Source organism: Cannabis sativa, chromosome 4 (assembly GCF_029168945.1).
Source record: "Cannabis sativa cultivar Pink pepper isolate KNU-18-1 chromosome 4, ASM2916894v1, whole genome shotgun sequence".
NCBI lineage: Eukaryota > Viridiplantae > Streptophyta > Magnoliopsida > Rosales > Cannabaceae > Cannabis > Cannabis sativa.
The window spans coordinates 73,632,390-73,696,781 of record NC_083604.1 but is presented as its reverse complement, the minus strand read 5'-3'; the positions used below and the strand labels follow the sequence as shown (position 1 = coordinate 73,696,781).

The 64,392-nt window shown below is 32.2% G+C and overlaps 4 protein-coding genes, 1 long non-coding RNA gene and 1 other non-coding gene across 19 annotated transcripts; 2 read left to right on the top strand and 4 right to left on the bottom strand.

Moving 5' to 3' along the window:
• Positions 1-946: 946 nt before the first annotated feature.
• Positions 947-2,387, bottom strand: LOC115714651 (uncharacterized). The gene is made up of 2 exons (XM_030643401.2): positions 1,720-2,387; positions 947-1,619 (listed from the first exon to the last, which is right to left on the bottom strand). The coding sequence occupies exons 1-2, from the start codon at positions 2,252-2,254 to the stop codon at positions 1,540-1,542; spliced, it is 615 nt and encodes a 204-aa protein (XP_030499261.1). The 5' UTR covers positions 2,255-2,387; the 3' UTR covers positions 947-1,539.
• A 27,012-nt stretch (positions 2,388-29,399) lies between these two features.
• LOC115714832 (protein DCL homolog, chloroplastic) lies at positions 29,400-30,757 on the top strand. Its single transcript, XM_030643594.2, has 3 exons — positions 29,400-29,895; positions 29,978-30,092; positions 30,187-30,757. Exons 1-3 carry the CDS (start codon positions 29,537-29,539, stop codon positions 30,361-30,363), a joined length of 651 nt encoding a protein of 216 aa, XP_030499454.1. The 5' UTR covers positions 29,400-29,536; the 3' UTR covers positions 30,364-30,757.
• A 3,677-nt stretch (positions 30,758-34,434) lies between these two features.
• Positions 34,435-38,535, top strand: LOC115712681 (uncharacterized). The gene is made up of 13 exons (XM_030641009.2): positions 34,435-34,800; positions 35,139-35,177; positions 35,277-35,425; positions 35,643-35,718; positions 35,856-36,156; positions 36,258-36,367; positions 36,477-36,524; positions 36,626-36,829; positions 37,093-37,197; positions 37,329-37,459; positions 37,662-37,806; positions 38,082-38,225; positions 38,324-38,535. Exons 1-13 carry the CDS (start codon positions 34,604-34,606, stop codon positions 38,346-38,348), a joined length of 1,674 nt encoding a protein of 557 aa, XP_030496869.1. The 5' UTR covers positions 34,435-34,603; the 3' UTR covers positions 38,349-38,535.
• On the bottom strand, positions 38,365-39,286 carry LOC133037371 (uncharacterized). Its single transcript, XR_009687480.1, has 2 exons — positions 39,035-39,286; positions 38,365-38,829 (listed from the first exon to the last, which is right to left on the bottom strand). It is a non-coding gene; the product is annotated as an uncharacterized LOC133037371 (long non-coding RNA).
• A 1,416-nt stretch (positions 39,287-40,702) lies between these two features.
• Positions 40,703-45,635, bottom strand: LOC133028964 (1,4-alpha-glucan-branching enzyme 2-2, chloroplastic/amyloplastic-like). 14 transcript variants are annotated; one of them, XR_009687476.1, is made up of 8 exons: positions 45,241-45,631; positions 44,223-44,342; positions 43,743-43,872; positions 43,386-43,496; positions 42,606-43,184; positions 42,335-42,374; positions 41,314-41,352; positions 40,703-41,044 (listed from the first exon to the last, which is right to left on the bottom strand). XR_009687476.1 is itself a non-coding variant. In XM_061114463.1 (5 exons), the coding sequence occupies exons 2-5, from the start codon at positions 44,237-44,239 to the stop codon at positions 43,176-43,178; spliced, it is 267 nt and encodes an 88-aa protein (XP_060970446.1). In that variant the 5' UTR covers positions 44,240-44,342; positions 45,241-45,629; the 3' UTR covers positions 40,703-43,175. The 14 variants fall into 14 exon arrangements, 1 of the variants encoding a protein (XP_060970446.1); XR_009687475.1 differs by having other exon boundaries at positions 42,018-43,184; positions 45,241-45,633; XR_009687477.1 differs by lacking the exon at positions 42,335-42,374.
• A 5,531-nt stretch (positions 45,636-51,166) lies between these two features.
• On the bottom strand, positions 51,167-51,273 carry LOC133037544 (small nucleolar RNA R71). The gene has a single exon (XR_009687632.1). It is a non-coding gene; the product is annotated as a small nucleolar RNA R71 (small nucleolar RNA).
• Between the last annotated feature and the right edge of the window lie 13,119 nt (positions 51,274-64,392).

Below are 64,392 nucleotides of genomic sequence, written 5' to 3'. Positions count from 1 at the left end.
ATTTTGAGAACAAAATATTGTTTTTTATTTTAAAAAATAATTCACTTTTTGTCAATTTTTTTTTTCATTTTATCTCACATCATTATATTTATTATTTTTATTTTTTCTCTCATCACTTTCTCTTTCCTCATTGTCTCTCTCATCAAGGTCCAGGGTCCGGGGCCCGTGTCTGAGTTTGTGTCCAAGTATGGGTCTGAGGCCGGCTCCAGGGTCTATATCTAAAATCTAGTTGGGTCTAATTCATATTGATATCTCAAAGTATTAAAATATTTTTTAAAGATTGAAAAAATAATAAAAATTATTTTAAAAAACATTAATCAAATCAAACACGACTTGTATATTAAAAACTTCAAAAATTATTTTTTATTTTTATAGAAAACAATACCAAATATATTCTTAATTTTACGGAGAAAGAAATATTATCATCTGGATTGAAACAAGAAATTACTAAGTTATGTCTAAAAATACAAAAATAAATTTATAATTGTTTTACATCTCCTAAAATACTACATTTGAGTATTTCTTCAAAAGAAATAATAAATAATTCCAAACAAAAGAAAATAAAATTTTAAGATTCAACCATATAAAATTTTGTTTTCTAAAATAAAATCATATAAGGTTTTGCAAAACTTGTAATAGTTATGAAATTGAAAGAACTATTCCAAGTAATTTTATTTGTTTTCTCTTTCTTTGTGTATTGGCTTTCTGAAGAGGAGTTTTAGTTTTTTAAGTTGAATAATGTTTCTCAGCAACCAAACAACAGATTATTTTAAAACAAAACATTTATCCAAACAAGTCAAACTGTAAATTTGCTGGCATTGTACGAAACTGTACCTTGAAAAGTTCTAAAACTCCATAAAATTGCCTTGTCTTTGAAGAAAGAATATTTTACTAGTTTTAACGAGTCAGCAAAAGCTCAATAATCCATTCACAGACAGGAATAAACTTTCTGTTATAATCCACCTCTCCTTAAACCACCACCTTTTTTTTTTCTTTTAATTTAAAGAACAAAAAATATTACAAACAGAAATTTCAAATTCAAAAAAAAAAAAAAAAGAGACCCTAATTCAATCAGATACATAAGTTTTTTTTTCTACATTTTTGACACCAAATCTATAGTAATCTAAATTTAATAAAATAATACAGTAACAATATTACCACCATATTACCAATTAATCCAAAATCAAAACCACAAAAGAAGACACAGCAAAATGTCAATCAAAGGTAGGTTGGTTCCATCCCATTAATACTTTTTTTTTTTTGAAAATGAAATTAATAAAATTCGAAATTTAGTTTCAATTTCAATCTCAATCTCCTCCATGATTTTTTTTTTGAGATATTATTATCCCAAACAAAAGTAGTGGGTGGGTGGGTGTGTGGGGAATGGGTTGGGAGAATCATATCAATCAAAGCAGGTATATAACATAAGATGTTGATGTGTTTGGTTACGATGATAACTCTGGTTTGGTTCGGGATTATTCGCTCTGATTTCTCTGTTTGGTTTTAGCTTTATTACGATCATCATCATCAATTAATCAACTAAGAGCATTGTCGAACCGAACAAGCAACCACCTGAGCCCACTGCCTTAGCCTTGTTTTCACTGTTTGGGGCGTATCATCTTATTTTCCCAACAACCAAACACAAACCAAAATAAAAATAAAAAAACTAAATAAACAATTAAAACTAATAATCAATAGAGATAGAATTGGGGAAAATACCAGGTCCAAACATGGTGTGAGGACTTCCAGAAGGAGACGGAGTTTCGCAATCCGAAGCTGTTGATGACGTAGACGCTGTTAACGTCATCGGAGGAAGCGGCGGAGGCGGCGGCGGCGGTGGAGGAGGAGGAGGAGGAGGGAGAGTAAACGGTTTGGAGAGAGAATCGTAGTAGTGTTTGTTGACGGCGTAATAGAGACCAAGAGCTGGTAAAGTATCGGAGAGTCGTTGATGATCGGCCTCAGGAGAGTCGAATCCGAATCCGAGTTCGATACAGGCTTTGAGCTCGTCAACGTCTTCGTCAGTAACGCTCTTGCTCCTCTGCTTCTTCCTATTGTTGCTCTTCTTTCTCCTCAGCCAAGCTTCGTCTCTGTAAGCGTCCGGAGACCACGATCGCTGCTTGTGGAGGGAAAGGGGAGGCGGCGCGTGTGGATCGTGCGCGACGGGACGAAAGACCATGTGGAGAGGGAGAGCAGAGTAGGAGGCAGAGGCATGGTCTTGGAGAGGAGGATCTTGGTCGTGAGAATTATCAGACATGGCTGATGATGGCGTAGGCCGGTGGTGGTGGTGATCGGAGAGGCGCGGAGGTCGGAGGACCTCGCGCAGTGGTTGTTGGTTTGCTATGGTTTTTGGGTTTTGATATTTGAAATTAAAAAAAGAAGAGGCATTTTAAATGGGGTGTTAAGGGGGGGGGAGAGAGAGAATATTAAGGGCAAGTGGAGGTGGACCCCTTTCACAGACTTTGTTTTGGTTGGTCCACGTCATTATGATGATCTGTTACTTTTTTTAAAAAAAATAAAAATAGAAATTTCATAATTAAGATTAAATACTATTTTGAAATTTGTATTTTTTTTTATAAAAATTACCGTTTAGATTTTTTATTTTATTTAATAATAAATGTGCTTGTGTGTTTTCTTAAAATGATACAAAATAATACTATGTGCTTAATTTTCGTTAATTTGTTTTTTTTAATATAATTAACTTAATACCAGAATCTAGCACAAATAATGAACAAATACAAGAAAACAAAAACCAATTAAATTATAACACTATCAGGTCAGGTTATTTTTAAAATTTATTTTGAGCAACAACCTAAAAAACTTCGTGCAACACGGTTGCCGTTGCCACCACACTAACCTATACTATGATATTATACTAGTATTTTTAAATTTTTATATTGAAAAATGAAATAACTTATTTGTTCGGGACCTCAGTTTGATAGGGGCCCTAGGCACGTGCCTACCTTGCATACCCGTTTAATCGGCTTTGCCTGTGAAAAGAATAAACTACTCATCATACTCTTTAGGGGTGCTCTTTCTTTTTGCCTTGTAGAAAATTTTTTGAGTTTAATCTAGGGGATCATCTCATTGATTGTGAGGATTTTATAAGTTTTATTTTATAGATTTATTGATCTACTTCTAAAAGTTTTAACTGAGTTGGCGATGGTGATTATGTGAAGATTTTGGCATAAGCAAAATAAAAAAGTTCACAACAATATCGAGATGTTGCCAAGCTTTCAGGTTAATTGGGCTCGAGATTACCTTAGAGACTTTCAAAACGAAAGGCGAAAGATGGTGATTCCTTCTTCTTCAAGTCTAGTGGTGTCTAGTTCTTCTTCTCGATCGGCGGTGTGTCCTCAAGCACCTTCAACGAGTCATAGATGGCTGTCAAACAAAGCTGATTACCAGACATAAGAGGCGCCCCCTTGTGCAAGCTTTTCTAATCGCTTACAACTGATTGGATTGATTTGAAGAGCTCGAACCTTGATCTGTAGAAATGAAATTATTTGAGTCCTCCTCTGGGTAGCCTCAAAGTCAACACTGATGTTGTCATTGATTCGGTTGGCAACTATAATGGTTTGGGTATGCTAATCTGTGATGAGTTTGGTGTAGTTCGGGCTTCAGCGAGTTGGAAATTAGAGGGTTGCTTCAACCCTCAAGTTGCGTAAGCTTTACCTATCCAGCAAGCCTTGGCTCAATGCCTCTCTTTTGGGTATGGCAACATTATTACTGAATTTGATTGTTTGAGTGTTATTCTTAAAATTAAGAGCAATGTGTCTTTTATTACTTCTTTGGGACTTATTTTGGATGGCATTTTTGGTCATTATAGTAAGTTCAAAGATGTTAGTTTGCCCATTGCTTTAGAACTTGTAATATTATTGCTCATTCTTTGGTCAAACTTGTCTTGTTGGCTAATGGTAGTGTGATTTGGTGACCCGATAATCCCAATTATATCCATGAACTATTGATATCTGATGCTATATCTGGATATCTACTGTGGTTATATTATTTCAACAAAGATTAGTAATATTACTATCAATATATTTATTTATAAGTGTTATTCGAGTTTTCAGAACGATGACATGTACAATTTTAAAGTACAAATACTAGCTAAGACCGGCCCAACCTAGGCCCAATCTGATTTATTATTCGCCCAGATGACTAAGTTGAGCTATAGTTCCAACCCAGACGTGAGCCCAACTCTCTCAATATCTAATTGCTTGGTTATGTTATGTCTTCCAGTTGTAACTTTTTTGGCCACATTTGCTGCACCTATTCCTTTTTTTTCCATGCACCTAGAAATCTTCTTTTCTTGGTCTTCTGGATCACACACAATGGATATCTTGTGAAGTCATGTTCTTTCAATTTTAGTTGTATGTAGAAGAATTGTTATACCTCTATTTACTAACTTTATATCAACTAATTTAGTATATTAATAAGACTAACCATGCTATAAAAGTATCATTAAAAAGTTTTGTCTTGTATTGACGATATAAAACACTTGCAAATATGATCAAATCTATTTTATCGTTATCAATTTGTAATAATTGATATGTCAAGTTTTAGAGAGTTAGCAAAATATTTATGCAACTGTTATGAAACATAAAAAACTATAACAATATTTTTACGTACGTAACTCTATCTACATGTGAATTTATTATTCTATTTGTGATTAAATATGAACAAATTCACCATTAGAAATCTAAAAAACAACAAAAATATACATCGGGATAAATATTTAACTATAGTATTGATGTAATTTTTTTTTGGATTATACCTGAGTTAGATTGTTTGGGAACTCCAGTTCAACTTTTTGAGATCTGCATTTCATGGATTTAAAAATTGAAGTCAGGACATTAGTTTTATGCAAATTAAACCAGATTTTTGGTTGAATTTTAGTTTTGTTGTAGTTTTTCTACATTTTTTTTCATGAATTCGAAATAGCCTCTGTTTTGATTGATATTGGTTTTCTTCCCAGATGAATTCGCTAAAATTAATGGTGGTTCTCTTTCTGATTGAATTTTATTTCAGTTGTGTTAGGTTGCTGAGTTAGTTATTGGAAGTTGTCGTCGTTGAAGAAAGTGGTTAGTAAGACTAAATAGACAGAGCAAGATATATTTTTGTAAATTTTTATTGTTGGGTTGTATAAATATTTATAAGATCTGCTCAATATATTTGTGTAATATTTTTACTATTTTAATATATACATACGGAAAAAACCTTATAAATTTTAATCGTGAAATTGATATAATAATTTATGAAGATTTTTATGTGCAAGCTATTTTTAATCAACTAGAATTATTAAACAAATATCCAAAGATTATAGCCTATATGAAACCATCGTCAATAATACAATATTAAAATTAGGTTAATTAGCAATTTTTTTCCCGAACTTTGACATATACTAAATCATGTTCCTTGAAATTTTTTGGCCGTTAAAAATTCTCCCTGAACTATTGAGATTGTTAGATTTAAGGACTTTTGTCTAATTTCATTTAATTTTACTATTTCAGTGATTGTTAATGTACTAAACGATGCTCCCCAGACTTTGATATCTACCAAATCATGTCCCTCAAATTTTAATATGTACTAAATCATGCCCCCTGAATTTTCATCTATGCTAGAATTTTTTTACTAAAATTTGATAAAAGTCTTTAAATCTAACAATCTTAATAGTTCAGGGAGAATTTTTAACGGCACAAAAAGTTCAGGAGCTATGATTTAGTACAGGTCAAAGTTCGGGAGAAAAATTACTAATTAACCTTAAAATTAATATTAAGTCATAAGTGATTTTAATGAAATATATAAATTTAATTGAGCTGAAAATGAAAAGTGGGTTGGGTTGTACTACTACTTGGTCACACTTTATCACTTAATTGTTATTGGGTCTACGGTTGTACCCACCACCTTTTGTATTTATTTCGTGTATTTTTGTTTATTTTATCACCAAAATTTATAACCCAAAACAAATTGCTATTTATTTAATAAACATGATTGAACAATACTCCATGAAAAAAAGACTTTAATATTTATGTAAATAACTAAAATATTCTGGTTGACAATTCAAGTATGACTATTTCATTTAAACTGTAAGAAAAAAATAATAAATAAAATAAAATAAAATTATGACTGATGTTATTCTATAATGATCTTTTTTATTTTCCGCCCTTTTGTTGAAGTCTTTCTTTATGAGGTTTTTTCTCTAAAAAAAACACAAAACAATTATGGATTATTATTATTATTATTAAAAGCCAGAAAAGAAAAAAGACAACAAAAAAACAAATGTTTTTATTAGAAAAAGTAAGAAAATTAATAGTGAAAGCTCATAAAATTGGTGCTATATCAAAGAAAAAAAAAATCTCAAAAAATTGGTATTATTGAACTTCAATTGACCATTTGGTTAATACTATTACTCCATCTTTATAATTTTTCATTATCTTTACTATAATTTGGTTCTCGTATAATATTTAGGAATAATTACATAAGACACTATTTTTTATATTTTTACGTTTAAAGATTTTTTTTACATTTTTTACGATTTTTTATAAAAATAACATGAAAATAACAAGAAAACTACATAAAAGTGACATGAAAGTAACATCTAAATAATATCAAAACAATAAACAAGAGTACAACATAAAAATACTGTATTTTTTGTAAAAAGAAATCGTAAAAATATTTAAAATTCCATAAAACTATATTTTTATATTTTTTTTTTGTTGTTTTGTGTATTTATTAAATAATCCCTAATATTTATTAATATTGTCATAAAACTTAAATTTTCAAAATTCATGACCCATGTTATGCGCTAATAATTGATTTAAATAAAAATGGCACATCATCGTGGTCAATAAACTAATATATACCATTTTGTCTTGGTTAATTAGTCCTAAACTATTTAGAGTACAAAATAAAATTTTGGGGCCTATATAATTGTTTTTCTACTCAATTCTTTGTATATAAAATATGCAGGTGCTAAAAGAAATAGAAGTATTGCTATTAAGTATCAGTGATGCTCAACACTTTCTATAAGTAATGCCTCATAATTGGTTAGTGATATTTTTTAAAAATTATTTTTTTAAATTATATGAAACACGATATTTAATTATACTAATAGTAGTATGACACTAAAAAAATATTAGATATCAATAATACTTTTTCACAATTCTAAAAAAATTGTGACACTCAAATTATACTAAAATAATAAATGTTCTAGGTTAAGAATTGATGGGTGCACTTCCACTTATAATTAATACAACATGACTTATCTAATAATGTATTGTAATTTACTATATTAAAACTAATAGTACCAATTTTGAGTGTGCCTTTATATATATAAATAGAGTAATATATAAAGTGGAATAGTAAAGAGATTAGTGACCATATAAATTTCTAAAGGACCACAATCATTTGGTAAACTTTACCAAAAATAAAATATATGAATCAGATTAGCATAACCAAAACAGAAAGCAAACAATTCTTCAATATAACTATTTTAATTTGAAATGTAAAATAATTAATAATAATAAAAAAAGAGTAATTTGCGGCAAAATTTCCTTAACTATTAATTTACTTGCAAACCATCCAACCTCATATTTTAGTGGGAAAATTCTCCAAAGTTCCGTTTACATTTTTAAGGTGCCGTCTGTCCAAGTCTCGTTAAGTCCTAATTTTGTCCACTTGGCAATGACAGGTCACTAAAAAATTATCCTATGTGGCCATATTTTACAAAATAAAATAAAAACTTTAAGAGTAATTTACAGCAAAACCCCCCCAACTATCAATTTACTTGTAAAAAATCATTCAAAAAACTTTAAGGTTAGATAGTTTTTTACAAGTAAATTGATAGTTGGGGGAGTTTTGTCGCAAATTACTCTTAAATTTTTTATTTTTATTTTGTAAAATATTGCCACATAAGATAATTTTTTAGTGACCTTTTATTGTCACGTGGGCAAAATTAAGACTTAACGAGGTTGGACAGACGACACCTTAAAAATGTAAACGGAACAGTACGTTGGAGGGTTTTCCCACCAAAATATAAGGTTGGATAATTTTTTACAAATAAATTGATAATTAAGGGGTTTTGAACTTTAATTCATTATGGTCATTAATTATCGTTGATGTTTACATTGGCAAGTGAGGCCGGTTTACTTTTTCTAATCTACTTAATTATAATAATTAAATTATATACAATTAATATATTTCTTTTTCCTTTCCAAAAAGCCAAAAACCTAAGATGGAAGTGTTCAACCATAGTTGTTATTTTAAAAATACTTGGTCTAGAACATTCCAAATTTTATTCTTATTAAAAAATTTGCTACTTTAGTCAAAAAGGATAGGAATAGAGGGGCCTTCATATATAATAATATAGAGAAATACTACATAGTATTATTATATTCCCATACACTAAATTTTCTTTGAAACGGTTTAGCATATAATCAAATTATTATAGCACACTCAAACTAACACTTATGAATTAACAAGAGATAATATTGCAAAAAACTTTAATTTAAACAAGTGGCACTAATATAGATGTGTCATAAAACGTCATCATAATTACTTTCATATTATTAATAAGATTATAAGTAATGTATATCTCTGCTTTTTTTTGGTTAAGAATATACCTATCAATATACCCTTAAGTAACACATATTAAAAATTCAACGCAACAATAACCAAGCCTTTCAAGTTTCATCCATGTTATTATAATTTATAATATTTTGAATATATATATATATGACAAAATTATGATAGGACCTAGCAAAAATTCTCTATCGGTAGGAAACTTTTTTTGACCATTGATTTTAGATCATGTGGTTATTGTGGTTATTATGATGTAAGGTGTATACTCTTACGATAGGACTGCTTGTATACGATTAAAACTTTATACATATTATAATAATATTTAATTATATTTATTTTTTTAAAAAATAATATTAATAATTAAAAAATTTATTAATTTTTATTTTGAATTATTTTTTTAAAAGTTATTTTGAATTATTTTTTTTTAAAAGTTATTTTGAATTATTTTTATATTGGTATTTATTTTCAAAAAGAATTATTTTTTCTAAACTCATTTTTTTGGCTTTTCATAATTTACTGATGTTTTTTTTTTTTTTATATATGTTTACACCTAGTCTTTTCTTTGTTTTTCTTTTAGGCTGTGTGTGATTCTGGTGTTATTGACTGTTTTTTCAGTGGTTTTTATTTTGTTATTTGGCTGCTCTTTTGAGACGCCACTTATAAAAATAATTAATCAATTCGGTTTGATATTATTTTTTTTTGCCAAAAAAATTGAGTTTAAGAGAAACAAGTTGGTACGGTTCCAATTAAAGAGCATATAAAATCATTCAAGCGATCCGATATCAGAAGAATTTTTGAAAATAAATATTTATATAAAAATAATTTAAATTAATTTTAGAAAATAATAATAATAATAATTAAAAAATAAAAATTAATAATTTTTTAATTATTAATATTATTTTATTTTTTAAAATAAATATATTATTAAAATATTATTATAATATGTATAAAGTTTTAATTGTATACAAGCAGTCCTATAGTAAGAGTATATACCTTACTTCATAATAACCACAAGATCTAAAATCAACGGTTAGAAAAAAAGTTCCTTACCGGTAGGAAACTTTTACTAGGTCCTACCATAGTATTACCCTATATATATAGAGAGAGAGATATATAAGGCGGCTCACCTCAAGGAAATAAAGGTTTTTGCAGCCACAAACAATAAAGATAAGAATAATTAGCATATTTGCCCCTTCAACTTATGACACTATTGTATTGTTCCCCCTAAAATATATAGTCTGTTAATAATACTCCTTTATATTTTACACTTGTAGAAATATAGTCCTTCTGTTACTTATCCATCTATTTTACTGTTAATTGTTGACTGAAGCGACATGTGTCACCTATTTATTTGTCTAAAAAACTAATACTCTAAATATTATATAATTTATTAAAATAAAAACACATAATTAATAAATACATAAAATATTAATAATATAAATTAACTTTAAAATAGAATGTGTACACAAAAATGTTAAAATTGTTATAAATAGTATTAATTATGTGGATGTCCAAATCTTTTATTTATTACCATTAATGTAATCAACATTCCCTTTTTCTTAGTTTCCATTTCTCTTAGTTTCTTAATATTTGACTATTGTATGTGTATAAATAGGAGATCACCTATTGGAATAAAACACTCAGAAAATTCTCATCTCTTCTCTATTTTCTTTCTCTAAATTATAATATTACATAATACTAATATTTCATAATACGTTATCAGCACGAGCCTCTAACCAAGGTATGACAATATTTTTGTTATATGATCTCGAATTGCTTCAAAGTCATGATACACTAAATATATATATGTATATATATATACTCATCCGATCAAAACACATTCGAGTTAGCCATTTTTTTTAATGAATTAATATTTATACAATATATGTCTATGCTTATATATATCTATATAGATGCTTATATATTATATATGTGTGTTGATTTGTTTATCATATTATATTGTTTAATCTTATTATCTTATTCTATATTGTACTATATTTTGTTGTATTTTTTTTTCCAAAATTTATGTATATGTCTAATAATTTACACTTTATATTGATATAGTTTTCTCCATGACAAACCTTGTAAAACTTGATTTTGTGGCACTTGATATTTCTGGAAAAAACTATTTGTCATGGATTCTTGATGGTGAAATCCATTTAGATGCTATGGGTCTTGGAGACACCATCAAAGATCAAAATACTGAAACAAAACAAAATAAGGCCAAGGCTATGATTTTCCTTCGCCATCATCTCCATGAGGGGTTAAAATCTGAATATTTAACCGTAAAAGATCCTCTTGTGCTTTGGCAAAATTTGAAAGAAATATATGACCATCAAAAAACTGTCATATTGCCAAAGGCTAAGAATGATTGGTTGCACCTGAGGTTGCAAGATTTTAAATCAGTAAGTGATTATAACTCTGCAATGTTTAATATCACTTCTAAATTAATGTTGTGTGGAGAAAAAATTACTGACTATGAAATGTTAGAAAAAACATATACTACTTTTCATGCCTCTAATGTGCTCCTGCAGCAGCAATATAGAGAGCGAAATTTTAAAAAATATTCAGAATTGATTTCATGTCTTCTAGTAGCTGAGCAGAATAATGAACTTTTGATGAAAAATTATGAATCTCGCCCAACTGGGTCTGCTCCATTCCCTGAAGTGAATGCTACAATTGCTGACAATCATAATCATAGTCGTAGTCGTGATCATAATCGAAGTAATAGACGTGGTCGTGACCATAATCAAAGTCGCGGTCGTGGTCGCGATCGCGGTCGAAGCAATGTTTGGCATCGTAATGGTCAAAATAAAAATTCATATACTCCAATGAAAAGCACAACTACTGAGAACAAGGGAAAAGGTCCTCAAAATAATAATCATAGAAATTCTAAAAACTTATGTTCCAGATGTGGAATAAAAGGACACTGGGCACGTGCCTGTCGTACGGCAAAACACCTTGCTGATCTTTATCAAGCATCTGTGAAAGGAAAGGAGAAAATAGAAGCAAATTTTGCCTATCAAGATGATGGTTTTCTCAAAGAGCCTTTGGATATTACGCAATTAGATATTGCAGATTTTTTTAATGAATATCTCATTAATAACAACATGAATATCGATAATGGAGATGGGAATGTCCACAATTAGTCACTTTTCTTTGTTATGTCTTTTTTATTATTATCATTTATTTACTTTAAGGTGTTTATTTTATTTGGCATGTTTATGTAATGAACTTTTATTATTTAAGCATTTATATTTTGAACTTATTATGTTTTTTTGTTAATGAAGTAATGGACATTTGTTATTCTATACATGATTCTACAAATAATGGTGATGATATGTGTTTGGTGGATAGCGCAACCACTCATACAATACTTAGAAGTGATAAATACTTTTCAAATTTATCAAGAATGAAGGCAAATATTAATACAATATCATGCACTGCAAATTTAATTGAAGGCTCCGGAAGAGCCATTATATTGATGTCTAGAGGAACAAAAATTATTATAGATGATGCCTTATTATCCACCAAATCAAAAAGGAATCTGTTGAGTTTCAAAGATATATGTCGTAATGGATATCATATTGAGACAATAGATGAAAATAATTTTGAATATCTTTGCATTACATCTATTGTTTCAAGAAAAAAATACATATTAGAAAAATTACCTGGTTTGTCTTCAGGTTTGTACGTTACACGTATAAGTACAATAGAAACTCATGTTATTGTAAACGAGAAGTTCACAAACCAGAAAAATTTATTTGTTATTTGGCATGACCGGTTAGGCCATCCCGGTTCAATTATGATGCGTAGAATAATAGAGAACTCACATGGTCATCCATTGAAGAACCAAAAGATTCTTTTATCCAGTGAGTTCTCATGTGCTGCTTGTTCTCAAGGAAAGTTAATCATTAAGCCCTCACCGGTAAAGGTTGGAATTGAATCCCCTGGATTTCTTGAACGAATTCAGGGCGACATATGTGGGCCTATTAGCCCACCATGTGGACCATTCAGATATTTTATGGTATTGATAGATGCATCAACTAGATGGTCACATGTTTGCTTATTATCTATTCGTAATGTAGCATTTGCAAGATTGCTTGCTCAAATAATCCGATTACGAGCACAATTCCCAGACTATGAAATCAAGACAATCCGCCTTGATAATGCTGGTGAATTTACATCACACGCTTTTAATGATTATTGTATGTCAATAGGGATAAATGTTGAACATTTTGTTGCTCATGTACATACACAAAATGGTCTAGCAGAATCATTTATTAAGCGCCTCCAATTAATCGCAAGACCATTACTTATGAGAACAAAACTCCCACTTATAGCTTGGGGACATGCTATTTTACATGCTGCGGCACTTGTACGCATTAGGCCAACATCGTATCACAAATTCTTCCCACTACAATTGGCTTTTGGTCAGGAGCCAAATATTTCCCATCTAAGAATGTTTGGTTGTACAGTATATGTTCCGATTGCTCCACCACAACGAACAAAGATGGGTCCTCAAAGGAGGCTGGGAATATATGTTGGGTATGAATCTCCATCTATCATTAAATATCTCGAACCCACAACTGGAGATGTATTTACGACACGTTTTGCTGATTGTCATTTTGACGAGACAAGTTTCCCAGCTTTAGGGGGAGGGGAAAAGAAACAGCTGGAAAAAGAAATTATATGGAATGCACAATCATTATCTCAATTTGATCCTCGTACAAATCAATGTGAACTTGAAGTTCAAAGAATAATTCATTTGCAAAATATTGCAAATCAATTACCAAATACATTCACTGACCCAAAGAAAATTACAAAATGACATATTCCAGCTGAAAATGCTCCAATTTGAATTGAAGTCCCAGAAGGACAATTAATTAATGATTCTAAAGCACGTTTGAAACGTGGTAGACCAGTCGGTTCCAAAGATAAAAATCCTCGAAAAAGAAAGGGAGCAAATAATCAAGATGGCCCTAATGAAGAGGCTGAAAATTTCGAGGAAGATGTTGACATAAACAAATCACTTGAAGAGATTCAGGTACCTGAAAATATTAGCAATAATGAGATCTCAATAAATTATGTCAATACAGGAAAAGAATGGAACCGACTCGAAGTAATTGTCGACAATATTTTTGCTTATAATGTAGCGCTAGAAATTATGAATGAATACGAGGATCTTGAACCTAAATCTATCAAAGAATGTCAAAATAGAAAAGATTGGCCAAAATGGAAAGAAGCAATTCAAGCAGAATTGAATTCACTTGCTAAACGCAAAGTATTTGGACCTATAGTCCAAACACCTGAAGGTGTGAAACCCGTTGGATACAAATGAGTATGTTTACGTAAAAGAAATGAGAAAAATGAAGTTGTGAGATACAAAGCAAGACTTGTAGCTCAAGGTTTTTCTCAAAGGCCAGGTATTGATTATGAGGAGACATATTTTCCTGTGGTGGATGCAATAACATTAAGATATTTGGTTAGCCTGGCTGTGAGTGAAAAACTCTATATGCGATTAATGGATGTAGTCACAACTTATTTAGATGGATCACTAGATAGTGATATTTACATGAAGATCCCTGAAGGATTTAAGATGCCTGATGCATATAATTCAAGCAATCGAGAAATGTGCTCAATTAAATTACAAAGATCATTGTATGGATTAAAACAATCAGGACGCATGTGGTACAATCGACTTAGTGAATATTTATTAAAAGAATGATATAAAAATGATCCTATTTGCCCATGTGTTTTTATAAAAAGTTCAAGTCCTGAGTTTGTTATCATTGTTGTATATGTTGATGATTTGAATATTATTGGAACTCCTGAAAAACTTTCAGAAGCTGTGGAATATCTAAAGAAAGAGTTCGAAATGAAAGATTTAGGAAAAACAAAATTTTGTCTTGGTCTACAAATTGAGCATTTAAAATGTGGAATTTTCATTCATCAGTCAACTTATACTGAAAAAATTTTGAGACGGTTTTATATGGATAAATCACACCTATTGAGTAGCCCAATGGTAGTCAGGTCACTTGATGTAGAAAAAGATCATTTTCGACCTAAAGAAGAACATGAAGAGCTCCTTGGTCCAGAAGTACCATATCTTAGTGCAACAGGAGCATTGATGTATCTTGTTAATTGTACAAGACCTGATTTAGCTTTCTCTGTCAATTTATTAGCAAGATTTAGTTCTGCTCCAACATATAGACATTGGAAAGGGATTAAGCACATACTCCGCTATCTCCAGGGTACTATTGATAAAGGATTATTCTATTCTAATAATTGTGGGTCACAACTTATTGGCTACGCAGATGCAGGATATTTATCTGATCCACATAAAGCCAGATCTCAAACTGGCTATTTGTTCACTTGCGGTGACACTGATATATCCTGGCGATCAACAAAGCAAACTTTAGTGGCTACTTCCTCAAATCATGCTGAGATACTTGCAATTCACGAGGCAAGTCGAGAATGTGTTTGGTTAAGATCAATGACACAACATATTCGAGGAACATGTGGATTAACATCTAATAAAGAAGTACCAACAATTCTCTATGAAGATAATGCTGCTTGCATCGCTCAACTTAAAGGAGGGTACATTAAAGGAGACAGAACTAAACATATTTCACCAAAATTCTTCTTTACACACAATCTTCAAGAAAATGGTGATATCGATGTTCAACAAATTCGATCAAGCGATAATCTTGCAGACTTATTCACGAAGTCGTTACCAACATCAACTTTTGAGAAGATGGTTCACAAGATTGGAATGCGTCGATTAAAGGATCTCCACGAATGCCGAAATGAGGGGGAGTAATTTCATACTGCACTCTTTTTTCCTTGACCGAGTTTTGTCCCACTGGGTTTTCTCGGCGAGGTTTTTAATGAGGCAGTTATTATGGACATCCAAGGGGGAGTGTTATAAATAGTATTAATTATGTGGATGTCCAAATCTTTTATTTATTACCATTAATGTAATCAACATTCCCTTTTTCTTAGTTTCCCTTTCTCTTAGTTTCTTAATATTTGACTATTGTATGTGTATAAATAGGAGATCACCTATTGGAATAAAACACTCAGAAAATTCTCATCTCTTCTCTATTTTCTTTCTCTAAATTATAATATTAGGGCCCGTTTGGTACGCAGGACTGGATTAGATTAGACAGACTAATTTGTCTAATCCAGTGTTTGGGCATGTTAGAAGTCTGGATAACTAATCCAGTTAACCTCATCTGTCTAGTATTATTTATCCCATCCAGCAGGGTGGAATAAATAATCCCATGCAGGTGAGATTTTTTTTTTATCGTTTTTTAATTTAAATTTTATTAATATATTTTAAATTTAATTAGAATTTAAAGGAAATAATTATCACACATTTATTTATACATTTTTTTATCAAAAACTTATTCATTAAAATTAGTGAAAATGTATAATTTTGAATTATTATACATAAGTTTTTAAAATTTAGAATATTATTAATTAAATTATAGTTACTTAAATTGATTCTAAGAAAAAAAAATATGACAATAAAATTATATATTATTTTTAAATTACTAAAAAATTTATATAAATATTTTAAAAAATTAATATTTATATTAAATTAGTGTTTAAGATAAACAATTTTATATTATTCAAGTATTTTTATTTTACTATTTTAATTATTTATTAAATAAAAAATATGACAAAATATTTTATTATATATTTATGATATATTCTTAATTATATATGATATATTATTTTTTTTTGCTACGAATTATTTATTTTTATTTATTTATTATTATATATTTTAATTTTAATTTATTATTATATGTTTTTATTTAATTTAAGTTTTTTTTTTCTAAAAGGAAATAAATAAAATAGTCCAGTCCATTCTTAAACCAAACACAGGATTACTTTCAGCATAATCCAATCTTGTCTAGTGCAGTCCAATCCTTTTCAGTCCAATCCAGTCCAATCCTGCGTACCAAACTGACCCTTACATAATACTAATATTTCATAATAAAAATTGATTTTTAATTAAAAAAAAAGGGGATTTTTTAATTATATACGTAATGTTTAAATTAATTACAAAAACAGATGTAATAATTTAAATAGTGCACACAATACATACCTAATGACGCTATCTACCGAAAAGTTAAAAATAATTATCTCCCTATGTGTTCAGTTTTTAGTTTATCATGACCACTTTTCTCCTGCTATGAATCTTTTTAGTTTTCATTTTTTTTAATTATTATTTTTATCTTTTTCTCTCTATTCTTTATTATTTCAAAAAAATTTCCTGATCACAGCGTTAATCATTCCAGTTTGAAAATAGTATTACTGTGACTTATTTTTTAAAATCATCATTTTAATATGTTAGAAGCATATATTTTTTGGTTGTTACAAAAAAAAACGTAATCATAATCAAAAGTAATCTCTTAGTTTCTTTTATAATTTATTAATGAAAAAGGAACAAATTGATATCATAAAATTATAATTAATGAAATTAATTGATAAAGAAATAACTAATTTATAATTAATGAAACTAATTGATATCATAAAGTTAAAAATTATATAATTAACTATATTATAAATTTTTTAGGTAACTTGCATTGTTGCTTAAGATATTTTTTAGATTACTTTTTTCTTAATAACATTTAAATTACTTTCAAAAATTTATTTAAGAATCAAAAGTAGCATTATCTTCACCGATGAAGCTAGATTGCTGTAATGAAAAAGCTACATTTTAGTTTCTTTCATATTTTATTTAGAGATAAAACAACTAAATTTTAAATTAAACAAAATTTACGTATTCACTGACTTTTGGTTACTTTTTCAATTTGTTATTTTTAAAATTATAGCTCTAATATAATGTTAAAGTATGTACTTTTATTGTTTAAGATATATTTTCGTTACTTTTTATTTATTTTAAGTAACGCTATGTTGTCTTGTTGGTTATAATACTTTTAGGTTACATTTATTTGTTGTAATAAACTTATAAAATATTTTTTATAATCTTGTAAAATTGATTGGTATATGAAATTTTGTTTGATTTTTTTTGATAAATCAAATCAAATATAGTATTTATCCAATTACTAATAAATTTTATTTGAGTTGAAAGTTCATTATTTTTATAGTAAAGAAATTAAAAAATTATGAAGCAAACAATTAGTAACTTTTAAAAATATTAAATAACAATTTTTTTTTAATAACGAATGAAATTAGTTGGTAAATTTTGTTTTGTTTAAAGTTAAAATAAATGAAACTAAAATGTTACTTTTAATTTCAATTATCTTTTTCAGCAAATAAAAATATGTTTCTAATATATTAAAAAAATCGCATTAAATAGTAGAACTAGGTGATAATGGTGTAACTTTTATGATCAAACGATTATCAGTGATAGTTAAAAATGATTTTTAAACTAAATGTAAAATAATAGGAAATTACTTCATATACTATTTTTAACTTTTTTTTTTCTTTTCAAATTTACAGTTTTGGTTGCTTTGGTAGTTGCTATGTGAGTTGTTATACGGATTTTGGTTACGATTTAGGTTGTTCCATTAGTTGCTATAGGATTCCTGTGTAAAATTTCGTAAAAATGTAAAAAAAAAAATATTTTAAAGTATAAAAATAAATAAAAGAAAAAAAAAGAAAGAGAGAGAATATTTGATGGTTCCATAGTTATAAAAAGGAATAAAATTGTGATTATTATTATATAGATGTAATTTAATATAAGGGAAGAGATAGATGTAAGAAAGAGAAAAAGATAAAAGGATAAGTTAAAAGTGTAGAAGTAAAACAATAACAGTGTGCGTATATACTTGTCCAAATAAAATAAAAAAACAAGAGTATATTTCACAAATTAAATAATTAGCGTTAGTTATGACATTTATTTAAAATTTTTGGTCTTTCAGCGTCAATTTCTCAAAAAAAAATTAACCATGCTGCTTCTTCATCTTCTTCTTTTTTTCTTTTTTCTTTTTTTTACTTACTTTCTCAATAACCAAAAGAGTTATATTACCACCTAAAAATACAGATCCGTCGTAAAAATTTCCCAGCCACTTGAACTTCCGTCAAATCTCTCGTCCAGTCCCTCACCCATTCCCCATCGTTCGCCACCCCTACTTAACTTAACAAATAGAGGACGAAAGTGAGAAAGAAAGAGGGGGAGGAGAGAGATGAGATGTGAGAAGAGAAAGAGATTTGTGAGATGAGAGACACGTAGGCGGCATACTTGCTAGGGCTTCAAATCTGAATATTGAAATAGAGTGAGAGAGGGGTATATGAGAATGAGAAGCATCAAACTTCTGGGTTTTGTGAGTGCATTAGATCTGATTTAGGGTACTTCTATTTGTCTTTCACGATTTTTTCTGCACATTAACCTGCAATGTTTTTTTTTTTCTTTTATCAATTACTAACCTTTTAATTTTAATAGGAATCTATGGATGACCTTTAATTTTAATATGAATCTTTCATGTATATAGAAGCATCGGTGATGTGGTGGTTTTTCTGGGTTGTGATATTTGGTTTTACTGTAATTATTTTTAATTTATAAATTATAAATTTAATGTTCAGATTGAATTAAAATAAATTTCTTTGTGGACAAATTAGAGATTGACAAATATTATTTTAACAGTCAAATCAAACAGATACTAACAGAAGGACCATAATAATGCAATGGTTATATTTTAAGGGGAGTTTTTAACAGGTCATATATTTTAGGGGGCACAATATAGTAGTGTCATAAGTTGAGGGGGTAAAAAAGATAATTATTCTAAAGACAATAGTGTTGATGGTAATAATGTTAATAATAATTAAAAATAATATGTCAAAATTAATAACAATAATTGGGAGTAATCTTCAATTGTGAATAATCAATTAATTATGTATATATGGTTTCTTGAGAGTTATTTGATGCGTGATTACTGGCGTTTTGGTATCTTTTTTGGGTCGTTTTAAGGAAACAAAAATCAAAGCAAAGCTATCGATTTTGCTTGTACTGAAGATTTGAGATGTTGGCTTATAAGTATATAAATTAAACTATCAAAGGGCAAACAATAGTGAAGAGTAGACTTTTGTGGACATTTTATTTTTTATTTTTATTTATATGAAGTAAAGTCTTATAAAGGTAGGCTAGGCTAGTCTATGCTGTGTGTGATCACCTTCTAGCTAGGTATAAATTTAATTAATATTCTCTTTTTCCAGTTTGTCAAGACCAATATTTTCAATTCAACATTCTTCTCAATCATGAGAAATTTGAACATTGATTATTTGACATATTTCCTTATTCGCTTTGCTACTGACAATTAATAACTAATTAATTATGTATCTCTCCCTGGTCCATTTCAACCAAGCCATGCTTGCTAAACAAGCCTGGCGCATCCTAAAGCAACCAAACTCCACTGTCTCCAGAATTTTATCTGCCCGTTACTACCCTCAGTCTTCCTTCCTTAGTAGCTCCACGGGGCATTCTCCGTCCTTTGTTTGGCGTAGCATTTGCTGGGGAAAAGAGCTGCTCCAAAAAGGTCTCATCTCTAAAATTGGCAATGGACAGAACACTTGCACCACCACAGATTATTGGATTCCGGGATGTCGACAGATCACCACTTTACTCCCTGTCCCTGACAGAGTAGCTTTTTTCATCACCCCTTCTTTATCCTGGGACACTGCTGAAATTCATCGTTGTTTTCCCCCCCATGTGGCCCATATCATCCTTTCTATCCCTCTCCCCCTTACCCCAACCCAGGATGACCTGGTCTGGGAACACACAACCTCTGGGATCTTCTCAGTCAAATCCGGCTATCACCTTAGTTTCTCATCTGCTAGCTCTCTTGATATCCCTTCCTCCTCTTCTCCCTCGCCTTGGTGGAAAAACCTTTGGCATCTCCCGATTCCTCCCAAGGTGAAACACTTTGCTTTTCGTGCCACAAACCTCACCCTCCCCACCGCTAAAAACTTAGCCATTAGGAAAATCATCCAATCCCCGGGTTGTAACCGTTGTGGAAACCATGAAGAATCGGTGTCACATGCATTGTTCTACTGTCAGAATGTCCGGAGAGTCTGGAAAGGTACGCAATTTCAACCTTATATTTTTTCCTGCTCTTCTGAAATTTTGTTCCATGATTTAGCTTACCAAATTTACACATCTTTCTCCAAGAACGATGTTGCTCTTTTTCTGTGTATCTCTTGGTTTGTTTGGTTTAACAGGAATAAAGCTCTCAAAGGTCAACCTCCAGACCAATCGCATGCAATTATCAGTCTGGCTCAAAGCTTTTTAGCAGATTACAACTTGACGTCCTCAGCCTCGTCACTCTCAGGCCGGCCAATTACGACCCCTGCCCCTGCTCCCTGGATTCCCCCGAAGCCCGGCACTCTCAAGCTCAATGTGGATGCGGCAGTTCCCAAGAATGGCGGAAAAGTGGGTTTTGGTGGAGTAATCCGGAATAGTGAAGGTTTAGTGGTTGCAGCCCTCGCCCAACCCTATCAGGGCGGTGGTTCTGTCGCCACTTTGGAAGCTAAGGCTCTCCTCTCTCTGCTTCGCTGGTGCATTGACGAGCACTTTCTGGTCCAAGAAGTAGAATCGGACTGTAAAGCTGTAATTGACGCCATTTGTCATCACAAAGACGATATCTCAGTGTTTGGAGATCTCATTCGGCAAATCAAGGAAACTTTGTCTCTTCTACCTGACGTTCATATCTTCCACACCAATCGTACTGCAAACTCTCTAGCTGATAAATTGGCACATTGGGCCTCAGGTTCAGATGAAGTAGCTGTTTGGATAGGCGATGACCCCTGCAATCTAGTGGATTTCCTTTCTCCTTAGCGGGCTCCCTTTCTCTCAAAAAAAAAAAAAAAAAAAAAAAAAAACAAACTTTTCATTTATTTTTCTTTCCAAAAGGTTGACATAAAAGTCGTAATACTCATGTGAACATATGAACTTTTGGTTTTTAATAAAATAATAATGAGCCAACTGCCACGTATTGTGTTTTGTGGAATGAAATTAATTATACTGAATAGAACATTACACATGCAATTACATTGAGTTGGTTCCCTTGTCTTGTCTCTCATTTTGGTTCGGGTTGGGGTTGTAACAGGGTTCTTTGGTTAATGTCAGTAAAGGTCAAAGACAATATTATCATGAACTACTCAGTTTGATTATTGTTTTTCAAATTTAAAGATTGATAATAAATAAATCATAAATGTTTCAAAATGCATGGAATGGAAGGGCAGTCATGTTATGTGACCCAACCTCATTCATTGGTACTGGACATAAACTAGACACTAATGGCACGTTTACTATACAGTAATCAGAATCGGAATAAATTAATGGAGAAATGTAACGGAATAAATGAAAAATAATCGGAATCAATATTTGTAATATGTTGTTTACTAAAATTTTTTAAAAATGGAATAGTTGTGATTTATCTTGTTTACTTTATTAGGAAACGTAATCGGAATGCTTAAATTGACTAAATTGCCCTTTTGAGTTAAACTATATTATATGGTAGTTATTTTGCAAGACATATTTTAAAGGACAAAATTGTCATTATATATTTAATATTAAAAAATAAAATAAAAATAATAAAAATCCATTACCCTTATGGCATGTTTACTAATCAGGATTGGGAGTGATAGGTATGGTAATCACTCATTTTCATTTGTTTACTTTATTTAATGGTTGGAATACTCTAAGGGAAAGGCATAAAATTAGGAGAAAACAATGGGAGAAGTTTTCCTCCCAATTTCTTCAGGTATAAACCATTACGGGTAATGCTATTTTTTAGTTTTTTATTTATTTTTTATTATTAAAAACAAAAAGACACTTTTGCCACCAAATATTATATACCCTATTATATATATATTATATACCCTAAACCCTAAACAAACTACTTTTCTATTCTCTCTTTCGTTTCTTTTTTTGCAGCAGCTATTTTCTTCTTCTTCTTTTTTTCTGAGAGAGGAACAACCACATATCAACATCAAGGTGAGTTTTAATTCTTTATCATTCATTATATATATATACTTTTTGATGATGCATGTATGATGCATATATTGATGGTTTATGTTTATTATCATGTTTTATTATTATTTTAATTGAAAAACATCTTCTATAATATAAATCTGACATTGAGATATATATTTTGGTACAATTGAATAGTCCAACTCAATCACCATCATCATATTTTGATGGTGTCTCACATACTCAACAACCAACTAATATGCGTCGTAGATCTACTGAGAGTACTACTAGTAACCAACAACGTGGTAAGAATAAAAAAACTAAGGTTATGGATGAAATTTCTACAAATGTTGGTGCCTTAGCAGATTCTATATCTAATATTGTCCCGAAGTTTCAAGGATTAATTGATGCAATATCTGATAAGGATGTAGCTGAGATGCAAACCAATTTATTCACAGAAATAAGCAAGATTAATGGCCTAACTCCAATGCAGTGTATTCAAGCAACCAACATATTGGCTAAAGAACCTCCATTGATGCGAGTGTTTTATGCAATATCAGATGAGATGAAACTGCTATATATCCTGAATATGTTGCAAAATGATGCATAATTTTATAATTGCTAGATATTTGGGATTTTGTTTATCTTTATGTTTCACATTAGAATATTTTCATGTGGAGATTTTATTTATGGTTTGGTCAGATATTGTTTAATTGAATAATATGAGGATACTTTTTTTAGCAGTATTATGTTAATTTTTTTATGTAATCATTTATGAATTTATTTATTATTATATAAATTAATTTATTTAATAAATAAAAAAAAAATTATATTAAGGGTAATATGGTCAACTTAAAGCATTCCGATTACCTTTCCTTATTGATGTAAACAAAATAAAGTGATTCCGATTCCGTTTCCGGACAGTTTAGTAAACAACATGTTAAAATAATTATTTTGATTTCATAACATTTTATTCCCTTTCATTTCTCCCATTAATTTATTCCGATAACGATTACGCTTTAGTAAACGTGCCATTAATGACATTCTTTACAAAATTGGTGGGAGAAGTTCTCCCTTTCTTTTCTCCCTTATTTAATCAATTTCTCCCTTTCCTAATTTTAATAATGCAAGTAACCAAATGTAAGGGAATGATTACCTTACTATTGATTCCCATTACTTATTAGTAAACATGCCAAAAGTGTCTCATGTCCCATTTTGGTGTAAAGTTTTTTTTTTCTTCGTTTTCTTAAGTATCATATTTTGTATATATTTTTTTTGAAAAAAAACAAGGTATAATTTATTTTATAAAAATGCTATCTTTAAATTTTCACAATTTTATACTAATATATAGAATAAATAGCATTTTTTCCTTCCGAACTTTTTACCCTACTAAATTTTGCGCCTTATAATATTATGCTTGTTAAAAATAGTCCTCAAACTATTTAAACTAATAAAATTTCATCCTTCGGTTACTCTCTGTTTCACTTTGGTTTAAAACTGATGATGTGGCATTTTTCATGCAAAGAAACTATGTAATGACATGGCATTACCATTTAATTATCAAATAACCAATTATTCTAAAAATATTAATATATAAAAATTATTTAGAAAATTATAATAAAATGAAACGTGAGTTGAGTTGGAAAATTAAAGGGCTATTTACAAAAATATGGGAAAATAAAGATAAGTTTTGATATATATGGCATAAAAACTTAATTACACTAAATATGGCATTTTTTAAAAAAACTTACAAATATGGGAAAAAGTCTTGAGTAATGCCATAAAAAACTTAAAATTTGTGTTTCTTTTTATTTATTTTTTCTTTTTTAAAAAAATAAATACTAAAATAAATAAAAAATGATCTCAACTATAGATATTATTTTTTTTTTACAGAAATTAAACTTGTTTTTTTTTTTATTTAAACTACTATTTTTTTCCTTTGTTTTTTTGTTAAAAACTAATTATTTCATTAAAAGCAACAGTAAAAAAAAAAAAAAAAACCAGTTTCATCAACATCATCCTAAAGAAAAAACAATATAAAAAATTATAATCTAAAGATAATATAAACTTTAAAAATCAGTTCATCAACATTTAAAGAAACTATTAATTTCATTAAAAGAATAAAAAAAATAGTTTCATTATGTTATTAGAATTTTTTTTCAAGTTACTTTTTTATTATTTTGTTTTTAGGTTGGAAACTTACACTTATATTTTGTTATTAAATTATTGGTAGGCATTATGTGTTGTTTTGATTATATTTGTGATTAGTATTTTTTTTTTTTTTTGTATATTTGTGTGTGTGTATGTTTTTATTTGATTGTTTGATGAAAGTGGTTTCAATTCACTTTATTATTAACATTTGTATTTTGTTATGATTTTTTATAACGTCAAAACTGGTTTCACATGTCGAAACTGGTTTCACATGTCGAAACTGGTTTCACATGTTTTAACTATTCTGTAATGGGGTTGCTCAATTTTTATGATATTATTATATATTTTTTTCGTTTGTATAAAACCAGTTTTATTATTGTATGATATTTGAACAACAATTTTTATTTTATTTTAATTAATCAGTTTCTGACATACATATTATTTTATTATTTTCATAACTGGTTTTTTTAAGTAATTAATTTTTTTTTATTGTTGTTCATAATTGAGTTTTATTCAATTTTTTTATTAATTTATCTCAAGAAACTGGTTTTTATTTGTTTGTTTTTATTTTGGTTGTTTTACTAACTGGTTTCTCACATTCCACTGTTTTTTTTTTGTTATTCTTTTATGGTTTTTATTGCACTTTTGTCTCTTTAATTTTCTTTGTTTCTTTTTTTTCTCTTTGATTTTAATTTGTGATTCTCTTTGTTATATTTGCTGCATATTGTATGTTTAAATTAACTCTAATTTTTGAGCAAGCAAATAAAAAATTAAATGCCAAAATAAAGAATGAAGTTAGAAGTTTGATTATTAGGTATTGATATAAATTTTATATGTTCGAAACTGGTTTTTAAATTTAGTATCGTTAATTTGTAAAAGTTTAGTTATTAGGCATTGTGTATTTTTTATTATGTTATTGATGAAACTATTTTTTTTTTTGCCTCTTTTAATGAAATAATTCGTTTCTTTTAATATTGATGAAACTGGTTTTTAAAGTTAGTATCGTCTTTAGATTGTAAATTTTTTCATTATCTTGTTGATGAAACTATTTTTTGTATTCTTTAAATGAAATTATTAGTTTCTTTCAATGTTGATGAAACTAGTTTTTAAAGTTTGGATTCTTTTTAGATTATGATTTTTTATATTGTTTTTTTTTTCAGGATGATATTGATGAAACTGGTTTTTTTTTTCTGCTGTTTTTAATGGAATAATTAGTTTTTAACAAAAAAAAAAAAACGAATAGTAGTTTAAATAAAAAAACAAGTTTAATTTTTGTAAAAAAAATGAAATATAAAAATGTACACTTATTATATATATTAAGAGAAAAAAACTTAGGTTGAGAAAAAAATTGAAAAAAAAAGAGAGACACAAAGAGAAATTAGAAAAAAAAAAAATAGAGAGAGATAAGCGAAAGAAAGAAAAAAAAAAGTAGCAACTGACTTAAAAATTGAAAAGAAAAAAGAGAGCCAAAATTGACTAAAAAATATATAAAAAAGACAAAAAAAAAACTTTTTGAAGTTTCAATAAGTAAAAAAGAAAAAAAAAATTAATAAAAGTATAAAAGTAAAATGTTCTTGTCAAATTAAAAATGTAATGTTTGAAAAAAAATGTAGTATTTGGTGTAAATTTTTCAAATAAAAAGAAACCCTAAAATGTAAGTGTAAAATAAATTAAAAAAATAAATAAAACTAATTAAGCTAAAAACAAAAACATAAAATATGGGATTGGATAATAAGTTTATAAAAATATGGCATATCAAATACCATAAAAAACTTAAATGTGAAAAAATGCCATAGAAAAGTGGCAAACCTAAAAATGCCATATTTTTCTAACTTTGTTATGAAATCCCATATTTGATGTAATTTTCACAAAATTAAATGGGCTGTTCAACTCCTATTTCAAAAAAAAAATTGAAAAAAGTACCATTTTTACACTGTGAGTTGAGAAAAGAGGGCTAGGGCTGATCGAAGTTGGGGGTCGAAGGTGGCTGGTGGAGGTCGAAGTCGAAGGTAACTGGTGGGGGTCGATCGTGGCTGGTGGGGGTCGAAGGTTTTCTGGCAGTTCAGACGGTGGTTGCTAGCAGAGGTCTGTGACTGACGTGACGGTGGTTGCAAGCCTGAGGGGCGACCGGTGGTGGTGAAGAAGAAATTCTTATGTGTATATTGATTAATTAGTTAATGGGTTTGTCTAATGTTGCTGATTTTGCTTTTGGTTCATAAATTTAATGCTTTGGGTGTTGTTTGATATAGTAATGGATTCCATTTAAGAAATATGATTTCTTCTCAGTGTTGTTACATAGATATCTTTGTAACTTGCAAGTAATTACTGCTACCCCATCATAGTTATGTCAATAAAGTCAATAGTTTCTGCACTAAAACTTTCAGTATCTGACACTTTGTATGGGCAGAGAAGAAGAGTATTTGGTTTCAACCCTAATTTGCAAATTCATTTTCTTTTCTCAGCAATATATCAAGGAAATAACACCACCATCTATCACAGTAATTTTATCTTTTTTTTCATTGTTTTTCTTTTCTTATTACCATAATAACAGAAAAAGGGGAAATAGAAGAAAACATAATGTACGACTGCCATGCCATAACAGCAAGATTGTGAAACATCATCAAAATTCTTATACTGATTTGCTTTTAATGTTTATTGATATAAAGATCGTTGTGCGTGAAGCCCAATTTTATTCGCCCATTTTTTTTTTGCAAAGGGGAAATAGAAGAGAGAGGAAATAGGAAAGGCCAGCTAGGGTTTGATTGTTTATAGTTATCTTTTTTATAATGAATTTATTTAATTTGTTGTTTTAATTCATTAAATTAAAAAAATAAAAAGAATATTTAGGTTACATTAAAATATCTACATCATCCAAATTTAATATCCACATGTCTTGCTACATCATTTTTAATTTAAAATAATACTGCCATATAAGTCAATAAACGACAAAATTAAACAGAAGTGAACAGAAGGACGACGTTTCTGCATTCGTTATAATTTGAGGACTATTCGTAACAACCAGTATATATTAGGGGGTAAAATTTGGTAGGGTAAAAAGTTTTGGGGGTAAAAATGCTATTTATTCTAATATATATGGAATACTTTTTGATGGGTATTACCTATTAATAGATACTAAAGAAATTTAACTATAAATATTAATTTAAAAAATATTAAATCATTTAATTTTGATCCGATAGAAAATAATAAAATAGAAATTTGAATTTTCATGCTTAATTTATCTTATTATTTAAAGAAAATATTAAAAAAAATACATATTTTTACATTATATCAAAAATATATTTATATAAAAAATATTAAGTTAAACTCAAATTTCTTTTATCTTTTTTTGCCGAAAATTTATTTTTATTGTTTTTTTTAATAACTGATGGAACAACATATAATGTAAAAATGAGACATTTTTCTAATTAAATATAAAAATTAATCATAAAAGCTCAAATTTTTCTAATATTATGAGTGCATTATATTTTACTTAATTAATAAGGGATCACGTAGTAAAAATCTTTTTCCCATCCTTCAATAAATTTGACAATTTTGAAATTAATATTACGTGGACCACTAAAAATTTACCACGTGTATAAGTGTGTACACGTGGATAGTCCACCGTGGCACTTAACTATGATTTTAAGACAGAGGTTGTTATCCCAGTTTTTGCATTCTGACGTGGCATCACATGAATGGTGACACGTGGAATCCATTCGGAGCATCTGCTCGAGAAGCATAGTCCGAGCAAGATGCCTCGTTGGCATGCCCAGAGCAAAGCAATTAGTAATCCGCGCAGAGCAACCAACACTTAGCGAATTCAGCTTTCATATTGTGAGTCATCGACGGAATCCCTATAACTCAGGGATCAGATTACTGGGATATGGCATACACACGATCCCACTATCAGTGTATCCAACATCAATCACACAATCTTTGTATTCAGCATTGATCCCACGATCTTTTGGTTTATATACATTGTGACGAGAGGGGAAACTCTTCCTCTCCAAGCTTACTAGCCTTATAAATAGTGATGCATGTTCACTGGGCAATAGGTCGAAAACAGTTTAGCTGAGACTATACCCTTAATATATTATCTAAAAATTATACATTCAGATATACCGTTGTAAGAGCTATAAGAAAATGAACCTTTCTCCTTGATCTTAAGTCAATACAAATAACGAGGATTAGGCTATTATCGAACTGCTCGGGGCTGAACCTCTATAAAATTCCTGTGTCTTTATATTGTTTTATTATATATTGATTGCTATAAATCACTTATCGCTTACTAAATTTGACTCGTTATCGTTAGCTAAAAGCGAGGCCAACAGAGGTGTACAAAGCAAAATGGAACCAGGGTTTAGGTAGTTATACCGCCAAAATTTCGGTTTTTGTAGTTAATCGTTACAAACCGTAAAGTTTAGGTGGTTTAACCGCCAATATCCCTAAAAAAAATAATGAAAAAATACAAATAGATATAAAAAGAAAATTAAGCTTTAATAAATAAACAAAAAATTAGAAAAATTATAAATATAAAAATTCTCTTCTATAAATGTAAACTTTGAATATGGTGTAAATTTTCTTAAAAAATGCCCCAATCATTTTTTCACAAAAAAAAAATAAAAAAGAAAAGAAAAGCAGGTTATGGGCCTGAACAAGTGAGTAGGCCCATCAATTTGAGAGAGAAAAAAGCCCAAGGCGATCTGAATTAGTCATATGAAGTAGCAGATTGGAGGAATGTGATTGGTTGCTAAGATTGCGGTCTATCGAAAACCATAACAGAACAGAGCACCACTCTCCTCTGCCAATGCCAATGGGGTTTCACTTCCAATAACTGAATCACCAGTTTCAGGAGGAGCCATGGCGGCAACCGGCTCTAGAACCACACCACCACCAAATTCAGGCTTCACACGCAACTGGGTCACTCACTCTTCCTCTTCTTATAAACCACCTTTTGTCTGCGTCCTCAAAACGGCGTCGTCGGACGAAGCCAGAGTCACTCGCGGCCATGACTCTTATGCTCCCAGCTTACTCAGAAAGCCCGTCGTCATACCCCACCCAAAATTCTACAAAGAAGAAGAACAACACGAAGAAGATAAAGAGAAAGAGAAAGAGAAAGATGGGTCTGATTCTGATCAATGGGTAGATTGGGAAGATCGGATATTAGAGGAGACTGTTCCTCTTGTTGGCTTTGTTCGAACCATCATTCACTCTGGAAAGTAATTTTTCTATTCTTTCTGATCTTTTGTTCTTATATGATTTTTTTTTACCTTTGATTGATTACATTTTCTATTAGAGCAGATATAAGATTGGTGATAAACTCAGTGATGAGCATGAGAATGTAATTCTTGAAAAGTTGCTTCCTTTTCATCCAGATTATGAAACCAAGACTGGTTGTGGAGTTCAATCCATTATGGTAACATTTTTAGATAAGATTTTTCATCTGGGTCCTTTTATTAATATGTTTTTGTACATGGGATTTTGCTCATTTGTTGATTTTAATTTTGTAGCTTGGGTTTCATCCGGAGTTTAAGAGAACAAAATGTTTGTTTGTTGTACGGAAAGATGGGGAGTCTGTGGATTTCTCATATTGGAAATGTATTAAGGGTTTGATCAAAAAGAAGTACCCTTTGTTTGCTGATGCTTTCATTCTTAGACACTTTCGACCACGAAGGTCTAAGAAATAGATTTCAAAGAAAGAAAGAGAGAAGAAGAAAAATGTTTGTTACCTTTGAATTTGACCTAGACGAAGAAGCTTTTCACTACCATGGTCACAAAAACAACTCATGATATCTCAGAAAAGCTCACCCTTTTTTCCTTTTTTTTTTAACAAGACATGATCTGAGTTAGAGAGTTACTAGTACTACATGGCTTTTGATCAAAACCACTTTCATTGTTAAAGGAAAGCCATTTATTTTTGGGTTTCAAATTACTTCTTTTTTTTTCTTGTGGTGGTAACGAAGGTTTTCCACTTTTGAGATCAGCAATATGTTTAGACTTGATTGGAGAGTATATTTTAATCCTAAATTGTACTGCTTTTGTTTAGTTTTCATGCAAGTACAATTTTCATTCTGATAAAAATTCAAACTTGCAAATGCTTTCACAACAACAATCATTTTGCATTTTCAGAAGTTCATGTTTCTTTATCACCTTTCTCTTCTTTTATATAATGTAGCCACAAATAAAATTTAAGTTCTTATGTTAAATCATCTCAATTTTTGTACAAGACTTCTATGTTTAAAAGATGAGTTTTGAGTAGGGGTGTTCATCCAATTCAATCCGTACTTTTTTGGTCAAACAACATCCAATCCGCACTAAGTGCGGATTTCATATTTTGGATCCAATCCGATCCGCATAACAGTTTAAATCCAATCCAATCCAATCCGCAATAGTGCGGATTGGATCGGTTATTTTAAATTGGTTATTTTTTTAATGACAAATTATTTAATATATTATAGAAAAAAATTAAAAAAAAAAGACTATTGTTTCTTAATCTGCAATAATAATCTATTTCCATCTCTATTTATATATAAATCAAACTAATATACATATATGTCAATATTTATGTACTAAAAAAGACTATTGTTTTTTTTTTTTTTGTTCTTTATTATAAAACAAATAAAATACACCAACTCAATATATTACTAAAAATGATTAAGAAATTAGAAGTTTGTGTTTTTTTTTAATGTTACTAAAAAATTAATATATATATTATATATTATAATTTTTTAAAAATATATATAATTGTGCGGATTGGATTTGATCGATTACTTTTTGAGGTCAAACAACATCCAATCCGCACAAGTGCGGATTTTGGATTTTTCAATCCAATCCAATCCGCGCAAGTGCGGATATCCGCATTTTGCGGATTGAATTGGATTGGATCGTGCGGATTGGATTGGATCGGATACTTAGTGAACACCCCTAGTTTTGAGGATCAGTTAATGGATGTATCATGTAGTAAAGTTTTTTTTTTTTTTTAAAAAAAAAAAAATTAATCACACCAAACATTTATACAACTTATCAAAACAAAACTTAGGCAGAAATAATAAGCTTTAGAAATTAAGTTTTTATGTTTTATAATTAGCTGAACAAGTGACGATAGGAGGACTTGACTGAAATCAAACAAATATTAAATAATCAATAACTTTTTATTTAGGGAGTGAAACCTTCAAATTTTATTAATTATCCATTTTGGTCCATTTCATTATTATTATTTTATGAACACTTTTTTTTTTTTAATAGTGTAACGATAATTTTTAAATGTCATATATAGTGGCTTATAACTTTATTAAAGGTGCTATATTATATAGTAATTGTATGTTTATTTGGAGTTTGTTCTAATTCAGTTGTTACAATATCTGATTACAGAAGTTGATGGTTAAATAAAAATTAATTTTCCATTTCAACTATAGTGTTTAAATGCATTTTTTAGCTAAAATAAGTAGTAAATCTTATTGCACACAAAAAGTAATTCTCTTTAATAGAAAATAGATATGGAGTTCTTTAAATGTAAAGAGCTTTTTACATATTTTTTGTTTTTTAAATAATATTTTCATTATTTTATTAGATTAATATATTTATTAAATTTAAATTATAAGAATATATTAAAATAATAATTTTTTAAGTTTAAAAATAATTAATAATGGGGCTATCTTTGTCTCATTTTGCTTCTGCGGTTGCCCCATGTTGGGTGTTGCTCCATGTGGATTTTGTCAACGTCAATGTTGATGGCTTTTGTAGTATGAGTATGGTGATCCATGACAATCATGTAGCACATGGTCGGCCGTTTTTAACCTGAAGTGCTTGTCTTGTATAATGTAGGAATTCAATGTTGTTTATTTAGATTGAATAATATTCAGTGTGAGGCTGACTATCTTAATGTAGTGAATAAGATTAATAAGAATGTTTTTTTTGGACTTTTCTTTAGGCTTAATTCTTGAAGATGTTGGTTGTAATTTTACTCTATTTAATAGTGTAAGTCCTTTGTATTGTCCTAAATTTATAAACTTTATTGCCCACACCTTTGTTAAGTTTGCTTTATTTGTTGCTACTAGTGAGATTTGGTGATTGTGCTATTCATATTGTATTTGGAACTTTGTTATAGTTGAGACCTTTGATCAATAAATGATCTTCTCCTCTCCAACTTTTTTAGAGTGGTTGCTCTTTAGGGTGGTGTTAGGGTTTTCTAAAGTAGAAAGTATGATTGGAATGAGATTAAAATATAAACTTTTTATTTTAACTATTTTAGCTAAAATTTAATTAAAAAATAAAGAGTGCTCTCGAACGTGTCGTCACTAGTGAACAATTCACTCTAAGAAAAGAATATTGCTATAAAATAATATAATTTAGAGAACAAAATAAAAGAAAAAATGAGAATGATAAAGTAATTTATTTCAATAAAGTGATCCTAATTATATATAAAGCCATAGATTATGAAACTTAAAAAAATTACAGTTAATGATAATATATTTTGGACATTTATGTATATATAATTGTAAAATTTCATAATGCACTCTCTAAGAGGAGTGTAGTGATACACAACTATCTATTTTGATATTCGAAAAAATATTTTTAGTTTAATTTTTTCTCATGTTCGTGTACGTTATAGTTATTTAAGACATTTTACAAATTTTAGAAAAAATTAGAAAAATTTAATATACCAAAAATAGGGTTCAAACTAGGGGTGCGTATAAATCCATCAAATCCAATGATAACTGACCGTTAAACATTACATATCTAATTGTATCATATTAGATTGTATGTTATTTTTGAATATTCAATTGGATTAGATGAGTTGTCCAAAAATCTAATACATCCAACATCCAATCGAAAATATTAATGTTTTCATTTAATTTGGATAAGTAATTAAAATTATGTTGTTATACGTAATAAAATATATGTATATATAAAAATTAACATTAAAATTTTACCTTTTTTTAGATTGGATGCCAATCAAATCTAATAAATACTCGATTTAAAATATTAGATGGATCCGTTTCGATTCAAAAAATACTAAGACTAAAATATTGGATAGACCCGAATTAAATCAATAGATATACATAAAATACATATAATGGATAGAATCGATCAAATCCAACACTTAATAGTTGTTGAATTGATTAGATGATTGAAATTAATTGGATCAGATCGGATGGTAAAATTTAACATCTAATATATAATTGGATCGGATTTGATAGGCAATATTAGATGTATTTTAATGAACACCCCTAGTTCAAACAGTCTGTGACACACGTAACTATTATATTTTATATGCGTGTGAAATAGACTGTTTAACCACTATTTTTTATATTATAAATTATTTTAAATTTCTCAAAATTTTATAGGTTGTCTTAAATAACTATAACGTATATGAATATGAAAAATTAAACAAACAATTTTTTGGATGTTGGGACTGATAGGAGGTGCATCTATTTTAATAAAGTGCATTGTAGAAACACCTTGTATTATTTATAAGAGAAATGCTAAAACCCACTAATGGTGTTTAGCACGCTCCTCGTTGTCATACCACTATTCGAACATTTAAGTATCAGATCCCATATAATTTAAATATAATAACTTTTAGGAAATATTGTTAACCAAGGGAGACATCTCTAAAAGGTACTGTACCACTAGTGCCCAATACCAATTGCAATAGCCTTTTAGAAAAACGACTGTGGATTTTCACAAACGACAAGAATAAACACGATTCTCGGGGTCCATACCCGGATTTCTGGGTTTGGGCTAAGACCCGTGGATCTCGAATCTCAATACAGTGTCGAATCCATTTTCATTCACTTTCGCCATCGCTGTAGCTGAAAAGGATAGGATTTTTTTTAGGGTTCCCTTCTGTCTTCCCTTTTCAATCCGCAGAATTCTGGATTCTGATCCTACCAGACCAATCGGTTGTTGTGATTGGTAAAGAAGATGTGGCACGAGGCTAGGAGGTCCGAGAAGAAGGTCCATGATATGATGGACGCGGCTCGGAAGCGAGCCCAGAGACGAGCCGTGTTCTTGGCCAAACGCCGTGGCGATCCACAGCAATCGATTCAAGTCGTCGGAACTCGTTGCCGTATGTACCGCGATGACGGTCTCTACCAGGCCACTCAGGATCAGCAAGGCCTGTATGTGTTCCCTCTTATACCTATTAGTTATCTTATTATCTTCTTCAAGTCGATCATAGCTTTCTATTACTCTTTATTTCAATTGGTAACTTTGATGATATTGCCACTGAACCCTGGATTTTTTTTGAGTAAATAATTGATTTTAGTACTCTGCTTTGTTCATTGGGGTTTTGCATTTAACACTTTTTAGTGTTTTATTGTTTATAAACACTGTAATTTGAACAAATTCTATCTGTTTAGAGTCTGTAGACTGGTCGAATTATATTTTAGTTTCAGCACAATATATCACCATTCATGTGTATTTCTTGGACTTAGTGTTGTTTAAACTTCCATTGCAGGATACCTTGGAATGGGAAACAAGATGTTTTAATTGACAGGTATGGTTTTTTTTATCAAGGGTGATGTATTATGGTGTTGATCATAATTTTTTGACATGTTGTTTAAGTTGAAGGGGAAATTTTCTTTTGTGTAAGCAGATTTGATGGGCGTGCCCTTCTTGATTTTATTCGCGAACCGGGGTCTAGACATTTCCGGGCTCAAGAAAAGTCTGAAGAAGAGGAAGAATTAGAAGAGTTTGTTAATTTTGAGCGTTACCGGGATTTAATTAAGCATCGACGTAGAGGATGTCGGTACTTTTTTTTTAATTTTTTTTTGATGTTACATACATTATATTGTTAAAAATTTCAAATATGATTGTTCTTATTAAGAAAAAAAAGAAAGAAAAAATAGTTATGCAATATTCATGGTTTAAAAATTATATTTAGTTTATCATTTCATAGTTTTTTTTGTTAGTTGTCTATTTATTTGTATTATGGTTTACAAGCTAAGTTTCATGTCAACAGTTACTGATGAGGATGGTCTACAACATGTGGAACAAGAGATGGAAGCTAAGATTACTGCTTCATTTGCTCCTCAAAGGTCTGTTGAGTTTAATAGTGTCTATATCTCTTTCTCTGCATTCAAGAATACAAATTTGCACAAGCTTTTTATATGTGTATTTTTGAGTTCTCCAGGATCAAGTTTTTCTTAACAATTATTTTCCTCGTATCTGGCAGATCTCAGGTGGCACAGCCTTCTGCAACTAAGGGTTCTTATTCACAGGTTGGATTCTCATATGAAGGTGATGGAAAAGAGGAAGCTCAATTCTCAGATGATGATGACGAGGAAGATGATGATGACAATGATGAAGACGATGATTATGATGATTTTAATAGTGATGATAGCAATGATGAAGGAATGGATAAAATAGCAAAGGATTTTGGTGTTAAAAGGTTTGGTTGGCTTGTTTACATGGACAAGAAAGCTAAGGAGGAAGAGAAGAGGCAAAAAGAAGTGATCAAAGGCGACCCTGCAATAGTATGTTTTCATAAGTTCAGGTTTTTAAATATTATCTGTCTTAAGTAAATGTTGGTCAGTGTTAAATTTGTAACATGGATATATTTATATATTTTTTGTAGAGGAAGCTTACTCGTAAGGAGAGAAGAAAGGTTTCTCAGGTAGAAAGGGAGAGAGAAAGGGAAGCTGCACGGATTACAGGAACCCGTGTTCTCCATCATGATCCCTATCGGTATAAAATTTTATAATTTGTTAATCAATGATTTACTTCCCTGTTAATAGTTAGTACTGAACATGTTACTTATGTTTATTATAATTTGCTTCCCTCTTTGTTTTTATAGTGAAACAAGGCGAAGTCCAACTTATGAAGCGTATTCTCGTTCAAGAAGGTGAACTTTTTATACATCATTGTTGCATATCTTATTTATATTTTTTCCAAAGGAACTTAGACAAATTATAGAAGTTTTTAACTTGCTTATTGTGTGTACAGATCAAGATCACGATCGTACTCACCCTCACATTCTAGAAGACATCCTCGCGGACGACATTCTGATGATGCTCACCGCAGCAAACAAGTGGCTCCCAAAATCGAATATATTACTGAATTTGGTGGCTCTGGCGATGGGAGTGAGTCAAAGCATGAAGGATTTTCTCCACCATCTTCTCCTCCATCTCATACTGATGTGTTAAACCGGTCGGAGCACTCGACCTTTAATTCTTGCAAAGATAGATTGGACAATGTTTACTCTGCTGCAGCTTTAACACATTTTGTTAGCCGAGGAAAACTTTGTGGTTTAGAATAGATCAGATCTAGGTTATCATCATAATTCCAAGAGGAAGAGGGAGGAGGCTTCCTCCCTAAAGCTGATTTTGTTTTTCCATGAAATGGACTTTGTAGAAAGAATTCGATTAACTTGAACCATTGAAGGGAGTCTCTAATGCTTCTCTTTCATGCAGGCCATCATCTGGTCCTATACTTGAGGCACTGCATGTTGACCCTGCATCTGGTGTATCTGTAAATAGGGACAAAGGGACTAAAATGGTGAAAGTACCACCCGTGAGGTATGCCATATATATATTTTTTGATGTAGTCTATTTATTTTTCTTTTTTTGCTGTTTCAATCTTGACTGGAATGAGGCTATATTTTTGCACAGATGGAGTCTATATTGATTTCATTTCTATCATTTTACAGCGCATCTTCCGCAATAGCAAAGTTGACAAAGGGAAGTACTTCCGGGGGTCCGTTAAAACAGGAGGGGGAAAAGAAAGAAACTCCTCAAGAACGGCTGAAAAGAATTATGAGCAGGCAGCTTAATAAACAAAGTATGTCTTATAGCTTAATGCAACTTTTGCGTAGCAGCAGTATATTAAATATTGTGATTGCTTTTGTTTTGAGCAAAGTGTATCTTTTGTTTTGTACCCTTCTCATGTCATGCTACCTTGTTCACAATTTTTTGTGGTGTGTTGTGACTGTTAAAGTGGGTTTCACTAATTGGTATGATTGTGTTACTTCTTCCATTTACAGTTAAGAAAGATACAGCTGCTGAAATGGCTAAAAAACGAGAGCAGGAGCGTCAGAGGTTGGAAAAACTTGCTGAAACAAATCGGTTAAGTCGAAGTAGGCGTCGCAGTCGCAGTCGTAGCAGGAGCTACAGCCGTTCCCCACCAAGGTTTTTCATTTTGCTTTGTCTGTGATGATGCTCAACTTTTCGGTGTTAGTTTAGCTCCCTTGATATTTATGTAGGATATTTTGTGTTTTTAATATTGAATGAGATGTCTCTTTGATAAGTGAGCAACGCATTTCCCTATTTTCTTTAATCATAGATGTTCGGTTAATTCTGTAGAGTACTTATTCTAGCAAATGAAGTAATCACACTGTTTTCATTTCGGTTGATTAACATTAGTATGCCAGCACACTTATGTATGAATGATGTGCTTATTGTAGAAGGTACAGACGAAGTAGAAGCCCTAGTAGAAGCAGCAGGGGTTCGCGAAGATATAACTCTCGTTCCCGTTCTCCTTCTCGCTCTCCCTCTCGCTCTCGTACTCGTACTCGGACTCATTCTCGGTCTCACTCTCGCTCACCAAGGTGAACATAGTTTTGCTTGTAGTAGTCTAGTAGATATTATTTGGCTACTTGTATTGTTTTCACATGAGGAATATTAACTAAGAAAAGTGGTTCTACAGGGTACGAAGCCAATCAAGATACTAATGGCCTTGCAAAGCCAAACTTGGAGTTTTACATAGTTATTTTGTATGTTAAAAAACGGAGTGATCTGATCAGCATATGACTGAAACATTGGTCTTTTATTTATCCAGATTCTGCCTTGTTTACCATTTTATAGAAGAAATGACTATTCTGCTGCTCCCGAGTAGAGTGAATCATTTGTTTTGCAAAATTATTTATCGACCCCCTTCTGTCTTATGATTCTGTGTTATAATACAAAATATAACATAATGATACTTAAATTCGATTTTGGTCAATCCTAACCTAAATTTAGTTTTGTTCAAATTGGATTTAAAGTATTATATTATATGTTCTATTTTATAAAACATAAAATTCAAACAGTTATCTAACAAAACAGATAAGGTAATCAGTACAAAACAAGTCTAGTTTACTTGTTTTTTTGTTGGGGGTAAAAACACAATTATGTGAAGAGAAAGTTGTCCCCACCACCAATGGAATGGTATATCTGTTGATAAAGGTCGGCAAAGTGCAGATAAGTATTTTCATTAATGTGATTTGATAGAGAATTGAGATTTTACATTATTATGTAAGCCATTAGTTAGAAGAGTTGTATCTCAAATCAATACTATTAAGTAATAGATATGATATGATAGGGAAGAAGATAAAATCTGGCCCAAATGCTAACTTTTAGGTTAGTGGGGAAAACTTACATGTCAGTTGTCCAGACTCCAGGACAACTTGGATCACTATCTTATCTCTTCCAGAACATGAAGTTTTACTTCATGGCTCTTCTACACCTTCACTTTAGATTGATTTGACCCTACGAGGAAAGTAATAAGTTTTCTCAGACAACAATTTCAGAATTAATTCAACAGTCTCAAGTAATATATTTTTTAAATCTCACTAAAACAAAGATTTTGAACTATCTTACTTTTCAGTCATTAATTGAAATTATGCTATTTCTTGTTGAAAAGCTTGTAATACAAATATGAAACACATATAGGATTGTATTAAAACACTTGTAAAGTCAATTCCTTATCACATAGTTTTGATTAATCCAAATCCAAATCCAAAATTGAGAGTTTTAAGTGGGCTTTGCTTTCTTTATCTACATCACTATGGGCCTTAGGTAATGATGAAGAATTCTTTGTGCCCAACAGATAAACCTACTCTATAGCTTTGGCCCACCAAATGAAATGTGGAGAAAAGAAAAGAAAACTTCCACTCTTGTTTATTTTTTAGTGTAACATAAGCAACTTAGAAAAGTACTTTTTTATAATATTCAGCTTAAACATAACTATATATGCACATAAATATACAATATTAATGATCCAAACTACTTTTCCACGAACCACCAATCAAAGCATGAATTTAGTAATAGATTCCTTCCCTCCTATATATGGATACTCATGAAGAGTAATTGATGAAAACCATGAATGAAAAAGAGATTTAATTAAATGAAAACCCAAAAGGAAGCAAAGTGAATGAAAGCCAAGTTGCCCCTATATTTATAGTCTATATAAATATACATATCTTATTCATGCTGGGGCCCCTATAAATCTTCTCTTCTCTTTTCTGCATCTCGTGACCAACACGAGAAATCTTCCAACTTGTTATTCTTGATAAAAGGTTAAGATAGTGCAATTAAAAGATCTAGCTTAGCTTACCTATACAAATATAAAGATATATTTTAGATATAAACTCTCCTCTTGATCATCTTCAACTTTATTCCAATCCTTATCACACGCCCGAATCTCAATTTTTTTAATGAATTAAAAGATGCCCATCTTCAGCTTTTACCTTATTTTCACACCTTTAATCGAAACCTAGCTACTTGATTTTTAGAGTATGAGAAAAGGTTTCACATAGGAAAAAGGAAAAAAAAAACTATTTATATTGAAGAATTTGAGTTGAGACCACTCTTCACACGAGGGGTCACTATATTTTAACTATATATTTTTCACTTTGGCCGAAAGAGATGCTACAAATATTATATATAATATATATATCTATATTTATATATATATATATATACTAGCAAAAAACTACGTGCGAGGCACGTATATTAAATTTATGCTAGTTTTTTTTTTATGTTATGTGAAAATGATACAATTAAAAATTAAAGAAAAAATATTATTAGTTATTAGGTGAGATTATTATTATGTGTATCTAAATATTATAGTTTATAATTTTGTCAATTAAAAATTAGTATAAGAAAGCTTGATGATTTAAATATATTCTTAAGTTAATCCAAAAATAAACTAAAAATTGATGTTCCAATACTTAATGAAACATTACTTAAATGAGTGTAAGATAAAAAGAAAATTAAAAATCAATCTCTAAATTGTTGATAATTGAAAATAACACTTGTCTAAAAATTGTAGATAAAAAAACTAATGATAATCATTGGTGGATTTTAATCTTCATTTGCTTCGATAGAGACAATAGTGTAATTTTTACCATGTTCAAGCTTATACATATCATCATCTTCAACAAAATGTACATGACCAAAAGAAAAGAAAGGAAAAAACGAGTGAAATAGTAGTGTTATCTATTTCACTTCCTCAATGAAAAGTGAGATAAGAAAATCTTTACTTCATTTTGTTGTGAGGATGAGCTTGGCTCCTGAACCACTTCCTCACTTACATCCTTCTCAACTTTATAGTTAGTCTCTTGTGTTTCACTTGCTGCAGCTGGTCCATTGTTGGGAGATGGTGTGCCTTCAAGTTCATATAGTAGTCATTTTCGACATTAGACATCCTCAGAGAACATAGTATTCATCACCTGTGCTTAATCCCTACTTTGTAATGATTACTTAAAGCTTAGTTCCCACCATTAATATTATCTTCAATTTGTGAAATTACCATATTGATCATCATCAATGAGTTTATATTACCATAAGTCGGGTTTTAAACAAGGAATAAATTAATTATAATATGATTAATCATAGCATCTGTACTAATTGTTCGTGCATTTGTATCGTACTTACAATCAAAAGTAAAAATGGCAGCCACAATGAAAAGTAGTCCTATTAGAAAAGAACAATATTTTTCAGTCAGTGATGAAATAGTTACTTTGTAATCAAGAGCGTGTAATATATATATATATATGTTTTAATAATAATAGAACAAAGTGTCCAATACCATATGTGTTGGACAGTAGAAACAACACTACAACGAACTAAATTATTGAACTGCATAAATTTAACAACTCCTTAATATCTACCAAATCTTATCGAAAATATAATCTATTAGAATCCTATATACACATTCACCATAACCTTACAATATAAAACACAAAAGAAATATGGAGCTTAGAATTTTCAGAAGCAACAAATTTAGGCTCTAAACACATACAATCAAAAACCAAATTACTTTATATCTCATACAAAAGCCTAATCACATAAACACAGATAAAACTTATTAGTATATGATGAATGCTAACAAATAAATAAGACAACTTCCTGGAAGAAAAAAAATATACATGTGGACTATGATTCATTTGATCAATATTTCATGGCTCACAAAGTTAAAAAGTTATGTATACTTCCCAACCTTCTTAATAGAAAAAAATCACTGATTCAAAAGGATGAGTAGGAATTAAAGCATGAATGAAAATTAATGAGATAACAATTCATTTATTCTATCACGTTTAATTGTGTTTTCAAGAGTAAAAAAAGGTTAGAAGCAAAACCATTTAACAAGCTCCCAAAAAATCCTATATTGCAGGTACAGAGTATGGATGCTAAAGAAGCTCTGCCACTCCATAAAGAAAAAACTTATTACAAATACTTAATTATGTACCAATTAACAAAATAACAAAATTCATGGTAATGATAAGTTGATAAGTTGAAAATGAACTGAAACTTAAATAAAAGTTCACTTCTTAATAGGTAAACCTCTCAAAATTCTATAGCTAATAGACCAAACTAATTAGAAATCATATAATTATCAATTGTTACAAGTGAAAATTAATTTTGACCAAACCAATGAATATTAACAATTACGTACTTCTCTTATGAATCGCCTCCTGTAGATCATCTACAGTGGCCTGAAGAAACAACATAAAAATTAAATAAACACAAAATCAAAGTCTCTTGGCAAATTTCAAGTAACAGAAGGATTGAATCTTTCACACTAAATCCTTCTCTTTTTATCATTTCACCCAAAACTCAACAAGTAAATAATGGAAAAGATTCAAACTTTATCGTATTTCTTCCATTTCTTTATAAACTCAATTTTTATTTTTCCAAAAAATATACAAAAAAAAAAAAGAACTTACAGAGTTATTGAGCTCAAGGCCACCCTTGATTACTTCTTTACCACTTCGTGAGATTACATTCACCTTCATCTTGGAAAATACCCATTTCCTTTCCTTACAGTAGAATTTTCGAATCTACTAAAACTTAAAAGTTTATAAAATTAAAAATTATGAATCTACTAATATTTGCGTAGTTATAAATTATACAGAGCTCCTTAGAACCAGAATACATTTCTGGCCCATATCAAGTAGAACCAACAACTATAAGAGTTTGTGATTGTGTTCAATTATAGTTATGGTTTTCTCTTTATATTACACTTTTAAAACTTAAAAGCTCTTGGAAAACAATTAATAATATTAATCAAACTCAAACTCAAATATGTATTACGAACTGATGAGAGAGATACCTAAAGGAGAGAATCGCAGGGAGAGTTCGTTGTTTGATGAGTTTCTCAAGTTGAGAAATGTTAGAAGAAAAAGATATGGGAAGCTCCACAAGGTCAGCTCCTTCTGCTTTAGCCTCATTCATAGAGGCCACCATTTGATCCAATGTTCCATACTCTATGGGTGCGCACACCAGAAGATTCCTTTTTAACATAACTGAACATAACATGAAAACTTTCACTAAGATAACAAAGCAATACCACTTGACTGATATTTCTAAATAACGAATAACAAAACACAGAAAACAAATACCATACAATTGTCACCAAGAACAAAACATGGTTGACATAATAAGACTCTGAATTTTCAAACATTATGCAGATTATAATCTATGTCACAGTGGTAAATTAATAGTACCTCCAACCCATGGTGAGTATACATCATTGAAGTGACACCATCAAATTTAAAATCATCAAACTTGAACTCTTCGAGCCACCATCTTGCATTTGAGAGAAGAAATCTCAATACCTACATACATAGAAAGAATCAATTACCATAAAAGTATATTAAATTTATTTTTTTAAAAAAAACTAAGGGCTTGCTTGGCAACAGCTCTTTTTGATTTTCACAAGTAAAGGCAGAGATCATTTATAATGAATACTTAAGAAAATCTTTATCCTCCATTTCACTTTTAAAAACAAAACAATGAGAGAGTTACAGTGTTACACAGCAAGCATAGGCCTAACTCTTTCAAAAAGAAATAAGACCAAATACCTCCAAGCTTCCATAATTGAAAAGATGAAAATCCCACATCCAGTGATATCCATGTGACCCAGAGTGGAAGTACTGGCTATCAGTCCCATCAAACATGTTCAGTCCATCTAAAGTATTATTTGATGAATAGCTGGTACAACCACATAGCAGTCAGATTTATCAGATATGTAGCAAGAAAACAAAATAATTTGGAATTGCCAAACATTGAAGGAAAAATGCCAATATATTAATCCAGTGAGAAATTATGGTTACATTTCAGCTCATAGCTATCACGAAAATGGGTGTACTCAACGAATTGAGAAAGTTTGCACTCAGAATTCTGAAAATGGGTTTAAGTTTGAAAATGAACAGATCAACTAAGTGCAAATTCTTTGATATTAAGAATCTAATAAACAAACAATTTCAACGAAAATGAAACCTGCCAAATAACATATGCTAAACCAAGGGATGCTTCAGGAGAGGGTACAAAGTAGTTAATACCTGTGAACGATATCCATAAGAACAAGCAGGCCTAACTCATGGGCTTTATCAATCAGCGACTTCAATTCATCTGGGATTTCACAGCGACTGCTAGGTGCAAAAAAATTTGTAACATGGTACCTGCATAACAATTAAAAATAAATGGATACATCTTAAACAACAGAAGATTAAGAATTATATATATATACACTACACATTAAAGACAAGTGTCATGCATATAATAACTACTAATTTGTTCAAACATACACACCTCATATTCTCTGACACGAAAAGCAGGACTTATAGAAAATTTTAGATGGCCATTTTTCAATTAATACTAAATTAATCATCAAAAATACTAAATAGTTAATGATAATACATAAGAAGAAGAAGAAAGAAATGGAGTAAGAACTTTGAAATGATGGCCATTCCTTGTGCCTCTTCCCCAATTGACAGCAAGTACTCTCTAACTTTAACAACAAATTCCTCCCCAACATATGAGATTTTGACAAAAAAATAAAATAAAATAAAACCTTCTATGAGTGTCAAACGAAAAAACATGAAAACCAAAAATTGTTAGATTGAAAAATTCAGAGTCAATTGGAAACATTCACTATGGATTGAACACCATTAATAAAAAATTAGTAAAATACTAATTATCCAAGGTTTTTATCCACATTGTAAACCCGTGAAGATAGCAAGCAAGAACTTAGCAATGTGATAAATTACTAATTACGCCTAATTTTTCATAATATTCAACACAATGAGATTATTCAAAGTGCTGAATTCCACTAAGAATAAATTAAGTAAATCTGGCAAACATGTTCGGCGACCCAATCCTTGTCAATGGCGAGGAAAGAAGAATCAACAGATGACTGTGATTTGGATTTAGGATATAAATTTAGTGTTCAAAATCTAAATACTTGTTTGAGAAAAATTAATAATATAAACCCTAACATTTATATAGTAATTACCAGACTCTCCAAACTCTAACATTTATTTATATAGTAATTACCAGAAAAATAAAATAAAATTTAACCTTTTATGAGTGTCAAATTTTGTGTGTTATAGAGCAATCATCAGAGTTGATAGAGCAATCGTCAAATCTCTGGTGCAATCGATACATCTTCGAAGTCAATCACCTGAGCACTTCACCTCACGTTCATAGATCTCCGACCGTTCAGCCGCACCCATTGTTGTAGCGGTAATCGATTGCACGTCGTTCAGTCGCACCCAAATCGATCGCACTTTTTGATCGGGCTTCTGGGCACAATCAAGATCGTTACTTTTTGGATTGGAATTTCATGGATTGGGCATGCGAGAGTGAGAATCATTTATGGGACTGGAAACCCAGATGAGGAAGCCTAACCACCACTGGAGGATATAGTGTTTGCTGTGAGATACGTGTTTAAAATTTGGAAAAAAAAAATTATAAATGAAAATAAATTGAAAATTTAAAAGTTAAATCTGTTATTTTTGAATAGAATTTATTTTTTTTTTAAAAAAAGAGTCACCCATGAAATTCTCAAAAACTAAGAATTTCAGTTATATAGGCACACTTTATATAAAATAGATATATGAAAGCATCAACCTATTGCTCTATTCTCACCAATCTATATATAAAAAAGTACTACGATCCCTCCTAGTAGTACAAATCTTAATTAATTATGTATAAATGTTAATTTGTATAAAAGAACCGCCATGAATTGATTTGATATCGATCGTTCCTTTTAGCTTTGTTAATTGTTTATTGTTTTGAACTTTAACACTTTGTATATATGTACAATGATGAAAATATATCTCGTTATATGTATTTTAAGGAAAAGAAAATTCCCACCTGTATTAGGCTTTGATTAACTCCAACAAATCTTAACCAAACTATACCTATAAATATAATAATATATATTTGTTGCTAATTATATTAAGTTATAAAATATGTTTGTGAGGTTAGTGGAAGCACATGGGGAAGTTTATTAAAATTAATTATAATATAATAACCTGAAAGTGTTTAAATTATTAATTGTACGTGATTATTTTGTAGCTAGCTAAGAAGGTTTAAGTATCCTACCCTACAAAATGATTTTATTCTTCTAAGCATGCATTCCCATCTTATAATCACAATAGCATTGTATAATTATTATTATTATTATTATAAACGACAAACAATATAACCTTCTTATCTCTTTTTGTTCCTATAGTCTATATATTTGAGATTAGATTCAACTTTGGATTACACAATATTATTATATAAAATTGAATTCTCCTTTGGTAAAAAAATAAAAAGAATAGTACGATTACGATCTATGGTCACAGTGACATCACTATTTATTACTACTCTATTATTATAAGTTACGAATTTATATACGTTAGGGAGTCTCATTCTCTGCAATAGTACGATTGAAAAGCAAATAATAGAATAGTTTCAGCACTTATAAGTTATTGTGTGTGTTACAAGACAGGTAACTAATCCAACTTTTTCTTTTTTTAGGGTAACTATTAACCCAACTTGAAAATATATTAGGGTATATAATAAAGTCAAACTTACTTATATAATTTAATTAAAAAAACAATTCATTGTAGAGTGAGGAAAGTAGGTACAACACTCACATGAGAATCTATAATTGATAATTTTTGAAAAATTTAAAGAATCAAACTAAAAATTTAATACATCACATGCTTTAATTTTTTTTAAAAAAATTTACTTTATATTTATAAAATATTTTTTATTATTTTAAATATATTTTATTAATTATTTCAAGTTTTAATTTTTTTATAGTTAAAGTAGAAAGTCGATGAGAGTGATTAAAGTTATAATTATTTAATGTTCAAAGAAGAAAAAACTTTTATCTATATATTTCATTATTGCCATGCATTTTTCTATACTTGCACCTAAATCAGTTACAACTATGTATTATTTGGGTTTCTGAAATGATGACGTCTACAATTCCAAAGCCTAATACTAGTTAGATTGGCCCAAACTTGGGCCAAAGATTAAGTCAAGTTGTGATTTCGATCCGGACATAAGCCCAACTCGCTAACCTACTAAGGTCCGATTCCCTGGTTTGAAAAAAGACCATTTGGCCCAAAAGAAAAGAGTCTCTCAAGACAAGTCCAGGTACCTTCATGAGGCGATTTGGACATGGGTAATCAAAGAGTCGCCTAGATGTCACCCATACATCTCCTTTCTTGGAACCCTCTAGACACGGGGCCTCACAGTGTCAGAGTTTGTCCCCTACATCATACTGGCAAAATGCGTGCACTACCAAAAGAAGGCCACATTTTTGTCCAAGACTATAAATTCTGATATTCTCGGTACTGATGCGACTTTGCACGAAACCTAACATCCTCAAATGGTCCCCATTTATACGGACCTGGACCTAGGACCAAACCCGAACTTGGGATTGGACCGAGGACCCAGACTCAAACTTGGGACCTATACGTGGATTGGGACTCGAGACTAAGGCCCGGACCCCGAACTCAAACTCGAACACGGACTCAAACCTTGACACGTACTCGGACCTAGACTCGGACCCAAACTTAGACCCAAACTAGACTCGAACTTGGACCTAGGCCCCACCGGACTCGGGACAGAATTTGAGACCCAGACCCGAACCTCTGACCCAGACCTGGGACCCAGACCCGCACTTGAGATCTAGGATCCAGACTCGGGACATGATTCTAGGGCAAGACCCAGACCCAAACCTAGGACTAGACTCGGGACCCAGAATTGAACCTGGACCCAAACCCGAACCCGAACCCAAACCCGAACCCTAAACTCAAACTCAAACGCAGGACCCAAACTCGGACGCAGGACCCAGACCCGAACGTAGGACTCAAACCTAAACCCGAACCCAGACGTAGGACCCAAGACCTGGACTTAGACCCAGACCCAGACCCGAACCTAGGACTCTAGACTCGGGACCCAAACACAAACCCAGACGTGAACTCGAGATCTGGAGCCAAACTTAGGACCTTAGACCCAAACCCAGGACTTGGATAAAATCAAAACTTTTTTTTTAAAAAAAAGATAAGTCGAGTCGGATAAGATCCGATCTTAATAAGTTAAGTTAGATTTGATCCGATTCGGGTATCTTATCTAGCAGGGCAAGGTAAGGCAGATCATTGCATGATTTGGATTGAGTTAGTCATAGCTAGATGAGATTCGATCCATTTACACTCCTACTTGTGTATGAAATTTTTCTATGACAACGGAAGCATTGGGACAGTGATGGGTAATCTAAAAAGTGCACAAAAGTGCTACAATGTCTCAGCCAGGTCAATTTTTGTGGTTAGAGAAGAAATGGAAATGCCAGTTCTCTAGGCACCCGCCCAGCTAGCACAGAGGGTGGCCCGGGAAGAGATGAGTTAAAACCTTGTGTAGGGGTGAAATAAATGATATAGCTGCTAGAGGATGTGGAAAAAGTAAGCATAAACGAGACAGATGCCACAAAATTTATGAAAGTGGGCCAAACCTTACCTTTAACAATCAAAGATAAGATTGTGTCCACAATTATACAGAACCAAGACATCTTGGCATGGAGCCATGTCAAAATTATGGGGATTAGTTCCCATGTAATTTGCCATGCTCTAAACATTGACTCGGACACTAATTCAGTCAGAAACAAGTAGAGGCCACTCAATCCAGTACGTTCATAAGTCCTCATGGAAGCTCTTATCCAGTATGGATGGATAATCCAGTACTTGCTCCTAAGCCAAATGGGACTTGGAGAATGTGTATCGACTTTGCCGATCTGAACAAAGCGTGTTTGAAAAATTTCTTTCTGCTTCCACGAATAGACTAGATGGTGGATGCTACGTCCGAATATTAGTTGCTCAATTTCATAGACGCCTACTCTGGATATAACCAAAACAAGATGCATGTGGCAGATCAAGAGCACACTAGCTTCCAAATAGACAAAGGTGTGTATTGCTACTTAGTCATGCCATTCAGACTGAAGAATGCAAGGGCCACCTGTTAGGCTAAAATTAATCTAAGTTTTGGGTCATTTTTTCGGTTAGTTTTCACTCTTTGTTTCTAGTTTTAGGGCTATATTACGCTTGATTCTTTGGTTTCAGGTCCTCGGGCATTTAAAGAAAGTATGTTCAAGAATTGAGGAAAAGTTGTGAAAGAATCGAGAAGAAAATCCAAGATTGGTGTCGCTGCCTGTTCCAGTCGCGACGGGGAATTTGCCAGTCGCGACGGGAACTGGCAGAGAGGTTTCCAAGGAGTCGAAGTGTAACCCCGTCGCGATGGGGAACATGCCAGTCACGACGGGAACTGGCAGAAAGAATTTCGAGACAAAGTTGTTTAACCCCATCGCGACGGGGGCTTTGCCAGTCGCGACGGGGACCCCAGTGACGGGATTTTTGGGCAGTTTCGTAATTTCACGAATTTTAAAGATGAGATTTGGTTTAAATAAAGAGGGTTCGTGAAAATTAGGGATTATTCAGAATTGGAGCCCTAGAAACAAAGGAGGAAGCTAGAAGAGCGGCTTGTGGCGACCCGGATCAATTGCTTCAACTAGTTCTTTCTCTTCTCTTTAATTTTTCTATGCTATTTTCTGTTTCAATGTTAATTATGGATTTGATTATGGATGTTTTGAACTAAACTCCTATTTAGGGAGAATGATGAATGTTGTTTAAGTTTTTCCTAGTTAATGATTAATTGCCATTCCTCCATCTTGATTGTGAACACTATTCATATTTGTGTTTAATTTCCATGTGCAAGATTGATCACCTTTTACATGTTTTATGATCTCAATTCAAAATCTGAAAAGTGAGAATTGAGAATGCTAAAATTGGATAGTCTAGGTTTTGATGTGAAACGAAAGTATTTACATAGCCTTTGTGACATTTAGATTATTGCTTAATGCTGATTTCATGTTAGTTTAATTAAGAGATTAATTAGAGAGCATGAGATTTAGAACCTAGAAGATCTGAAAAGAGCTAGGTTAATTCATAATCTGTCATTCACTTCAAGAGAAGGATAGCAATTAGACATTAACATTGGTAACTTAACAACAGGATTCGTCTCCCTATTTTCTTATCTTGATTAATCTTCCTTTGTTATTTTTAATTTTCTGAATTGTCTTATTTAATTCATAAAAAGTATTCTTTTACCAGATAGAATCAATAGTATAATTTAGTAGTAATTAGTCCAATTCCCTGTGGTTCGACCTCACCTGTGTGAGTTTACTACTTGATTGCGTATACTTGCGTAGTGATCATATTTTTCGTAACAAGTTTTTGGCGCCGTTGCCGGGGAATTGTTTAAAGATTAATATTACATAAAATTATACTAACTTCTACTTTGGTATATTTTCTCTTGCTAAGTTTTTAACCTTTTTTCTTGCAATATTTTTGTGATTCATTTCAGGATTCCTAAGTGTATGCGCCGTCAAGGACAAGCAGTCATATTACCAGTTGATCCTAAAATCGAGAAAACTTGCAGGAGGAACCGAAAGAACAAAAGGCAAGAAAGAGTTTCAGCAACTGCTGAAACATCAGAAATCATGGCTGCCAATGTGAACAATAATGCTGGAAACAATGGGGGTAATAACGGTAATAATGGTGGCGCCGTGGAAGATCAAGCTAATGGCCATAGCTTGAGAGATTACATTCTCCCTACTCTGACGGGAGTGCAGTCATGTATCAGGCCACCGGCAGTGGATGCGAACAACTTTGAGATTAAACCTGCCATACTTCAAATGGTGCAGTCTTCAGTTCAGTTTGGTGGCCTCCCTTCTGAAGATCCTAACCTGCATCTCTCTAACTTCATGGAACTCTGTGAAACTTTTAAAGTTAATGGAGTTAGTGATGATGCCATTCGACTGAGACTGTTCCCATTCTCACTCAGAGAGCGAGCCAAGAGTTGGTTAAACTCCTTGCCACCCAACTCTATTGCCACCTGGAATGATCTGGCAACGAAATTCTTGTCAAAGTTCTTTCCTCCAGCAAAGTTTGCAAAGCTGAGAGGAGAAATCAACAACTTCTGCCAACAAGATAATGAATCTCTTCATGAGGTTTGGGAGAGGTTTAAAGATCTGATCAGAAAGTGCCCTCATCATGGTATAGAGAAGTGGATGCTGGTCCACAACTTCTACAATGGGTTGGTTGGTAACACTAGAACTCTAATAGACGCAGCAGCTGGCGGAGCCTTTATGAGAAAGAGTGCTAATGAGGCTTATGATCTATTGGAGGAGATGGCTCTAAACAATCAGCAGTGGCCAACTGAAAGGAGTCAATCTAAGAAGGTAGCTGGTGTGTTAGAGGTTGATGCCATCACAAAGTTAACAGCTCAGGTTGAGGCATTGACAAAAATAATTGCAGGGCAAGCTAAACAAGCCCAAATTGTTTGTGAGTTATGTGGAGGAAGTCATCACTTTTCAGAGTGTCAAGTAGATGTGGATGATTTGCCAATGGATGAAGCTAAGGCCATTGGAAATTTTTCACAGAACAACAACAACAATTATGGGTTCAACCAGGGTAATAATCGAAGAAACAGTGGGTTCTATCAGCAACGAAATCAGAACCAGAATCAGAACCAACAGTTTAATTAGCAACAAGCCTCTGGTGGAAATTCTAGTTTGCAAACAGATTTACTACTTCAATTTATGACTGAAGCTAGATCTTCAATTAAAGACTTGCAGATTCAGATGGGCCAGCTAGCAACTCAGGTAGCAACCCGCCCTCAAGGAAATTTGCCTAGCACAACTGAAGTTAATCCCAAAGAAAACTGCAAAGCAATTACCCTGAGGAGCGGTAAGAAGTATGATGGGCCTGAGTTACCACAACCAGTTGAGGTAGATGAAGAGATAAAAGCTCAACCAGTGCAAACACCAACACCAACAGCAGAGAAGGCTACTGACAGCCCAACATAACCACAACAGTCTCCACCTATTAGCATTGATCACCATGTGAAAATACCCTATCCTCAGAGGCTCAGAAAGTCAAGCTTAGACAAGCAGTTCACCAAGTTTCTAGAAGTCTTCAAAAGACTTCACATTAACATTCCCTTTGCTGAAGCTTTAGAGCAGATGCCAAGTTATGTGAAGTTTATGAAGGAAATTTTGTCAAAGAAGAGAAAGATGGAGGATTATGAGACAGTGGCTCTAACTGAAGAGTGCAGCGCTATTCTACAGAAGAAACTCCCTCCAAAACTCAGAGATCCAGGGAGCTTCACTATTCCTTGTACTATTGGAAAAATTGAAGGAATAAATGCACTATGTAGTTTGGGAGCCAGTATAAACTTAATGCCTTTGTCAGTGTTTAAAAGACTGCAGCTGGGTGAAGCAAAGCCAACCACGGTAACTCTCCAATTGGCGGATCGATCACTAGCTCATCCTAGAGGAGTCATTGAAGATGTGTTAGTTAAAGTTGACAAGTTCATCTTTCCAGCTGATTTCATTGTTCTGGATATGGAAGAAGACAACAATGTTCCTATCATCCTGGGGAGACCCTTCTTGGCAACAGGGAAAGCACTAATTGATGTCCAGAAAGGAGAGTTAAAGCTGAGGGTACAAGGAGATGAAGTTGTATTTAATGTACTCAAGGCAATGACTTACCCTACGGCTAGTGAAAATTGTTTTGCAATTGATGTGGTGGACCAGTTGGTGGAGACAAAGACGCACATTGAAGACCCTCTTAACCTGACTTTGATACAAGGGGAGGTGGTGGAACAAGACGGTAAGGAAGCTTATGAGTATGCTATGTGACTCGACTCTTATGGACCGTTGAATAGAAGATACTATGAAGAGTTAGAAGTCATACCAACAAAGCCTGCCCCATCTATTGAAAAGCCTCCTCAACTAGAGTTAAAAGTCCTACTGGATCATCTCAAGTATGAATATTTGGGAGAAAATAAGACACTTCCTGTCATTGTGGCATCTTCCCTATCTTCTATAGAGACAGATAAGCTATTACGGGTTCTAAGAAAGCATAAAAAAGCCATTGGATGGACTTTAGCAGACATTAAAGGGATCAACCCCTCAACTGTAATGCATAGAATCTTAATGGAGGAAGGAGTGAAGCCTACCATCGATGCACAACGAAGATTAAATCCACCAATGAAGGAGGTTGTCAGAAAAGAAGTCTTAAAGTGGTTAGATGCTGGGGTAGCGTATCCTATTTCAGACAGTAAATGGGTAAGTCCAGTCCAGGTTGTTCCAAAGAAAGGAGGGATGACGGTGGTGAAGAATGAAAAGAATGAACTCATCCCAACCAGAACTGTCACAGGATGGAGAATTTGCATAGACTACCGGAAACTCAACAAAGCCACGAGAAAAGATCACTTTCCGCTCCCATTCATTGACCAGATGTTAGACAAGTTGGCAGGCCAAGAGTACTACTGTTTCCTTGATGGGTACTCAGGGTATCACCAAATAGCTATAGCACCGGAAGATCAAGAGAAAACGACATTCACATGTCCATATGGTACTTTTGCTTTTCGACGAATGCCATTTGGGCTGTGTAATGCTCCAGCAACATTCCAGAGGTGTATGATGGCCATATTTTCAGATCTAATAGAAAAATGCATCGAGGTGTTTATGGATGATTTTTCAGTATTTGGTTCATCGTTTGACCAATGTCTAAGCAACTTGGAATTGGTATTAACAAGGTGTGAAGATTCTAATTTGGTGTTGAACTGGGAAAAATGCCATTTCATGGTTACGGAAGGAATAGTGTTGGGACATAAGATCTCAAAAGAAGGTATTGAGGTTGACAGAGCCAAAGTATCTACAATTGAGAACTTGCCTCCTCCAGTTTCAGTTAAGGGAGTTCGAAGCTTTTTGGGTCATGCCGGGTTCTACAGAAGATTTATCAAAGACTTCTCCAAAATTGCCAAACCTTTATCTAATCTTCTCGCTAGTGGAGTACCTTTTGAATTTGGGAAAAATTGTCTTGAAGCATTCCAGATTCTCAAGGATAAGTTAATCTCAGCACCGATCGTGACTACACCAAATTGGGAATTACCTTTTGAAATCATGTGTGATGCAAGTGATTATGCGATTGGAGCAGTGTTGGGACAACGGGTTAACAAGGTATTCAGACCTATTTACTATGCAAGCAGGACCTTGAATGATGCTCAACTGAATTATGCTACTACAGAAAAAGAGATGCTGGCTATAGTGTTTGCATGTGACAAATTCCGACCCTACTTGATTGGCAATAAAGTGATAGTGTATACAGATCATTCAGCAATCAAGTACTTGATGACTAAGAAGGATGCCAAACCAAGACTAATTCGATGGGTTCTTCTTTTGCAAGAATTTGATCTAGAAATAAAAGATAAGAAGGGTACTGAGAATCTGGTAGCAGATCACTTGTCAAGACTAGAGCTGGAAGAAAGTCAGAATACGAAAGAGGTACAAATAAATGAACAATTTCCTGATGAACAACTCTTTATTGTGAGGGAAAGTCTAATGGTACCATGGTATGCTGACTATGTTAACTACTTGGCTGCTAATATCACTCCTCCTTAACTCTCTCGACAACAACTAAAGAAATTCTTTTCTGAGGTGAAACATTACTATTGGGAAGAGCCAATCCTTTACAAGCACTGTGGAGATCAGATAATAAGAAGATGTGTGCCTGAAGAGGAGATGTACTCTATTCTCAATCACTGTCATGCTCTACCGTGTGGGGGACACTTCAGTGGAACTAGAACAGCTGCTAAGGTGTTGCGAAGCGGATTCTTTTGGCCAACACTTTTCAAAGATGCTAGTACTTTTGTGAAGGCATGTGATCGTTGTCAGCGTACAGGAAACATCTCAAGGAGAAACGAAATGCCTTTGACAGGAATCTTGGAAGTAGAATTGTTTGATGTATGGGGGATAGACTTCATGGGTCCTTTTCCTTCATCGTTTAGCAATCTATACATTCTATTAGCTGTGGATTATGTGTCAAATTGGGTGGAAGCTGCAGCAACACCAGCTAATGATGGAAAAACAGTCCTTCGATTCCTTCAAAAGAACATATTCACGCGGTTTGGTACTCCCCGAGCAATCATAAGCGATGAAGGGAGTCACTTCTGCAACAAACAGTTCGAAGCACTCCTTTCGAGATATGGTGTTCGTCATAGAACTGCTCTACCTTATCATCCGCAAAGTAATGGCCAAGCTGAGATTTCTAACCGGGAAATAAAGACGATTCTGGAGAAAACGGTGCAGAGATCAAGGAAAGATTGGTCAAGAAAGTTGGATGACGCATTGTGCGCCTATAGAACGGCGTTCAAAATGCCAATCGGGATGTCACCATATCGGTTGGTGTTTGGAAAGGCTTGTCATCTACCGGTGGAGTTAGAACACAAAGCTTATTGGGCAATGAAAACTCTGAACATGGATTTAAAGGCTGTTGGACAGAAAAGATTACTACAGCTGGATGAGTTGGAGGAATTTCGGAACGAAGCTTATGAAAACGCTAAGATCTATAAGGAGAGAACTAAAAGGTGGCATGACCGAAATTTAGTTAGGAAGGAGTTTCAACCTGGGCAACAAGTTCTACTTTTCAATTCAAGGCTGAAGTTGTTTCCTGGTAAATTGAAGTCAAGGTGGTCAGGGCCATTTACAGTGGTCAAAGTGTTTCCTTATGGAGCGGTGGAACTGAAAGGTGAAGGCCCTAATACTTTCAAAGTTAACGGGCAGCGGTTAAAGCTCTACTTGGGAGGTCAATTTGACCAAGCCAAGTCCGCCATGATTCTGACGCCACAATGAAGATCTCGGTCAACGTCTAGCTGAGCGACGATAAAGCAGCGCTATTGGGAGGCAACCCAATCTTTTAATTTAATTTTACTTTATTTTTCTTTTGAATATTTTTTTTAGAAGACATTTACAAGTGTTTTGTAGCATTTTAATTTGTTTTATTGCATTTAGGTTAGATTTCCATTTGTTAGTTTTTAAGTAAAACCATGAAAATCGTGAAAAAAAAAGGTCATAGCTACAGTAGTCGCGACGAGAGTAATCCCAGTCGCGACTGGGCCTTCTACTAAAAAAAAAAAAGGCTGGCTACAGTAGTTGCGACTAAGGAACTGCCCGTCGCGACTGACCCCCCTTCCTTTTCTCAGCCACCACACTCCTCTCATACCATAAATCATCAAATTCCTTTAATTTCTCTTCAAATCTTCCATCTATATCACCAAAAAACAAAAATTTTTCTCATAAATCTTCTCTTTTCTTCAAAAATCACACCACAAATTACCCTTTTTCACCCAAATCCGAATTTGTACTATTCATCATCTTCAACCTTGAGTTCTCCATGGATGTGCAACAATGGTGGTGGATGGACGGCATTCTCGCTTAGTAAGTCTCTTTCTTGTCAAAACTTTGATTAGTTAAGCGGGTTTTCCGAAAGTTTGAATAATTATCTAGAGTATTTGGGAATTTGTGGATTTATTTTGGAGAAATACTTGAATATTTGTGAAATATTATTGTTGTGGATTATTGTGGTATTATTGTGAGTTTTGGGAAGTAAAGAAATTAAGGGAAAGTGCTGTCGAATTTTTCCCAAAAATTTTTTTGTGGTAATTTTGAAGTGTGTAATGGGTTCCAAGCGCACTAGAACGGGGCAATCGGGTGCATCATCGTCAAAACTGCCAACACCGGCATCAAAGTCAAATTATGAAAAAGATAGATTTGTGAGTTTGAAAGCGCAAGAAAGATACTTTGAACTGCAAAAGAGAGCCTTCATTATGGATCGAGGTATTGAATATGATGACAATCCCATCCCGAATAACCCATTATTCGAGACCATGAGGCAACAAATTCAGAATCGCCACTGGGTGCAGTTAGTGAATATTTCAGAAAGAATCAATTAAACTCTGGCTCTTGAATTTTTAGCCAATTGGCCTGAGGCACAAAATGAAAGGGTACAGGTACGCAAAACAACCGTGCGAGTAAACATTAACACCATCCATCAAATGTTTGGCATGCCAAGAGAGGCAGAAATTCTTATGGAGGAAACGTATAGACAATTTATGAAAGAAAAGTTTGACCTTGTGGACTTGGCGGAAACAGTTGGTTTTCCGGGGTTGAGATTGCATGAGGTGGATGAGGAACCCCAAATGCTTTATCGATGTGAACTGAACCAAGTGGCTCGCGCTTGGATGTTTTTTGTAAGTGCTAGGCTTATGCCTAGTAAGCATTTATCAGATTTTCCATTGGATAGACTCCGAATTGTTCATGCAATAATGAAGGGAATCTATGTGCCAGTTGGAGGTATAATTCTGCAGAGTTTCGATAACATGGTCAAAGCCACTGCACATACAGGAATTGGCCTAGCGGGAATTATAACTGAGTTGTGTGTTGCAAATGGTGTGCCACAATATCCTTATGATAATCAAGTACAACCACAACGAAATATTGATTGGACAATGGTGCGCAACCTAAAGCCACCTCATCCATATGGTCAACCGCCTCCTCCTCGTCGTAACCAGCAGCCAGAAGTTCATGTCCCCGAGGAAGAGGACAATCCAAATGAAGAAATGCCTTAAGCGGTTCCCACATCCACTCCTCTTGATGCGGGGATGCATCATATCCATGCTCAACTCAACTACATTATCCAGCAGAACAATCATATCCAGAGTTACATGGTGCGACGAAGTGAATTTGATGAAAATCAAGTGAGGCAGTTCAATCATTTAATTGATTCGTGGAGTCTTGGGGTCGAGGACCCGAATTACTTGGCATATCCTCCTCGTTTTCACCCCTATGATCAGCCACCACCACCACCCAACCCCTTCTGATGGGGGTTCAGGTAAGTCCTTCTCACCTTGAGTATAATAGCACATTGGGGACAATGTCATATTTAGTTTGGGGGGAGAGACTTAAAATTTTTAAATTCTGCACTTTAATTCCTGCATTTTAATTATCTGTTTTAGTTTTTTGTGTTTTAGTTAAGGAATGGCAATAAGCTTGACGATAGTTGTATACTGCTGATTAGTGTGATGTGTTCTGAAATTGTAAAATAACTATGTGCTTGATTCTGTTAACTCTTTGGATTAGTTTGGATGCTTAGAAACCTGTGTTTATCTGCAAATATTCAAGCTGTGAAAATTGTTATAATTGTTTTACTATGGTTTGTGGTAAGATTGACAGGATAGCTTAGAACTTGCATGTTTATTCTTTTGAGACGAAATCCTTGATAGTGTTCAGTTGAAATATGAGTTAGGCATTTGTTGGATAGTTTGAGCCTTTCAAGCCTACCGTAATAATGTGTATCCCTAGTTAACCTTTTGAGCCTAAACCTGTTATGTTTTTCACCCATTGATTTAAAAAAAAAATTGCAACCACACTATTAATTTTTCTTCACCATGTTATCCATGATATCATAAGCTACATGATTAGTTTGGGGGAGGAGAAACATTTAGTGTGAGGAAATAGTGAGAGGGAGAAAAACTTGTAAGATTGAGAAGAAAGAATTTTGTGTAATTCAATGTCACTGAAAGAAAAAAAAAAGAAATATGATGAAAAAAACACAATAAAAAGTAAAAATATGTGTGAAAGAAAAAAAAAAATTTCAGTGATGTTGAAAAATAATAGAGATGTCTTCTATCAATCTTGGTAAATTCGGGAATATTATGGGATCTTAGAAAAAAAGAAAAGTAAGAAGCTTGTGGGTTCTGTTTGTGTGCTTATGATATCTTGAGCCAAAATTGTCTTTTGCCTATCCCTGAATATCTGAGCCATATTACCTAAAGCCTTGAAAAGACCTAATGATTCCAAAGAATACTGTCAACATTAGTGGAGAAAGGTAAGCATGCAAGCTTATGAGTTATCGGGCTGTGGAACTGTTGGAAAGAGTAAAACTTTTATAACAATGTTTCACAGTTGAATAAATTTTTGCAGTTGTACATAGTGTTATGATTTGAGCATCTAAGTTAATTGTTAGAGTTAGTAGGATCGAAATTCTAGTTTATGCAAGGAAGAAAACAGAGCATGAGTCAGCAGCGTAGTGATTATCTGACAGCGTAGTTAGTTTTTTTTCTCTTACTCGGGGGCGAGTAAGAATCTAGTTTGGGGGAATTTGTTAGGCTAAAATTAGTCTAAGTTTCGGGTCATATTTTCGGTTAGTTTTCACTCTTTGTTTCTAGTTTTAGGGCTATATTACGCTTGATTCTTTGGTTTCAGGTCCTCGGGCATTTAAAGAAAGTATGTTCAAGAATTGAGGAAAAGTTGTGAAAGAATCGAGAAGAAAATCCAAGATTGGTGTCGCTGCCTGTTCCAGTCGCGACGGGGAATTTGCCAGTCGCGACGGGAACTGGCAGAGAGGTTTCCAAGGAGTCGAAGTGTAACCCCGTCGCGACGGGGAACATGCCAGTCGCGACGGGAACTGGCAGAAAGAATTTCAAGACAAAGTTGTTTAACCCCGTCGCGACGGGGACCCCAGTGACGGGATTTTTGGGCAGTTTCGTAATTTCACGAATTTTAAAGATGAGATTTGGTTTAAATAGAGAGGGTTCGTGAAAATTAGGGATTATTCAGAATTGGAGCCCTAGAAACAAAGGAGGAAGCTAGAAGAGCGGCTTGTGGCGACCCAGATCAATTGCTTCAACTAGTTCTTTCTCTTCTCTTTAATTTTTCTATGCTATTTTCTGTTTCAATGTTAATTATGGATTTGATTATGGATGTTTTGAACTAAACTCCTATTTAGGGAGAATGATGAATGTTGTTTAAGTTTTTCCTAGTTAATGATTAATTGCCATTCCTCCATCTTGATTGTGAACACTATTCATATTTGTGTTTAATTTCCATGTGCAAGATTGATCACCTTTTACATGTTTTATGATCTCAATTCGAAATCTGAAAAGTGAGAATTGAGAATGCTAAAATTGGATAGTCTAGGTTTTGATGTGAAACGAAAGTATTTACATAGCCTTTGTGACATTTAGATTATTGCTTAATGCTGATTTCATGTTAGTTTAATTAAGAGATTAATTAGAGAGCATGAGATTTAGAACCTAGAAGATCTGAAAAGAGCTAGGTTAATTCATAATCTGTCATTCACTTCAAGAGAAGGATAGCAATTAGACATTAACATTGGTAACTTAACAACAGGATTCGTCTCCCTATTTTCTTATCTTGATTAATCTTCCTTTGTTATTTTTAATTTTCTGAATTGTCTTATTTAATTCATAAAAAGTATTCTTTTACCAGATAGAATCAATAGTATAATTTAGTAGTAATTAGTCCAATTCCCTGTGGTTCGACCTCACCTGTGTGAGTTTACTACTTGATTGCGTATACTTGCGTAGTGATCATATTTTTCGTAACACCACCCATCAACGGCTGGTCACAAAAATGTTGAAGGATGTTTTGGGAAAAAAGATATGAAAGTATATGTGGATGACATGTTAGTCAAGTCCAAGACTGTTGGGGCGCACAAAGATAATCTAGAAGAAGCCTTCTCGATCATTTAGAAATATGGCATGAAGCTAAACACAAAGAACTGTACATTTGGAGTTTCTTCAAGAAAATTCCTAGGTTTTATCGCCAGCTTCCGAGGAATCGAAGGCAATCTAGGGACAATTCAGGCTCTAATAGACATGTCCTCCCCAAGGAAACATAAAGATGTACAAAGTTTAATTGTAATTGCTCTCAGCAAATTTGTGTCTAAGGCTATAGATAAATGCATTCTATATTTCAACATCTTACGCAGAAGCGAAAAATTCGAATGGATCGTTGAATGTGAAGAAGCCTTCCAAAGGTTGAAAGAACATTTGGCTAAAGCTCTCGTATTATTGAAGCTAGTAGAGGGATTGTCATTGTACATGTATATTGTTGCGATATTTTGCACACGCAAGTGTACGTATCGTTTCAAGTAGTAAAACTCACCAGGAGTGAGGTCGACCCCACAGGGAGTGCAGTTAAGTACGTTAAAATTAAACCTTTACTTCTATTTGGTTGAATGAAAATTAAGAAAGAATTAAAAATAAGAAACTAGTAAGAAACAATTATTCAAGAAAATTGAAAGTTGATAAAAATTAGGGCTTCGATTTCAATTGTTTCTATTGATTATGACCTAATATGATTATTTTCCTAATATTAATTTCTATGCAATATCAGGTTTACTAAGGTAATTTATAGTCTTCTCAGATATATAAATCTCAATTACATGCAAACTTTCTACTCTCGTGATAAATTTAACATGCAACATGCATTAAACACAGAAACCCTATAAGCTATCTAAACTATATAGGTACTCTCGTCCTATATCGAAATTCAGTTCTATTTAACTATAGCATATTCGACACTCACTTCTCAGATCTCGCATCAAACTCATAGACAGATAATTGGTGATCAGGCAATTAAAAGTAATTAAGCACAAATAAAATAGAATACATAAAAATTAGGGGGAAAATAAATCATATTAAAACCATAAACAATGTTAAACAATATCCATCTAACCCTAATAAAGTGTTTAGCTACACATGTTCATTGAAGCATAATTTCACATATTAACTTTAAGAATAGAGATGAAAATAAAGAAGAGAAGAATGTTGAAAACCCTCTGAAGAATGCCTCCAATATTGCAGTTGATCGCTCCACTTTGCATCTGTATTCTCTCTTTTTTTCTCTCTAAAATTGCTTGATGAAATCAACTCCCTTCTTCCCTTTATATAGGCATTGAAGGCCTAAAAAGATGGAAAAAACGCACATATTTAAATTCCCATTCGGATTTAAATTTTTGGGAAACCTCAAACGAGATATTTTTTTCTGTTGCGTCGACTGATAGTATTTTGGCCATAACTCTCTCAATATTGCTCGGAATTAGACGATTTAAGATGTTCCGGAAAGATAAAAGAGAGATCTAGAACTTTTATGTTTTGAATTTTTCCAAAATCTAATAACAACACTGTCGAATTCAGGCTTGAAGTTTCAGCTTGCACAATTTTCTCTATTTTAAATATCATGATATTTTTATCTTTTTCCCATCTTTTTCTCTGATATTTTTCTAATCTTCTTCTATTTTAAATATGCAAAAATAAAAGATAACAAGCGTAAAAATGCTCCAAACACGATTAAAACTTAATTAAAAATATACTAAACTTAATCTAAAATTAATACTAAAAATAACCTATCAAATTCCCCCAAACTAAGCTTTTACTCGTCCTCGAGTAAGACACTAAATAAACATTAAACAAGTCAATCTTAAAAATATGGGTAATTTTCAAGTAGCTTCAATAACATGATTATGAAAAAAAATTCACTTATGCATATAATCTAGAATTTCAGTTCAATTACACCCTTGACAGATTTCAATTTATTTTCATTTTACTCATGAAACCATATAATGCAATTAACTAACAATTAAACCACTTTATGCATGCCAATTACAATCATCAATCCACTAACCCAAAATTCCATATGCTTGCAATACTTACTATTCTCCACTAATATAGATTAATGCACAACTAAGAATCAGAAGGTCTTTCTAGGCTTGTAATGTTAGGCTTAGGGTAAAGGTAGTTGAAATGGTCATTTAGGCTTTCCTATACCATAAGCTTCTCAAATCATGTCACCCACAATATTTTTCACACAATCCCAATACCCTTTTTTCTAATTACATGAGAGATATATTCTTCAACAAGGTTGCAACAACTTTATATTTATCTTTTTTTTTTCTAGATTTGACACTGGTTGTCAGATTTTTCTTTCTTTTCTCCTTTTTTCAAGTTGTTATCAATCAATTTTTTTCTTTTTATATTCTCTCAATTTTCACACTTTTTTCCACTCACATACAACAAACTTCCATCCAAATTCCCCCAAACTAAAGATCTACTTATGGTATGATTAGGATTGAAATTTTGGGTATTTATGGGTTTATCTTTTTAGGCTCAATTTGTGTAGAAAAAAATAAGTTAAGGCTCAAAAAGGGTAACATGGATAAAATTATAGGGATGGCTTGACATGCACAATCGATCCAAAAAAATGCCTAAATCACTTTCCTAGTCATGCATAATTTATTATTTTGCCTCAAATAGCAAGCAAGCAAGTTCTAGAATTTATTTCAAACAACTTTCCACATTCCACAATCAACATACATAAAATAATTCAATTACTAGCAAATTACCTAATATGATTCCATGTTCTTTCAAGTATAAAATTGAAATTAGTCAAGAATGTAATATCACCAAGCACGCGGATTTTTCAAAAAAATAAATAAATTTTTCAAATCATGCTGCCTACCTACTTTCTAATTGACTCACATTAAGCAAATTGACTCACAATAATAAAAACTAAAAATTAAAAATTAAAAGACATAAAACTTAAAAATAAAAAAAAAAACTGAAAATAAAAATTTAAGTCACCCCCCAAACTAAAGTGACACATTGTCCCCAATGTGACATTAAAGAAAAGGGAAAGGAAACTTACCTGGGTGCCACATCAATAAGCGGTTGACGCCCATAATAAGCGTCATGCAAGACAACTTGAAAATTATTATTGTACTTGCCTTCAAGCTTGGCAAGTGATGAGTTTGAACAAAAGTCAGCACCAACAACATAAGACTTTGGATGATGAGCTTGGGGAGAAGCCTTTTGTAGCTCGCAGAGAATATAATATGGTGTTGATGAAATATATGGATCCATTAGTGGTTTATTAGTCAATATCATTGATGAAGTCGAATCAATGATGTCATGTTCTTCCTTATCCTCCAATGTCACAGTAGCTACACTTTCATCTAACAACCCTTCTTCTTGTTGCTCACTCTCCACGTGGCTATTCATACCCTCACTTGTGATTTCATATTCAATGAGTTCCTCTTCACAAGGATCTTGATCTTCAATTGTAGGCTCATTATCTTCCTTGTATTCAACTAATGACCCTTCTTCATTGTAGCAATAACTCTCATAACTTTCATTATTGGAGTTATTACATTCTGAATCATGAGCCACTAAATTATCACATGAGGATCTCACCATGTCTGTTAAGCGATTAATCTCTCCTGGAAGTGATTTCAAAAGTGCTAGTAGTTGTTCCTCTTTTTCAGATTGTTGAGATGAATTTGGGCAATAAGGTGGGTATTGGTGACTCCAACCCTGAAGTGATGGATCCCAATGCCAGTCGTAATCAAAATCTGCCATATTATTCAATAAATCTATTACGTCATAGCCTCTCATTAATAGAGGCGCTCCAGTGACCTCTGCTCCATAATCAACCCAGCTTCTTGTTTCATCATTAAGTCCGTTATAAAATAG

Excerpts from the sequence above, each read along its gene's own strand:
- LOC115714832 (XM_030643594.2), top strand. The coding sequence starts at position 29,537 with ATGGCGGCAACCGGCTCTAGAACCACACCACCACCAAATTCAGGCTTC. Across the intron at positions 29,896-29,977 it reads ACCATCATTCACTCTGGAAA|ATATAAGATTGGTGATAAAC; the intron begins GTAATTTTTCTA and ends CTATTAGAGCAG. Across the intron at positions 30,093-30,186 it reads GTGGAGTTCAATCCATTATG|CTTGGGTTTCATCCGGAGTT; the intron begins GTAACATTTTTA and ends TTAATTTTGTAG.
- LOC115712681 (XM_030641009.2), top strand. The coding sequence starts at position 34,604 with ATGTGGCACGAGGCTAGGAGGTCCGAGAAGAAGGTCCATGATATGATG. Across the intron at positions 36,368-36,476 it reads CTCCATCATGATCCCTATCG|TGAAACAAGGCGAAGTCCAA; the intron begins GTATAAAATTTT and ends TTGTTTTTATAG. Across the intron at positions 36,525-36,625 it reads GCGTATTCTCGTTCAAGAAG|ATCAAGATCACGATCGTACT; the intron begins GTGAACTTTTTA and ends TTGTGTGTACAG.
- LOC133028964 (XM_061114463.1), bottom strand. Across the intron at positions 43,497-43,742 it reads TCAATTATGGAAGCTTGGAG|GTATTGAGATTTCTTCTCTC; the intron begins GTATTTGGTCTT and ends CTATGTATGTAG.
- LOC115714651 (XM_030643401.2), bottom strand. The coding sequence starts at position 2,254 with ATGTCTGATAATTCTCACGACCAAGATCCTCCTCTCCAAGACCATGCC. Across the intron at positions 1,620-1,719 it reads TCACACCATGTTTGGACCTG|ATGATACGCCCCAAACAGTG; the intron begins GTATTTTCCCCA and ends TGGGAAAATAAG.